Source organism: Crassostrea angulata, chromosome 10 (assembly GCF_025612915.1).
Source record: "Crassostrea angulata isolate pt1a10 chromosome 10, ASM2561291v2, whole genome shotgun sequence".
NCBI classification, from domain to species: domain Eukaryota; kingdom Metazoa; phylum Mollusca; class Bivalvia; order Ostreida; family Ostreidae; genus Magallana; species Magallana angulata.
The window spans coordinates 49701241-49762188 of NC_069120.1; the positions used below are offsets into that span (position 1 = coordinate 49701241).

The 60948-nt window shown below is 33.3% G+C and overlaps 2 protein-coding genes across 3 annotated transcripts; one reads left to right on the plus strand and one right to left on the minus strand.

The window, feature by feature from the left end:
* The first annotated feature begins 16513 nt into the window (after positions 1-16513).
* On the plus strand, positions 16514-37578 carry LOC128167032 (glutathione hydrolase-like YwrD proenzyme). Its single transcript, XM_052832528.1, has 11 exons — positions 16514-16629; positions 18023-18176; positions 22478-22634; positions 25560-25650; positions 26810-26925; positions 27792-28032; positions 30782-30953; positions 32580-32739; positions 34421-34529; positions 34992-35136; positions 36562-37578. The coding sequence occupies exons 1-11, from the start codon at positions 16536-16538 to the stop codon at positions 36806-36808; spliced, it is 1686 nt and encodes a 561-aa protein (XP_052688488.1). The 5' UTR covers positions 16514-16535; the 3' UTR covers positions 36809-37578.
* Positions 37579-47235: 9657 nt separating this feature from the next.
* LOC128168230 (probable G-protein coupled receptor B0563.6) lies at positions 47236-58650 on the minus strand. 2 transcript variants are annotated; one of them, XM_052834417.1, is made up of 2 exons: positions 58320-58650; positions 47236-50281 (listed from the first exon to the last, which is right to left on the minus strand). In XM_052834417.1, exon 2 carries the CDS (start codon positions 50257-50259, stop codon positions 49234-49236), a length of 1026 nt encoding a protein of 341 aa, XP_052690377.1. In that variant the 5' UTR covers positions 50260-50281; positions 58320-58650; the 3' UTR covers positions 47236-49233. The 2 variants fall into 2 exon arrangements, with proteins under 2 accessions (XP_052690377.1, XP_052690378.1); XM_052834418.1 differs by lacking the exon at positions 58320-58650 and adding an exon at positions 51098-51249.
* Between the last annotated feature and the right edge of the window lie 2298 nt (positions 58651-60948).

The window sequence follows — 60948 nt, forward strand, 5'->3', positions numbered from 1 at the left end:
ATTTTACTAAATTGTTTTTATTCAACTTTATTTCATTAGTATATATATGATATGTATATCACCTCTCTCTTTCTCTCATTCTCTCTCTCGCATGATAATCATTTAAAATCAATTAATGAATTCTAGCAACACTCAAAAGCCTTCAAATACATAAAATTATACTCTCAATTTTACAAAAACATTATAGGGTACTTTATCCTAAACTCAGTATGAAGTTACTAGGTCTTGCTACCTTTTCTTTAACACACATACATTCCAAAAAGCTCTCAGATTTTTTTCAAAGTTTACTTGACCTATATATGTAATTAAAAAAAATTACTTTAAAATCAAACTAGGCACTTAACAAATTGATCTTATTTTCTCTGCATTGTATGACCCTTAGTATGCTATACTGCTTTTACATTATGTAATTATAAAAGAGAATTATTACAATGACTCAGATTGCCAGATAGCTTTTTTCAAATTGATAGAGACTAAACACTGGATTTACAATCAGTTATTTATACTTCATTTTTTTTTTTTACATAATTTTGTTCAACATGATGGTTTTGCCTAGATAGAATGTGAAAATTGTAAAAAAAAAAAAAAAAAAGAAAAAGGAATAAGCTTTGCAGGTTTGAGAAAGTAAGTGAAAACTAAACTTTTGTTAAAATGCAATTTTCTTGAGCTATACCATAAAAACACTTTATTTCAAAATAAAATGTGTGTAATTGATATCAAGATTTGGATCAACATAATCTTGTTAGCATTGCCATGTTCCATACAGCAGAAAACATGCATTATCAAATGACAAATGTGAGCTTCATCACCTTGTTTATGATGACAAAAACATGTGTCGATCTCAATGCAAATTTCACCCAAAAAAATTCAAACAAAGAATGACAATAAACTTTACATCAGAAAAATAAAAGAGCAAAAATGATAGGAACTGAGAGAGAGAGAGAGAGAGAGAGAGAGAGAGAGAGAGAGAGAGAGAGAGAGAGAGAGAGAGAGAGAGAGAATATACCATATATACAATATATATTGATAGGCCAGCTAAATAGTCAGGTGACATCCATGAGAAAGTATTTATTGAAATGTCTTGCGTATATGACTTTCAGCTTACACCTCTGTCAACTCTCATGGATGGTTGGCCACTTTCACGAAACACTCAGCCCTTATTAGCAAACACCTGTTAGGCCACACAAAATTAATTTTTAGATTCTCATTCACGCCCGCCCCTCTGAAAATGGCCCGCCCCGATGTATTTTATTTCATTTTGAAAAAAAAAATGTGTGGAAAAAATTTTGGGGAAAAAAAGTCTGGCTCGTATACTAAAAATTCAAAACATGCCTAAATACCCCGGTATGTTGATTACCGTTTTGATTCTAGTCATGTTTGTTATCATAAGGATACAAATTTCTTCATGCATTAAAATAAAATGGAATTAAAAGATTATAACAGTTTTTACTGGGTTTGTGTACTCATTTAAGCATTTACAACTTAAAAGAATAGAGCAATTGTTATTTCTAGAACATGACCGGTGAATTTTTTTTTTTAAATAAAAAATAATAAATAAAATCCCCCCACCAACCCCATATGTTTTGCAAATCAGGATGAGAATCTAATATTAATTTTATATGGTCTTATGGTAGATGTTATCCACCAAACAATGACACTGTCTTTTAAGCAAGATAAATCTTGTTATCTTTAAAAGTGAAAGCAGACAATGGCTTCCCGCAATAAATTTCATTAGAATGACTATGCCAATGTTTGTTGTATGTACATGTAGCATGTATTGTAATGAAAATAAATATCAATTTGAAGAATTCAGGCATTGTTCAACTTATGGTTAAAGATTATAAGTATTTATTATTTTTTACAATATCAAACAGGCACATACATGTAAACATACTACAATAAAGGTAAAAAAAAAATTGGTAAAAATTAACAAAAATTCTGACCTACCAACCCTACTTTTTTTAAGCATGAAAGCGGAAACAAACCATTATTCTTTTTAAACCTTACTTTAATGATTTCAAGAACCTCAGATAATGTTTATTCAAGTTTGTCAAAATCATGTTCTTTCAAATTGGGGGTTGGTTGGGACCACAGTATCTAGAGGGTACAATTTTGCATAGGAAAAAAATTAAATTATTTTCAAAAACTCAAATGATAAGATATACATATACAGTATTGACATTGTTGACTCTTAATTGTTTAGAGTTTGGCCTCTGTACAATATTTGTGGCCCACAAGGATTCCAAAGGTTGATGTAGGTTTATATGTTTAAGATCTTCTCGTGAACTGCAAAGCTCAAAATGTGATATGATGATATCATCCTGTTACAACAGGGGCTTACCGTAAAGTATCGTGTATAATACGCACCCCTCAAAGTTGTCCAAAAAATGGTGAAAAAACAGCAGGTCCTATGTATAATACGCACTCAGAAAATGTCGAAATCAACAGCCGCCTTTTCCCCCAAAACTATCAATGTTTCATGATAATTTTATAATCCATAAGCAATTTCTGTAATTTTGTAATCAGAACATAGCTAGACAGACGATGAAAATCGAAGGCTGCCATTTTTCCAAATAACTATCAATGTTTAATGATAATTTTATAACCCAAGTGCAATTTACTGTAATTTTGTGGTCGGAACATGGCCCAAGCGATATTAGAGTCAAAGTTCTTACAATTTTACTTTAAAAAATGGTATGATTTACCTAAGTGGTATCAAATAGGGCCTATCATTCGACACTTCGTACAGATACAGTTTCTTAAACAACAGCGGAGAAGTTGAAGATCATCATAAGTAGAGAAGAACGGCAACTGAGCCTAGTGCTTAAGTAATAATGTTTGCAGATATAAACCAAAACAACATCAAGAGAAATGATTTAATTGATTAATTATAATCAAACTGTTTGATTGTTGTTAAATAAACATTGTGAAGAAACTTATGTATGTCATATACTGTCATTATCAAGTCGTACATATGATCGATGTATTTTTAGCAGAGTCTATGTAAAGCAATAACGTTTAAGTTGCATAACTGGACATAAACTAATAAAGTTAAATAAAATCATAATTATTGCTAATCTACATGCACTTGAAAACACCCTGTGAAGTCCGACATGAAAACGGTGCATGCCTCTGACACCGGAAATTGTTAAACAAACATTGACCATGCGCCGAGTCAACAGGTGGCTGCTTACATAATAGGGAATACACTGGCGATATTTAAATTTGTTTGATGCAAGGAATAGTGTTGAGAGAGGACAGAGACGTAAATAATTTTGTTATTTAAGTACCTGGAGAGGATAAATATTTCAATACATGTACATGGAAATAAAACTAAGAATAAGGTATTTCTGACGCAGTAAATTTAGTATACACTCATACAACTTGCATAACACGCTATATCAGCTGTCACTACCTCCATGGTATCAGGAATCACGGCTTGAAAAAAAATGAGGTAAAATGTTGGTCCTATGTAAAATACGCACCCCACTTTTGATCAAATTTTGACTGAAAAAAGTGCGTGTTATACACAGGACTTTATGGTAATATTTAATATGAGAATATCAGTCTTTGCGCTTAACTTTTTTTTACTACAAGCCCATAGGGCAAGTGAGGTTACAAAATCTGGTAGCCCAAACAAAATTTTATTAGCCCAAATCAAGAACAATAAAAACAACTTGACAAAAGATGACTTATCATATTAAATTATATGATAATAATATTTAGTTATCCTTTTTATTCAAAAAATTACCTTTCACGATTCATGATTTTTTTTTATCTTTAATATGTTGTAGCCAGTGATAATAAGAAACTTATATACTGAATTCATGATTATTTCAAATTCTGCATGTTAAAAGCAGAAATGGGTCAATAAATATCTGATTCCTGATTATCAACTCATCTCCGTACTTTCAGTACTTTGATTCAACACGTTGTCAATGATAGACTGGCAATGCCTGCCAGACTGGCAATGCAAAATATCGTAGGATAGAGACAAAGGACCAGTATGTTTCAATGACGAAGAAATAAGAGCTATTTGCATTATATCGTCCATTTTCAATTCACGTTTGTACTCAAAATCCACTCCAAGAGATCCGATGATAGAAAGGGTCTTCTCGCTTCGCGAGCTGGGTTTTTCTAAAAATAGATTTTATGCTTAATATGGAACAAGGTTTTCCCCATGTAAGTTGTCGAATTCATGGGCGGCGATTGAACAAAAACTACTTTGATTTGTTTTATTTTGTAAACATCAAGAAAAACTTTAGAAATATATGTGTAAAAAAAGATAAGATTGTTTAAGCATTTCAACTTGACAATCACGCAAACAAAAGAGGTTAATGCATGCACTATTTTCATTAGCGCATGAATAATGTAGTGCAAAATATTCGCAGAAACGGCTATGATAACAAGGACTCGGTCGCTTCGCGAGCCGACTCAAAAATGGTATCATAATTTCAATTACCGCCGGAAACAACGTACTAGCCCATCGGGCATGCGCGAAAATAATATTTGGTAGCCCGATCCTGATTTTACTAGCCTCGGTCATCGGGCTACCGCTTAATTTCGAAGACTGGAATATCCAGAGAAAAATTTACAAATCTATTATATTAGGATCTATTCTACTACAGTAAAACACGCTTATAACGAAGTCCCAGGGACGGGCAATTTTACTTTGTTATAAGCGTAATTCGTTATATCCATCAAGTTTACAACTTGTAATAAAGTTACGGGGAATGAAATTCACTTCGCTTCAAGCGTCAATTCATTTTAAACGACTGTGTTCACTATAACCATGTTTTACTGTACATTGTTCAGATATTTTGTACATGCCTCCATAAATCTGATATTAGTATATAAGGCTGTTGTTGCTCAGGTGAGTGATGTGGCCCATGGGCACTAAATATTTAAATCCACAATTCCTTAAAACTCTTCATACAACAAGTATGCAATAATGCCTTTACATGCTGACGGCTTGTGTATAGCATCAGACTCGATATTCATTATCATTATATACAAAATTGCTGACAACATAGTTTTGATTAAGTGGATAGAATATTTTTTAAAACAACATCTTTTCAGACAGATAGAACCAAACAGTGATGATGTTTTATAATTAAAAAAGTTTAACTAGCCAATTCATAATAAATTTATTTACTTACTGCCAACAATCTTCATACTTTGCAACATGTAATAAAACATATATAAAGGCATCCCTGCTGTATTATATGAATTTTCTGCCAATGCTCAATTTTGTTATCCAGTCTGTTTTCTAATATGATGTCCCAAATGACAATGGAGACGAAAATTAAATTAAACAGTAAGCGAACGCTAAATAATTGCTGAGCACATGCATACTCTAAAACTCAATATGAGCGAATACTGAATGCTTCGTGAAAGGTGAATTGTAAACGATAAACGCACAACAAATGCAAATGCTCGATGAACGCACAGTGAGCAAATGCACAAATGCGAAGGTAGAACATTTTCGAGGACTGAAGCATTCTAGTATTCAAAAGATTGCATATTTTGAATAGGAAGCTGTTAGAGAACATTTGAATTGCAGAGAGAGAGAGAGAGAGAGAGAGAGAGAGAGAGAGAGAGAGAGAGAGAGAGAGAGAGAGAGAGAGAGAGAGAGAGAGAGATCATTATTTCACACACAATAAGTCAGTACATTGTTGATGCAGAGCAAGTCACTACACCTTTGTCATATATGTGGACAAATATTTGAAGTTTTCTCAAAAATAATATGTTCACATGTAAAACATGAGCAATATCTGCATATTATACTGTGTTACATCTAAGAAACAGCATTGCTCTAAGGTGCAAGTCATTATGTCATTATCACAGCACACAACCAGAAGATGTCAATACAAGTCACTACATCGTTGATACACACAGCATTAGGTCCATGTTAGTATAAAACTTATCATCCTCCAATTTCTGAGAGAGAGAAAGACAGAGATAGAGACAGAGGAAGACCGATAGAAAGAAAGAGCAAGAGAAGGGAGTACGTACCCTATCCCGCGTTAATATGCTCATGTTATACTGTATACTATAAAGATCGCATACTTTGATTGCAAAGCTCTTTTCAAGTGAGAACAATATGGCTGTACTTACCTACCGATACATATAGATATTGTTGTGTTGATTGAACTACTACAATGTTATATGCATGGGGATCGATTCTTTTGAAAACTCGCTTGTTGTGGAGGACCAGTTTGGCAATGTCCGGTCCAAAAAGGTTTGAGACTTTTGCACTGAAAATAGAAGCAGAAAAACCTTTAGAAAATGATGATTACTTTATTGATGCAGGTCTCCGATCAAAATGAACAAAATTTTAGTCACCAGTAAAAATATGGTATACATACATGTAACTATCTGCATTACGCATTACAAATGTGGGTGCCCTAGCCTACCTAAAGCTGGTGTCTATTAGAGTGATTAAACAGAATAAAAACACTCACTCTGTATAAAAAATCTAAACAATAACATTTTTCTGTCGAGGAAATTCGAACTTATTGAAGTAAATAAAGTCAACAGTTATCTGGTTAACAAGGCTTTACACAAACGACACAGTACTTCAAACAATGCATAAATTTACCTGAGTATTCTTTTAGATATGGATCAATTAAGTATTAAAGTACAAACTTACTATATAAATGTTAACTGCATTAACACAAGTCTTAAAATCAAGAACCAAAACCGGAATAACTATTTCCGACTTTGTAAAAAGAAATGAAGCGCTAGTGCCGCAAATGTCAGATATGAATCAATAAACAAAAATATCTATAATTAACTGATTAAAATAATGAATTCATAAACCAAAACAGAATTGCAACTAAAGTTAACAATTTAGAATAGAAAAGCAAGGTTTAAACCAAAGAGAACTTGATTAAGAAAATTAATCTTTAACGGAGCCGGAAGCTTAAAAACAAATTAACTTCAACGATGAAAAGAACTGTTATACATTCAAAATAAAGAAATGAAAATGCTATTAAATTAACCTTAAAATTGAAGAGAAAAAAACCATAAATTAGATTTTACCTGAAAAAAGAAGCAAGGAAGCCTTCGGTAGTCATGTTGTATATTTTATTTGATAAAATGAAATATATCGGAAAGGGCAATATCGATACACTCTATAAATTGGTAAGAGAAAGAAAGAGAAGGATTGAGAAACTATACGTACGTCTATACATACTACAGTACACACTCAACACAAATGAGTCTGTACTTGTATCACTGATCTTAATTATCTTTACAGTAATATTATTTAATGTGCAATTTTATAGGCTTTGCTGGGCCTAGATATTTCATAGAAATTTAATCGCCCTTTATTATTATTAAATGCTCATTTTGTCTTACCTTGATAATTACTCAGCAAAATTAAATGCATTATGAATTAAATTCCTGTAAAACAAGTTTCAATTATTCATTCATATCATTTGAATAACAATACGTTTAAAATTTTAAGATAATGTCAGACTCAAATTCCTATAGAGGTCGATTTGGCTCTTTCTTTTATCTAAAGTACTGATGTACATTAACAATGATTTTGTAAATTTTTCTTACTTTTTACGATCAATTCATTAATATGTTAAAAGAAAGATGTAATGATAAATAATATAATGCTTTCTTTGATGGTTTATGCAAATTATGAAGGTAGCGATCATTGCAGAAAAAAATTACATAACCCGCTAACACTGCAAAAAAAGTTGATACGTGTCTGAATAACGATTTACCTTTCCTCCTAGAAGGGTATATTGTTAAGTCGATACATTCGTTTTACATTTTTGCTTTATGATAAACATAAATACCTTGGTGCGCAAACTACGTCTATCCACTAGAATGAAAAAAAAAGTCCAGATAATGTTTTGAAACGCCCCATCTACCGCTTCAGGTTGCGATACACAACCAAAAATAGTAAGAGTAAGGGGATTTTGCACTGCAGAAGACATGAAAAGTTCCCGGATTATAACGCTCAAAAATTGTGCATGGTGTCCCGAATACTTCCGAATGGAGAAAAAAATGTAAACATTGCCCATTATAAATCTCCGTAAGATATGTTAATTTCTCTGGGTAAAAAGTGTCAAATTGAATTGATAAATCTTTGATTTTCTCCTTTATATCGATTTCAATTGACGCCAAATTGAGGCGCCATATATATATATATATATATATATATATATATATATATATATATATATATATATATATATTTAAACTCTGTCAACATATTCGTTTTTCATTTCATTAAAAACTGAAGAACTAGTAGTTTCAGTTGATAACATTCAATTTTGATACGAGAAATTCTTAGTACGGATTAAGCGCCGATGGGGATACGTAGGTGGTAGAGGGTTCCATGATGGTAAATGTATGGTACCAAGGACAATGCTTTTCATTGATCGAGAAGACAGAACTTGTAAACGGGGGGGGGGGGGGGATGTGTAGAATTTTTTTTATTATTTTATGGTTATTCTCAAAAACAAAAACAATTTTGGAGCGGGCCAGTTAAGTGGGTAAACGTATCGGTAATATAAACAGAACTGGGAATCTACATGGAGGATATGGCTTACGATCTCGGAGTATTGTTTTCGTGTGTGAAAAATGCTAATTAGATGCAATTTTATTGATACATGTACATACTGTAAAGTGCACTGGGAACAAACGACAACCTTGTGATGTATGTGCAACGATCATTCAAATGGAACCCCCTGCCTTATAAATAGTGTTCGTTTGCAATAAGACATCGATACATTTAATTTGCAGAATCAACTGCTTTGTTAAAGGAATAAGGAATCCTTCTTTGAGTATTATGAGGTGATAACTTTGGTCGGGGCGTGGTCAAATCCAACAAGGCACGAAGGGCTTTATGATAGATTTGACCACGCTCCGACCGAAATTATCATCTCTTAATATTCCAAGAATGATTCCTTATTATTTATATTTATATTATTTCCAACTTTATTAATTTTATAACTCTATCGGCACAATGAAAAGAATTTAATAGTAACTACCAGCCAACTAGTAACTACAAGGATCACATGGTATGTAATATACTCGAAAGTAGGAGCTGTCCTATGTATCCGTACATGTAAGTACATGTATTTAGGATGCAGACCAGTCTACTAAAAAATTACATGCTTAATATTACAATTTAATATGTCGCCATGATGTCCGTTCTGATCATCATACAAAATCATGCAGAATTTTTGAATACATTGATTAGAACCTTGATGAGGAGTAAGGACAATGTAACGATATTTGGTTTGATAAAGGACTGTTGTATTTGTGTTCATATGCATTGTAAGTTGTTGGGAAAAAAATGAGGACATCATTAATTCAATACATGTATGTCATGGTGAGAACAGACAATTACATTTAGGAAAAAAAAAATAACTAAAATGACACTGGTTTGAATGTGTTGTGCGAGTGAAGGGAACTGCAAGAACATTTTAACATAAATGTAGTTAGTTGCACGTGTGTTAAGAGGGCTCAATGGCCGTGGCCATTTTTAGACCCTATTGATCCCGTATAAGTACTTGGTTTAATTCTTGTTGCGAAATAAAAGTTTGATGTATTCAGTTGCTTGTGTGTTAAATGGTGACGTAAGTTGCTGGTGTGTATACGAATAGAAGTAAAAACAGAATATATTTATTTTTTTCAACTTGTGACAATTTTTTCCGATTCTCTGTAGAAACACTTTAAGAAATAAGCTCAAAAGACACTAATTTGAATCCACCTTGCGATTTCATGATACTGTTGGGAATGTTTAATTTAAATGTGTAGTGAGTTGAATGGGTAAAAGTGTGTAGTAAGTTGCCGGTGTGTGTTCATGTACATGTGTATAAAATGCCGACCAATTTCATTTAATTTGTCATGCTGACCTTCATTGTATTCTGATTCTCATAACAAACAGCTACGTTAAGAAATATCCCAATAGATACTGGTTTGAATCCATTTTGCAATTAAAGGAACTAAAAGATTTTGTTTAACACAGATGTAGTTCGTTGCAAGTGCGTTAAATAGTGTTGCAAGTTGGCTGTGTGTTAAAATAAAATGTTGACATAATTCATTCTTTTGTCATGGTGACCTTCATTTGATTCTGGTCCTCATCATAACAGACAAAATATTTTAGCCGAAACTTGTGTGAATGCGTTTTGCGAAAGAAGTAAAACACTGTCATACCGGGGCTGCATCCCGCTGCGTCCTTAAATAATGTAAAACGCCAAGGTACTTGCAGAATAGTATCCTACAGTGCCGTAACAACGCAACGGCATCTTCTTTTTTCACGATGGGATCGCCAAAAAAATTGTAGAACGCCATGCGACGGCGCGCACTTTGAACACGCACAAGGAACGCGCCGTGGCTCTGCGTTCTGATAAACACGCAGTAGTAACGGAGTGAGGTCGCCGTGACAGCGCCGTAAGGTATCCAAGAGCGTCACGAGAGCTCCGTTGGCGCGCTAAAGGAACGCACCTAATCGAATATAGACGCAGTAATTGGTCGATAGTGCGTGCACAGAGACCTCTCGGAGTCTTGCACTCTCTTGACGTTTAATTTCTTCTGCGTTCAATTAAGGAATAAGGAATCATTCTTTGAGTATTATGAGGTGATAATTTCGGTCGGGGCGTGAACAAATCCAATAAAGGCTGAAGGGCTTTAAGATAGATTTCATCACGCCCCAACTAAAATTATCACCTCATAATATTAAAACACTGATTCCTTATTACTTATATTTACATTATTTTAAGCCATCGTACGATTAAATATTTAAATATAAATTAGCAAACCCCGCTGGCGCCTCAATTTGGCGTCATTTGAAGTTATGGGTTATATTGTACAAAATCGATACGTAGTGTTATCACAGGCAACACACTGGAAAATGTAAATATTAGCGTATATTTACATTCAGCGTGTATTTCCCCTCATGTTCGACGTTCAATTTCCTGTGAATACACTTAGCTAATTCATGCACCAAGAGCACAAATATAAACGTCATCACGCGTTTTGAGTATGTTTCTTTAATGTAAGATTAATTGAAACGTTTAAACTTACATAACCAGTTTGATATGTACTAATTGAAAATATTCGTTAAATCATATCATTTCCTCGAAAAAAAAAATTTTGGACAAAGTTTCTGGCGGAGGCGATCTAAATAGCATGTTAATATGGCTGTTCCATGTATGTTTCATATTCCTGAGTACGAGTGCATATAATGGCTTTATAGCGACGATACACACTATTTTATTCAAATAGACATCAGTATGAAAATATAAATATAAGCATTGAATGCTAAATAACACACCAAGCGATGCAGACAAAATCTATTATCATATCACGCTAACGCGCCGTATTCAATTTGTCTGCAACTCTTGGTGTGTTAGGTACCGACGACATCCAGAAATAAGCATTCAATGCTTTTAAATTATACCGCGCTTGCACGGCGTTTCTAGTGCATTGTCAGTCAGGCCACAGAAAGAACAATTGCTAATGTACAATACTAAGCGATACTGTGGTTTCATTTATATTCGTGGGTATCAATTTTCGTGGAGAAAGTGTAAATCAAAATCTCAAGGATACGTAAATTCGTGGCTAATGACCCCATCATTACAAAATGTTTATAGAAATTGCACTTCAATGAACATTTAATTTTGTGGATCAACTTAACAACGAAATCCACGAAAATTGGATTATTCAACGAATATTGATGAAACAACAGTACATGTATAGTATTCTCAAACTTGATGTGGATGACTAAGTAAAATGTAGCATTTGCAAATATTACAGGGCATATTAAAGCGCGTGGATGGATTTCGTGCCATTTTGTTCTGGTGTTTTCACTTGTTTCTATGCTTTATAACAACTAACGGTTCTTTGACTAAGTTTTTGTCTTTCACAAAGTATTTAAAAACTAGTTACGTTTCAATTACAAGGTACCTTATGTCATTAAAACAAAAACAATGTTTTTATCGTATATTTACTAGATGTAAAGTTGTTTCCCACACAATTGTACACATACTGATTCACCTACCAATAAGTAAAGCACGCTGTGGATGCGAGGTAAAAATTTTTTTAGCATGTCATGAGCGCTCGGCGGATACTCAGCGAGAGCGCAGTCTATCGCTAAGTAGAACTCTGTGGAAACGCAGTTACACGCCGCGGGAGCTACGTAGAAATTGGATGGCCATACATGGCCATACCGTTAGTTACCTGTGACTAGCGTGTGCAATCAAGCGCGCAGCGAGTACCCCGTTATATCCGATAGCGGGCACTAACGGGCACAAATTTATACCTCGTAATATACGGAGTCTCGTTATAAACGATCTCGTTGTATCCGGAATTTTTTAAAAGGAAATAATAAAGAAATAATTTGGGACCAAAAAATCATCTCGTTGTAAGCGGTACCTTGTTATATCCGAGCTCGTTATATCCGGAGGCCACTTTATGGTGAAAATGTATTTTCTTGTGTCTGTTTGTGTTATATGTTAAATCTTACATCTAGCTGATATAAACGTAATGTATTTCAAGCTTGACCTCGATCGTTTCAACTGGCAATGGTGTACATATTTTATTTATATTTGTGTATAGTGTTATGTAAGCACGGCTAAATTCTTCCCCCTATAAAATGTGTGCCTGTACACAGAGGTGTGCGGTTCTGACTATGCGGGGCCACTAGGCTTTCTGCCCACTTTGCACCAGCTTTAGTTATGCCTAGGGAGGGAATCGAACCCTCGTACATAGTCAGAGTTCAGAACTACATTATAAAATAGTGCTAATTGAAAAATGTTTGATATCAAGAAGTTGTCAGAAAAAAAAGAAATATGTATCTATTTATCTACAATTCATAAATACAGGTAATAATATTTAGATGATAAATTATTTCATTTAATACTCCATGTTCTGTTGATGCTTTGCATTCTACAATATAAGGTCAGTTATTACTGCAGGTGAGAAGTATTTTAAACATTCTAAAATTTTGCGATGAGTTACAGAATTGCTCATCCTCACATAGCTCATGAAATGCAGCACTGTGTACTGTATATTCCAAATTAAACGCGAGGAATTAACTTCCGCGTAAAATCGCGAGAAGCATTCCTCGTGGATTTAAAAATCTTGCTATCATTTTTCAGACGGTTTGAACTAGAGGAAATAATAACAACAAAATTGTGATCGCGATATCTTATTCTCGCGATTTGATACAAAACAGCGGAATTAAGCACTCGTGTAAAATAAGGAAATTACGATATACCTAATATTTAATGCGTACGCCATTTAATACATTTATATTGTGGAATTTAAATACATTCAATATCTAAAACATACCTCCTCAACTTGTATAATGTTTACTCCTTATCTTATAGGTTCCTTGAAAAGCTGAGAACTTAAATTAGATTCATGGGTAAAGAAACAATACCATGTTTCTCTTTTTCATTAACTAAATTTCATTTTCGTCTTCACGTTCCTCCTCTTCAACAAACTATTTCGTCTCTTCTGGAGTAGGAAAAATTAAGTCCTTTTAATCAAGAACTGGTTTTTTTTTTCATTTCAAACTTAGCTATCGATTTAACTGAAATATGACAGGGGCATTGCAAATGTGCATCATTGGATTAATGGTGTAAAATGAACTGAATTTTAACTTTTTAAAAATGTTAATAATAAATCCAGAATGAATGTATATTTTAGGAGTAATAAATCTTCTTTTTCTTTACTTAAAACAAAATACCGAAAACAACATAAAATTATTGATTGTTTCAGAGAAATACAAAGAAATAAATCATAAAATCAAATTAAAGTCGCCTATAACTGGTCTAAAATACTCTGAAATGAAATCAGTAAATTTAATGATTGTGTAACTTTTATTACTAAAAACGGCACATTTTAAAATTGAAATCAATGGATTTTAAAATAATCAAAATGATAAAAATAAGCTCGTATTGTTTGATCATACCGATAAAAAGTGCTAAGATATTATTAGTTTTTGCAATGCAGATATGAAAAATAGTTACATTCAAAAAGTCACGCCACGTTGTTTACACACACATCAAATCATTACATGTACCTGAATGTTTTAGTTTTAAAATAATGACTAAACAATTATAAAGAATAAAATTAACTCATATCAGATACGATTTCCTTTAGATATTTAACAGTTTCGATAAAGTATTTAAATTTTAAAAAAATGACATTCTGTAAGCACTCACAATAAGTTACAACACCATACGAAAAACAAAAACAAAACAAACTTTAAAATTGAATGGCTGCTTTTTTATGTACGTCATTCAGTTAAAAACTTAATTAAGCTTAAGTAAAGTGAAATATTTAATCCTGTTAAAGTCATTAAAAATGATGAAAGAATATACATTCTGAATAACATTGACTTTAACAAAATATCATGTGTTTACATTGTTTACACACCCATCATATCACTACATCGTGCTATACAAACTTCCTGGATAATCTTATGTTTGTTTTTGTTTTAAATTAATGATTAAAAAATTATAAAGAATAAAGTTAACTTTTATTAGATACCATACTTTTCAAATATTTATAAAACATGATATTATTTAAAGTTACAAATATGACACTTTGTTTACACTCACAACAAGTCACTACACCATACAAAAAAAACAAACTGGTTCCTATTATTAAAAGAATTTAATTCAAGATTGTTTTCTCTACGTTAACAAGTTTAAAACTAAATTAGGTTTAATTGTACCGAAAATTTTTACATTGTTTAAGTCATGAAATTTAATGAAAGATGTGTTTATTTAGGATTCACTATCGGAATTATAATCATTGACTATAACTGAAAAGCACGTGTTCACGTTTAATTTCATTTAATATTTCTATTCCATCAGATTAAATTGATGGAGTTGCAACTAAAGCTTACCTTGATGTTGCGAATGTATCACAGAAATAATCCAGAGTGAATTTGTTATCTGCATCACTTCATAGACGCCATTTTTACATCGATTGCGCATGCGCAGATTCTGTCAACATGGCAAAGTGTGTAACGAATAAAAATGACCATGGAATTGGAGTGTTAAAAAACGTGTGTAAACCGTCAAAAGACACCAAGCGTAATTTTGATTTTTTGGGGTATAATAAGGCAAAATATAGCTATTCCAAAAGAATTGCAACTCACTACAGTGATTTGTGTAGTGAGTTTCCGAAATGAATTGAGTTGGTTGATGTGTAAACAAGGTACTGTAGTGGGTTGAAGGTGTTTACAAACACACACACACACACACACACACACACACACACACACACACACACACACACACACACACACACACACACACACACACACACACACACACACACACACACACACACACACACACACACACACACACACACACACACACACACACACACACACACACACACACACACACACACACACACACACACACACACACACACACACACACACACACACACACACACACACACACACACACACACACACACACACACACACACACACACACACACACACACACACACACACACACACACACACACACACACACACACACACACACACACACACACACACACACACACACACACACACACACACACACACACACACACACAAAACAATAAAGGATAACAAAACAAACCGTAAACAAAAAATCGAAAAATAGCCTACTAGGTGTAGTTGACAACATAAGGATCGAGTTGGAACTTCTCTAAAGTTTGAAGGCACTTGAAATGATATTGATAACTTTCAACCTATCTCGCGAATGCACTGCTCCTTACTGCAGATAATTTTTGGTCTATTCGGAAGTATTTCGTGTCCGTAACACACACTTGGTTGGAAAGTGTTAAATCTTCGTCTTCAGGAGGTCTTTGGTTTGAACGGTGCATTATAAACAGCCAAGAAAAAAAAAGAATATGGCTGAAAATGTGTTATTAAAAAAAGGAGAGGGGAGTATTGTGGGGATTCTGGTCTGAAAAATTAACCCTAAGTCAAAGTTAGACAAGTATTTTGGGTGTTTTTTAGTTTTCCAAAATTTTATACTAAATATTTCAAGAGAAATAATATCACGTTCACAAAGAAACTACTAAGCACAGACCCACCCCGATGGAGTGAGGTGGTTTTTAAAATTTTTATAGAAAAAAGCCCCAAAAAACCCAAAAACGATGTACACGATCATGTATTTTATTGTTACTTTTAATTCTATCAACAAATCGTCTCCGCTCTTGTGAAACAAATATATACCAAATATTCACAAAAGCATTGAATGGAATGACAAGAGTGCATCATAGTATAAGAAAATACACACCATTTAATGACAAAAGCTTCATTGTTTTTATCTAGTTAATCATGTCATGACAAAATGCACATCAAATTTGATATATACACGATAAACTCATAAAAGTATAATATGCGTGTGGAGTCAGGTCTATAATAAGACAATTTAACATTGAATATTTTAAATATGATTTTTATTATAAAAAAAAATCGACCCAGCCGTGTTGCATTAAAGTTCGGGATCGTACTTCAAGTATTACAAGAGACGATGCATGTCGAATACAACTCTAGAAGATCATGTGTTGTGTGCACGAAGGGCTGCGTGGCAAGTAGTCAGCATTTAGCATCACAAATTGGAATAGGTAAGCTGTAGTTTAATGTAATTCGAAGTAGTTATAAACCATAAAATTATTATTAAAATCTGAAAGTAGTTTGGACTTAGTCCGGGATTAATCATTTTTTGGATATCGACTCCGACTTGTAGTCGAAACGGCCAATATTTTTCATAAATTAATACTTTTAAACACAGATCACAGGGGCTAGTCACTAAGTTTTTCAACCTTTTATATCTACCATCTCTATACAATAAAATTGCATTGTTGAAAAACTTAGTGACTAGCCCTTGTGCACAGATTTGAAATAATCATTTTATGATGTCACATAACTTGATAAGTAACATTTTTATTTGTTTAGCCATTTAAATAGTGTAAATATGAAAATATTTATCAACTGAAGAAAACTTTAACATTCTTACAGCATGTGGGTGTCTAACAAGGAATGTTAGTGTGCAATCATGAATATTTAAATAAATAAAAACTTACATGTGTACCTAATGTCCTAGTATTTATGATTAATATCAAAACCAAAGAGAAATACACATGTACTATGAAAAGTTGTTTGAAATTAAATCTTCTAAACACAAAATTTTTAGAATATTCAGCTGTCATTTAGACACTATAGAGCAGATAATTCTGGATCCTTATTGGTAAGGGAATTTTGATATTGTGAAAATAAAAAGCAAACCCCATTTCAAAACTGAGATAATAATGAAACGATATAAAAAGGGTGCGTGACTTAAAAACTCTTCTTCTCAAGAACTTTTGCACCAGAAATGCCAATATTTATACCAAAAGCTTTTATATATACCAGTAGTTAAGATTCTAAATTTTTAAACCATGACCCCCTAATCAATACTGGGGCCCTAAGAGGAATTCAGAGTTAAACATTGAGATATATATAGAGAGAAAATGTAAAAAAAAATCTTCGAAATTATCAATGGTACAGTTTATGATATTACTATGCAAACATCCATTGTGTAGATTCTAAATTGTCAATAAATGATCAATGAACCACTAATAAATACAGGGACCCAAAAAGGGGTTCAAAGTTCAACGTTAGCATATAAATATTTGACCAATAAAATGTTTAGGCAAATTTCTGAAGAACTACAATGTTTTAAACCATGCATGTAGTGACTGATACCAAAAGACTATAATTATTTTTTTAATATAAACCAAAAACTGATTCTCCTGAAGATAATAGCAAAAAAATATTTTATGAATTCATAATGGATACAGGTTGATTTCGATATTGTTACATCACAATGTCTCACATGCCAAAACAGTATTTTGTCATAAAAATTAATTTTTAGTATAATAATGAGGTTTTATAAATTTTTTACTTTTTTATGTTTAATGAGATTTCGCCTGTGTAGTAATGAAATTTAGATTATTTGTTTTAACTATCCTCTGGTAGATATTCTGAAAGCTGGTGGAAATGCAGCCGATGCAGCTGTTGCCATGGCAGCCACCCTGAATGTGACCGAGCCCTGCTCAACTGGAATCGGAGGCGACGCCTTCTGTCTGTTTTATGATGCCAAAAGGAGGAAGGTTGAGTGTGTGAATGGAAGGTACATGTCAATATATCTTATCACAATGACACATGTTATATGTTACAGGTATTTAGCATTGGTTACCCTGCAATCCTTGACAAAGGCTTACCTCAGCTGGGATGAAATCATTACCAAATACATACCGGTATATTGTTGGTAACTCACAGACACATGTACATGTACTGTGCTTTATGAGTCTTGGTAAAATGGGTAGGCAAACCCGGGCCGGGGCAAAATAAAAGCCGGGGCAGATCGATATTTTTCAATTTTCTTTTTATATAATCAATCAATCTCATTGAAATTTTCAGGATACGTTACTAATCGATATAACTGTATTCTCTGTAAATATTTCTGCACAACAATGTGTATTTAGAAATTTATCGACGATTGTTGATTTCCAAGTTGGTAAAATGGGTAGGCAAACCCGGGTCGACATTTTACGGTTTTGTGGACTTATTTAAGATAAAACTGAACATTTCAGTGCAATCACGTTTAATTCCGGTAAAACATATGAAATACAAATAAGAAATAGGCATTTATTGAGCGGGAAGCAATAATTCTGCGATTAATTACAGTTGTTAAGAAAAACCAGGTCTGACTCACTAAAACCGGATCCGATCACCCGGGACAAACTTGATAATTCCGTAATAGTTGCGTGTCTATGAATCCCACATGAATATTATTTATGTTTTATTAATGTTACTTTTCATTACAATAATTCACATTTTATATTAGAGAATAAAGAGTACAGATACCGTGCCTATTTTAATATTATATATATAGTGCTTGTAAGATATAGTTTTTTTTTGAATAAGCAAACTGAATCTGGGCCCTGGTAGGGCGTCGTGGTTATCACAATAAGAACAGTACTTGCTTACAAAATAAAAAAAAAATAAATATAAACCAAAAAAAAAAAAACAATAAAAAAAAAAAACAAATTAACTACAAAAAACCAATCAGCATTTGTATTCGTTTATATTATCACAGCTCTTTAAAATAATTAGTGCTATATAATATTTAATAAACTAAAATAAAATTTTTTTTTTAAAAAAAGTGCTTCTAATGTATTCTTTAAATATTTATAAATGTTAAAACTAATGTATAACACCAAAACATTACTCACCTTTTCAATTTAATAAATTAGGCTCTAATGAAGATAACTCCTATTGGTTAGGGTATGAGCTGTGCATATCACTATATTTATGATAGCTAAGTTAACATCCTCATAATTTCGTAATTTTTTAGTTTGTCCCGGGCGATCGGATCCGGCTTTAATGACCTGGTTTTTCTTTAAAACTATATTATCTATTGAAGAATTATTACTTTCCGTTCAATAAATGACTATTTCTTATTAGTATTTGATATGTTTTACCAGAATTAACCGTAAAATGTTCAGTTTTTTCTAAAATAAGTCCACAAAACCGTAAAATGTCGACCCCGGTTTGCCTACCCATTTTACCAACTTGAAAATCAACAATCGTCGATAAATTTCTAAATACACATTGTTTTGCAGAAATATTTACAGCGAATACAGTTATATTGATTAATAACATATCCTGAAAATTTCAATTAGAATGGTTGATTATTAAAAAAGTAAATTGAAAAACATTGATCTGCCCCGGCTTTTATTTTGCCCCGGCCCGGGTTTGCCTAACCATTTTACCAAGACTCGTGCTTTATGCTAAGATAAAAATGGTCATCCCAAGTAAATTATATTGCTTGTAATTGCAATTCTTGGTTGTCTATGCATCATTTGCCAAGTGCAAGAGTATGTCTCCCAAATTTCTGAAAATCATGACCACAAGAGAAATCTGATGATAGTATGGGGCTGAAATAGTATTTCATGCAGTTATAAATTAGAGCATGTATTCTTTGAAATAAACTTATTAAATTGTAGCATCGTCATAGTCAGCAAGGTTGCTCGATTCACTAAAGGACTACATTTGATGTGGTCCATTATATGCTCCCCATTTTAAGTAATTTTAAATAGTATCGTATCAAAATCAATTCTTTATAAAACATTATGTACAGAGGGTTGTCTAATAACACATTTATCTTGATATTAGTCATCATTGTTCAATAGCTGTTCATCCATGATGTCACTTATATTGGTTTCTTCCTGCAATTTTGCAAACTAAGAAAAATATTATAATTTTTCCTTCATATTTTGTCTTAAGAAGTATGGAGTGCCGATCTGCTCAAGTACGATTTGTACCTGTCATGATTTGTTCATTTAGATACACACATCATGGTTAAAAATGGTACTTGAGCAAGTATGCACTCTATGTTACCCAGTCGAAAAACCGTAGGAAAACGCCCATATTTTGCTCCAAGTACTAGGCACATGTCCAAGGTGTTTCTGCTTCTGTCAAGTATTTAACTAGCTGCTGTTCAATAAAAAAATCTCTTTTGAAAGAACAGTGCAGAACAAAAAGAAAATTACGGGATCCTTTGTATCAAAAGCAAAAATGTTTTCAGGTTTATTACTGGATTTGTATAATGTGCAACATATCAGCTGCTGTTCTTGTGAACAATGATGATTAATTTAATTGTTAAATATGTTTTGTGTAATAATCTTGCCCAGTGAATGAATCATCATGCTGTGATTTCTGAATCATCAATATTTGTGGGCATCAGTCTTCCTGAATTGGATGAAAATACATGTACCAATTTCAAGGAAACATTAAACTGTGAACAATAATCATAATTAAACAATGTGTTAATTATAAGAAACGTACCTCAATAAACATCTGATTTTGTTAATAAACCCACCAATGAAAACAGAAAATTGAATAATATTTCTTTTGAAAATTAATTGTAATTCACAGCTTTGGAGAAACTGTCAGGACTGAAATTGACATGATCCAGTTCCAGCCAGTTTGTTGATTTGTCTAATCCCAACCTTCAGCAACTTAGGAAAAACATGGACTATACAAAATATTAAAAATTATCATGATGATGTCTGCAGACTCAAACTCCCATTTAAAAGACAATTTGGCTATAGAGGGTAGCTTCAGATACAGAGCTTGATCTTGATTATCTTGATGCTTGAGCAGGTGTAAGTCTTTAGAGTAGTTTATGCAGGTTTGAATGTTGGAAAACATGCTACCTGACTATTTTAAATGGCTCATGTAGCTTTGGATTTGAAACATCAGGCTATCTTCAGATACAGCATCTTCGCTAGCCAAGGGTGACGATCCACGGTGTTTGTCTATTCAGTGAATAGAGAAACACCGTGGATCGTCACCCTTGGCTAGCGAAGATGCAGATACAGAGCATGATCTCCATTAACAAGGATGCTACAGAAAACCTTGTTCTTAACCTCACTTAAACTTCTTGATAGATTTGTTTGTTGTTATATGATATATCACGATTCTTATGATATTGTACTGTATGATATTATATATTATGTATGATAGTATTGTATTATATGATAAAATATTGTATAATATAATATTGTAAAATATCATACATTATATCATTTGTTATAAATCATATGATATAATATTGTATGATAAGATACAATTTTCATTAATATTATGTTGTAAATGTTACATCAAATATAATACAATATCATTTGATACAATATCATATGATACAATATCATATTCTATCATTTAACATGATATGATACTGTATCATCTAATATGATACAATATTGTATCATGTGATTGATATGATATTGTATAATATGATACAATTAAACTTAATAAGATACAAAATGATATATTAATATTCATATTATATCTTTATGCAATGTCATATCATATAATACAATATATTCTTTCATGATATTATACAATATTTTTTTCACAGTTATATATGACACAATATCATATAATATCATAGATATAATATTGTATTTTTAGGTAGTGTATTTATTAATATTGTATCATGCAATACAATACATTATAACATGATTACCATTCATCACATAGTTTTGTATCATATGATATAAATATACATGTACAATATCGGTGAAATCCCACATTTTAATTAAGATCTATAACTATGATTTTCTTAGGATAATTGTTGGTTTGTAAAGGCGATGCCTCGTGTTGTAATCTGTGATTACCTGTGTTTTGATGACTAATGCAGGTTATGAAGAAAAGGATCATTGCAAAAAAATTACATAAGCCACTAACACGAGTAATGTATTTTTTCTGCAATATCTTATAACTTTCATATCCCTCATGAATCACCAAAGAAAGCATTTTATTTTTAAATTAATGGAACCACAGTATTTTTTGATGCTGAAAATAATGATATTTTTTGGTTTGTTTACACCTTTATGACCACTGGCCCCTGGTGTTTTACAGTGGGAGGGCTCCGTCCAAGCTGACCCTGGACCTGCTTCATCAACAAGGCTACTCCACCTACAAACCCTACCCCGACCAAACCCACGGCCACTCAGTGACTGTCCCAGGGGCACCTGCTGCATGGTTGGACACAGTGGAAAAGTTTGGAAGTGGAAAGGTTTGGAGTTTACATCATTCAATCTATGAAAACAAGAAGTTTTTTTAACTAAGTCTGTAAAACACATTTAGTGCAAACACGGATGTAGCAAAATCACAGATAAAATGAAGTTTCGTTGAGTCTTTAGCAATTTTTTAAAGTTTTTGACAAATTCTTGTGAAAGTTTTGATATAATGAACTAGATTATTATGAACTTGTGGTTATAGGAAACCAATTTTGAGTCCCACAGAGAAGAAAATTAATGAAATTTACATCTTTCAGAACAAATTATCTGTATTTGTTAAAACTTAGCAGTACTTACTGACATAATTGTTTAAATGAATTAATTTACACATATATTTTTCACTGTAAACTACAAAGCCTAGAAAATTAAAAAAAAAAAAATGAAATGAATTGTTGTGTCATATAAATCTCGATGTCATATCTGAAATAAAGAGTAGTGATACGTCACAATGAAAATATGTGAGTTATCTCCCTGTAACTGCAAACCTCACCTTCAATAAACCACAGGGTTATGCAAAAATTTCCGATGATTTTTTGAGCACATTCTCCCATAAAATAAAAGAATGTTTGAAAAAGGCGTTGTTATTACATTACTAAAGAATACATCGTCAATTGGCACATGCAGTAAAGTACATGTATCTCTTTAGTTTTGATAAAAATAATTTTACTCAAAATTAGAATAAGAGGCATTCACTTATTCAAATTCAAAGATCTACGATAGACAACCTTGACATGTTTGTGATCTAACAGGTGCGCAGGCACAAGTACCTAAGCCACATGCAGTGAGGCATGACTAATCCTGCATGTCTGGCGAGATCTCTCTGTAAATTTCAAAGTGATTAGGCGGGTTAGAATATTTATAAACTCTACCCTTGAGTGTCTAGCACATGAAAAAGGTGTGAAACTCAATCCCAATATGCAATTTTCCCCTTCTATATACAGTAAAACTGGTTTAGTACGAACACAGATATAGCGAATTCTCAAATATAGCAAAGTTTTTTGAGGCCCTGGTAAAATTTTTAACAAATCTTTTCTAAATTATATGGTTATAACGAATTCAGATATAACGAATTAACCGATATAGCGAATTCGTATTGAGTCCTGTAAAGGTGAATAAAAACGAAATTTAACACTTTTATAACGAATTTTTTAGCAGATTAAAAAAGTAAGCACAGCCATTTAACATAATAGTTAGAAGGAATTTATTTTCATATTAATTTTTCAACTCACAATCTGATTATTGAAGGTATCAAAGTAAGTATTCTTATTCTAAGCCTCAATTAGCAAAAATTATTGTCTGATGAAAGAAAACGTGTATATAGTGAATTCGCTATAGTTATTATTAAGAATTCGTTAAACGAATATGATGAATTACGGATATAACAAAGTATATCCATTGGTCTCCATGATTTCTCTATAACCGAGTTTTACTGTAGCCCCTCCTAAGCTAGGATAATAACTGAGTAATAATATACATTAAATACCATCTTAGTCAGGGATATGAAACATACATGGAACAGCCATATTAACATGTTATTAGTCCCCTACTGGTTTCACCGGAGGGGACTATAGCTTTCCTCTGCGTCCGTCAGTTCGCCCGTCCGTCCGTCTGTCTGTCCCACTTCAGTTTTCCACACTTTTTTTCTTTATGCATTTGAGGAATAATATGAAACTTACTGAACAGCTTCAAAATGTCAAACTACAGATCAAGTTTACACTTTTATAGCGTTTGGTTGACATATTTTCGAGAAAATTAATTTTTTATATTCCAATTTTTTAATGTTCGGGTTTGTTATTGGGTTCGGTGTGTATTGAATAAACGAGGCCACTGTGTAGTTAGAAATAATATCGTGTGTTACTTGTACCATTCCTTTTATCATTTCTAGCAAAAAAATAAATTCTGTAAAATAGTGTCATACATTGTGTTGTAAATTTAATCGGCAGGTTTTTTTTGTATTATCACAATCGGGTTCGTTGTCGGGTTCGGCTGTTTAACTGTTTGGTTTGATTCGGGGTACAGAAGACGGTAAGAAATGATATTGTGCATAACAGTGCATTGTTTTCACAAATTTTTACCGGCGAATACCTAATGGACTTGGCGAAATTACATGAGATAAAATAAAGAGTATTATTTTACGGACTTTGTATTTAACTTCTATATCAACTATAACGTTATAGTTTTAATTTCCTCAGTCTGTTCTTTTATCTCTGGTTAAAGCATGACATCTCGTTTACAATAGCTCTGAAATAGTTGTGTGCTTGGAAGCTTTCGTAGAATAATACAAACTGGTAGGGGACGTGTATTGCTTTTGCAATACTCTCAGAATGCTTGTTTAGTTGGCTTCCTTGTCTGAAAGCACAGTGCTGGAAACTTTGTTTGGAAATTTTTTTTTAATAACAAACAGATGTGATTTATTGATTATTTTTCATTAGTTCATATCAAATTGGTTATGTAACTTTGAACGTTTCATTTAATTTTACAATCATTATGATACTCAATACGCATGATGATGTTTATATTTGTGCTATTGGTGCTTGAATTAGCGAAGTGTATTATTAAGAACAGAAAATTCAACGTTGCATATTTCCACTGCAAACATAATAGCTAGGAAACATACAATGATGTCAATATTAAAACCTGAGATGTATTTACTGAGTTATAAAAGATATTTTTGGAATTAACTAATGATATTCACAATCACGAAGACTTTAATCTTTCCCATAGACCTTAATTTGTACATTAACACACATACACATAGTAAGGATGCTTTATTCCCTCCATAACAAGTTGGACAATTTAAAGATGATGATTGCAGAAAACTCATTGGGTTATGTATTTTTTCTGCAATATGTTGCCACCTTCAAAACCTGCATGAATCACCAAAGACAGCATTTTTAATATTGTTTAATTGTCTATTTCAGCTGTCTATGCTGGAAGTTCTACGCCCAGCCATTGAGTTAGCAGAGACTGGCTTCCCTGTGCAGCAGATAGCAGCCTCATTCTGGAATAAAGGTAGGGACAGCATGTAGAGTCTTGTGTAGCAATATCAAATGCAAAACTACTTACTGTATTTGCATTGTTTTTATACCCCCATTCCGACGGAGAAGGGGGTATACTGTTTTACCCTTGTTTGTCTGTCTGTCCGTCTGTCCATCTGACTGTCTGTTCGTAACAAAAAATTTTCGTCAAAGATTTCTCAGCAACTATTATCGCAGATGCTTGAAATTTTAACACATTATTTGTTTAGGCATGCCTTAATGTGGGATATATTTTTGTACCAATCAGATGCCAACTTTCTGTTAAATGTCGACTTTGCTTAGTTTGCATATTCACATGATCAGAGCAGGGGACTATCACTAGAGAGCATTAGCTCAAAGATACTGTAAATTCCTAATTAAACATGAGGAATTAATTTCCGCGTAAAATCGTGAGAGGCATCCCTTGTCAATTTTAAAATCTCGCTTTTATTTTTTAGACAGTTTTAAACTATAGGAAATCTAAACAAAAACTGGTAATCGTGATTTTATATTCTTGCGATTTTGATACAAAATGGCGGAATCGCGTAAATAAGTACTCGCGTAAAATAAGGAATTTACAGTATCTTGTTATGAAAGGTTGAAGCCTCTTATTCTTAATCTAAGTCAAAAATGGAATCATTAATACCTAACTAAACATTTTTGACATTTACATGTAATCACATGATATTTTTGTTTTTTGGGGCTTTGACCTCAAAGTGTTACATTTTAGTGATTGAATTCCACTTAAGTTGTACTTTTATCCAATTTCAAAATTTTACAACATTTGACCATAAGAAATGTTTTAAAAATTTTCAGAAAGGTTAAAAAAAAATTTGATCATAAGTACATCACAATATGGAGGTGTCCCATACTATCCTAAATATGGTTTGAAACAATCAAGTAGTAAACTCTCAGAATTAAGTTAGATATTGCTATTAAGGAGAATATGGTTTTTACAAAGGTCCCATACTACCCTAAATATGGTTTGAAACAATCAAATTGTAAACTCTTGGAATTAATTTAGATGTTGCTATTAAGGAGAATATGGTTTTTACAAAGGTCGCATACTACCCTACAATCAAATAGTAAACTCTCAGAATTAATTTAGATGTTGCTATTAAGGAGAATATGGTTTGTACAAAGGAACTTTTCAGGTTCTCATCTTCTGTCGGATCCCAACAACTACTACGGGAAAGACATGTTATTGAATGGACGAGCGCCGCGGCACGGAGAAGTTGTCAGACTACCTCTGCTGGCCAATACATTAAAGGTTGGTAGAAAATTGGAATAAAAATGACAATGGATGTCTAGAGTTATGTGTATTCTATTGAAAAGTCAATCAGCCATAATCATGATAAAAGTATTTGCCTACTTTGTAACAAAAGTAATTAATCTAGGCTATGATTCCAAATCCTGTAGACATCAATATCTGACTGAAGATAGTCATGAAAACTATATACAGAGAAATTGAGTTATTCTATGGATTAATATTAAACTTATATATAGTGAAATTAAGTTATTCAATCGATTAATATGTAACACGTACAATCCAAATCAAAAAAAGGAAAATCAAAGTTCCCATAGTCAACGTTGCAATGTTGACAATGTCGACGATTTTTAATGACAAAGAAATATCAGCAATATTGACAATGTAAAATCGATATCGTATCAATATTGTATTTTGACGATATCGAAAAAGAGATATGTAATGGACATGAATGAGCACAGTTGTTTTTAGTAATAATTCATGAACACATACCAAGGCCTTAGAAATTAAGGCAATAAATCTATTTATAGTTATCTAAAATAGATAAACATGATGAGCAAAAATCAAAAAAATATAATTTGAAATATTTTTATCAAAATTATTTTTTAGCTGCCCACCCAGGTGTAGATGCATTGATGATTCAATCTGTTGTTCAAATTATACAGGAAAAGTTAATTGTTCTGAACAATCTTTACCTTACTGGTTAGATTTAAAGAAGTTCTTTTCCATTTTGTATTTTCCATATGTTGTATAAGCATTAGTGTTCATAACTTTGATAACAGATTCTATAAAGAACAAAACACTACTTAAACTAATAGCATTAATGATTGATTAGATTCATTAACAATTTTTATATTTTCTATCTGAAGGAACTTGGAACCCATGGTAAAGCTGGTTTTTACAGTGGTAGAGTGGCTAAAGCCATAGCTGAAGTGGTGCAGCAGCATGGTGGTGTCATGACAACAGAGGATCTGGCCAGTCATGTGACCACTTTTGAGGATCCAATCAGTGCTGATTACAAAGGTTACCGGGTGTGGGAGGTGCCCCCCAATGGTCAGGGTATCACCACCCTGATGGCTCTAAACATACTGGAGGGCATGGATTTAAAAGGTGGGTTATGCCAATTTGCATATCATCATTTCAAATTATTGTGCATGGACAGTGAATACTCAGACTTGTGTATCATGGTCCAGAGTTTGTTGTTTGTGCAGGAAAAGTGTTTTATAGATAAGTGAATTGTTTAAAAATTTGAACAGTGAATATTTATAGGGATGGCATACTGTAAACGTATTATATTTTGCGTGTACCATATTTGGCGGAATTTAGTTTTTGAACAAGTTGGCGTATTTTGAATGTAACCATTCATATACATTTATGCATGGCATTTAGCGATGTACTTGATTTAGCGGAAGCCTCATTCCGCCAAAAGCACTAAATAGAATACAAAGCCAAATGTAGTACGTTTACAGTATATCATGATTAAAGGGCTTTCATGATATCTGAACAAAAGCTCATGATTTCTAAGTAGATATTAAGTGAAATGTTAGTTACTACAGACCAAAAATTGAAAATGTTAAATCTGAGTAAATACAAGGGCATTTTAAAATGATTAATGCGATGTATGTAAGCTGTAAATGATTAAGGTGGAATAACACATCGTCAAAAAATGGCGGACCTCTGATCGAAACGACATTTTGTCATATTAAAAGGATTTTAGCAACGGCAACATGTACCTACTTCATAGCTGGGTGGTTAAAGTGTTGGGCTTGTGATCTGTACATCCTGAGTTCTAATCCACTGGGGGCTTTTGCTGTTACTTACTGAATTGAAATTTTTAGATATTCATTTTTTATCCCCAAACTGCAAATTGTTCACTTATTTGACATATGTGCTGTTTATTTATCATAATATCTTTCATAATCAAATAATTTACTGTTAATTTGAGTGACTTTTTCCATGTGTGTTATTCCACCGTAATGTCAAAATTTTAATTAGCAGACATAAATGGTGATAAATGAATAATTTTAAGAGTGTTGCTGTGGTGACATTTTAGTTTTTTACACTGCATGCAAATCATCATAGAAATTTTGTATTTATTGTTTGTGCAGCAAAAAAAAAAATATGGATATCATAATTACGAACTTTAAAAAATAGTTTCTACCCTTTTTCATAAGTAGAAGATAATACTTTGAAATCATTTGAAGGAAAGACCTAACATTTGAAACTATCAAATGAAAAAGAGTTAAGCAGAAAGGAAAGCTGTTGCCAAGGAGATTTTTAATGATTTTTTTCTCATCTATTTTCACTAGTGAATAGATTTTAACAGCAAGAGGATGTTTAGGGTGATCCAGCAATGTTAAGTTCTTAATGAATATAAAGGTTAAACAGTTTGAACAAAAAGCAAGAATTAGTGGTACCAATTTTTGTACAATCCTACAATAGCAATTATGTTTATATGATTCAAATATGCACTAAAAAAAAAAACTTTAGTACGCATTAACAATTTTTATTGATTAACCATCTTGGTGTTCTTTAAAGTTAAAAAAAGTTAAAGATTAACGTGCCTTTTTGACTTTCTAAAGGTTTGAAATTTTGCAGATTTGTTATTTTGGAGTTTAAAAATTTATAAAAAGTTACATTTTCAAAACACTCATATTTTATGATAATCTTGTTATAAAAGTCTTTGGACCTTGATTTATCATGCAATATTTTGATATGATTTAAAACTAACCAATTGGAACATTATCTCCACAAAGTTCTTTTAGGATTAATTTCTTCATATTATTTTAATTTAGAAAATCCTTCATAACCAAAACGGTTGGGTAAAGATATGAAACCAAAATGATTATAATACATCTGTACATAATTAATCTAGCAACAAAAAGTCAATCTACACTCATTTTACAGATCTAAATCTTAAATCTTAGCAGGGGTTTGAAATTAAATGAGACAATTGCTAAGCAGTCATAAACAGTATCATAAATTAAAAGTGCAGGGTATACATGTATGTCCTCTGAATGTGAAAGAACCATTTGATTAATTAAAAAAATTAAATTAACAATGTACATGTGTGTGATTTAACATGGCTTACATGTACATCACTTCTGAAGCAGCAATGACAGAAGAGTTGTCCCGTGGTTTATATGCAAGCCCAGAAGTGTATAACACATATGGGATTGCCAATCCAGAAGGCTGGGGCTTCATAATTACAATCCAACAAAGCTTTTTCAGCAGTTTCCAAAATTCAGCATTGGCCAAAATTCCCTGCTTGAAAGCATCTGCTCCACTGAACAGGCATTGGGGCTTTCCTGTCACCGAGAGACAAATTATGATTTTTGCATTTCATCCTTGAACATATGCAATATACATCTATGAAAAAATTCTGTATGATTTAAAAGTAATTTATCTTACTTTTTTCCATCTTTAGTCAGTCACCCTAGCAACATACAGGTACATGTACCCTTTGTAACCTATTTATGGTGCATGGCTACTTTCTATGTAATTGATTATGAATGTTTGTACTTAAAGATTTATTACTGTAATATATTCCACTCTGATATTTCATCTGACATTTTATCAAGAGAGCTTAAACTTTATAGAATCTCTGTAATGATTCCAAAAATGTTTTAACTGTGAAAAACTTCAAACTTAATAGAACACTTATATAATGTTAAACTTTATACATGTAAAAAAGATTACCAAGCTTAGGATATTGATTTCTTGATTTCTATTACATGTGATTTTTTTTACTAATTAAAAAAAAAAACCAATTTGAATCTGTCACAGTGAAACAGAGATGGTCTATTTCCATTTGCTTTGTATTCCTCTTACTTAAACTACATGGCGACTCAATTTCCAGGTATGGGACATAACTCTGCCGAGTACCTCCATAGTCTGAGTGAGTCGTTTAAGCTGAGTTTCGCAGATACCACCTGGTTCTGTGCCGACATGTCTCAGATTGAGGTCCCTGTCTCTGAACTTCTGTCCAAAGATTATGCAGCTAAGAGAAGATCACAGATCAAACCAGACAGGTGAACTCTGTGTAATAATTTGCATGACTTAAAAAATGATGCTGTTTATCACAGGATGCCTATAGCAGCTTTGCTTATAAAGTTGATAATTAAGGTCAGATGACACGTTCCTCGAGAATCTTTTTTGTATCTCCTCGTAATAAAGAGTTCCAATAAAAAATATAAATTTTATAAATACTTTAAAAATGATCAAAATTTACTTGTAATTGGTTATATGTCTAGATGGTCGAGTGGTTAGAACCGTGGCCGCTCCCTGCCAGAATCATATAGGTTCTAGAGGTCGTCAGTTCTAAGCCCCGCCTCGGCGGAGATATTTTTCTTATACAGTGAATTTCGCTGTGCTGTAGATGTATTTATTTTTACATCAGCAATTCAAGTGCATTTTCAAGAAGATTATATAGGATAATGCATACTCTAGTATTTTGCAGAAATGCCTGGTTAGGTACCCTGATTTTTTGCAAGAAAGCTTGTCAAAGTAGTAATAAACCATAAACAAATTCCTGGAAAAAGTTATCTAAAATTGAGGAATGTGTCGTCTGACCTTAAGGGCACCTGACTGTAGTCTCATATGGAAATTAAGGGACCTTCATGACATAAGACGTTGTTTTAGCCTAATGTGTGACAGGTCACATATTGAGAATTTCAGGGCAACTAGCTAAAACTACTGTCAATTCATTATGTTAAGATACACTACTCAGCTAATTTTCCTCATCTTGTTGATTACTTTTTTTTTTACACAGTTCAATAAAAGAATAGAAGTTGTGCATGTACTGAAAATTACATTTGTTTAATGCAATAACAAGATTGCAAAGATGTTTCGAAATTCAAAATTATATCATATCTACTTAAACTTTAAGATTTTATTTACATCATATGATTTTGAAAGACAGCAGTTGCCATTGGAAAATTGGAGGTTATTAAAAAGAAATACACAGGCAGCGAAAATGATTCATACACAGGATCAAGCACATGACAAATAAAGTGTCTTAACTCTAAGTGTTAAGAAATTTCTACTTTTGGTACAACCTTTGAACATAATTTTTAATGAGGCATCTGACGAAGAAGGAAAATTGAATTACTTGGCGGATCTAGATGTTCTTATTATAAAATGATTATTGGTGACACAAGTAGATTGATTATTTTTATCTCTTCTAAGTTTGCACTTGTGCTTTGTCTCCATCTCTTTTGATCCTTTTCAAGTCAAATCTGTCAAAATGCATCTTCTTTTCACCCCTTGCTGAAGGCTATTGAGCATAAACTAGATACAGAAAACTGAGTGGTTTGGTGAGGATGAACAAGAAAGCCCCTACAAAAATTTTGAAATACTTGATTGTGATATTTTATGATATGGCAAATATACGTTTCTCAAGAATCTTTTATATCATTGGTTTTTTTGTAGGTTATTATAGAAGCGCATCTTTTATGACACGAAAAGGTATGCCTCTAACATACCTGCAAAATACATTACCCCTTAGTCAAGGTTCAGGTGTACCTTTGGAAAAAAATTGATCATATGATAAATACCCCTAAATTTTGACAATGCGATATTTTAGTATGCTGTGATGAGAAGGCTGAATGTTTATTGTTTTTATCACTGTAAGTGACTGATCCTTCTGGTTTCTGCAGTGTTATCAGTGACGTACAGCATGGAGGTATCAGTGTTGGGAGTGATACGGTTTACTTCACGACGGCAGACTCGGATGGAAACGCTTGCTCATTCATCAACAGTAACTTCATGGGCTTCGGCACAGGCTTTGTTCCTGAAGGGTGCGGGTTCACACTACAGGTAACAAAACACACTGTGTGTTCACAGTACAGGTAATGTTACAAAACACACTGTGTGTTCACAGCACAGGTAACAAAACACACTGCTGGTTCACACTACAGGTAACAAAACACTGTATGTTCACAGAATAGGTAATATTACAAAACAGACTGTGGATTTACAGTACAGGTAACAAAACACACTGTGTGTTCATAGTACAGGAAACGAAACACACTGTGTTTTCACAATACAGGTTACAAAACACACTGTGTGTTCACAGTACAGGTAACAAAACACACTGTGGGTTCACAGCACAGGTAACAAAATACACTGTGTGTTCACAGTACAGGTAACAAAACATACTGTGTTTTCACAGTACAGGTAACGAAACACACTGTTGGTTCACACTACATGTAACAAAACACACTGTGGGTTCACAGTATAAGTAACAAAACACACTGTGGGTTCACAGTATAGGTAACAAAACACACTGTGTGTTCACAGTACAGGTAAAAAACACACTGTGGGTTCACACTACAGGAAACAAAACACACTGTGTTTTCACAGTACAGGTAACGAAACACACTGTATGTTAACAGTACAGGTAACAAAACACAATGTGGGTTCACACGACAGGTAACAAAACACACTGTGGGTTAACAAAACACACTGTGGGTTCACAGTACAGGTAATAAAGCACACTGTGGGTTCACAGTACAGGTAACAAAACACACTGTGGGTTCACACTACATGTAACAAAACACACTGTATGTTCACAGTAAAGGTAACAAAACACACTGTGTTTTCACAGTACAGGTAACAAAACACACTGTGGGTTCACAGTACAGGTAACAAAACACACTGGGGGTTCACAGGGCAGGTAAGGTTACAAAACACACTGTGTGTTCACAATACATGTAACAAAACACACTGTGTGTTCACAGCAGAGGTAACAAAACACACTGTGTGTTCACAGCACAGGTAGCAAAACACACTGCTGGTTCACACTACAGGTAACAAAACACTGTATGTTCACAGAATAGGTAATGTTACAAAACAGACTGTAGATTTACAGTACAGGTAACAAAACACACTGTGTGTTCACAGTACATGTAACAAAACACACTGTGTGTTCACAGTACAGGTAACAAAACACACTGTGTTTTCACAATACAGGTAACAAAGCACACTGTGTGTTCACACTACAGGTAACAAAACACACTGGGGGCTCACACTACAGGTAACAAAACACACTGGGGGCTCACACTACAGGTAAAAAAAACACATCGTGGGTTCACGCAACCGGTAACAAAAACACAATATTCGTTTACACTACAGGTAACAAGATACTGGTATACCTTTTTGATTTCCACTTCAGGTAACAGATACTTGTGTACGGTGTAGGTTCATACCTTGTTCAGCTTCTTCTTCCATTAAACATATGAGTTCTGAAGTGTTTCCTGAATTATGGTTTATCTGTTTTCTTAAAGAATTTTTATATTGTTTTCTAAAGTATTGCCAAATGGTAAAATTTGAAATGAAGGTTAAAGCTGTAGGGTGGAATCAGGGGGCGGCACCAATGAATTTACCAAAACAGTAACTACTTGGTATATTGATAAAAATAAAATTTATCACCTCTTTACTTCTGATGCCTCTGAAAAGTCACACATTGCCCCAACTGTCATATAAAGATTATTTTCAGAATAGAGGTTGTGGATTTTCTTTGGACCCCAAACACCCGAATGTTGTAGCTCCAAACAAACGGCCTTTCCACACCATCATACCTGGAATGGTGACTGATGCTGAGAGCAGTAAGTACTATTTGCTGATATATCCATATTACCTAAAAATTAAGTCAATGGGATACAATTTTTTTCTACTGTCTGACAGTATATTAGTGCTTGAATCTTAAGGTTTTGTATATTAGAATCCTGGTATTTTAAAATCGTTAATTAAAACCAAATCTCAAATTGCTGTAGGAAATATAAAATCGCTTGATTTTAAGCGTTTTTTATTTCAAGATATATTTTTTAGACACTCTTCTATATTTGTTATACTAGTAGTGTCACATCGATTCATTCAGTTTATCATGTAAACGTTCTGATCAAAGGAAAAAGAATGGCTTTCGTCCAGTTGAACAATGAAATGTTAATTTGTTCTATTGTAAATTACGTAGTTTTAGACACTATAAAACAAGGATTTAATCTTATTATTTCCAATTTTATCTACATTTTTCAACCTGTATCGGTAATTTCGCTGTTAAACGTTTTAAGACGACCTTCTGGTCAGTTTCGGTGTGATGGGAGGGTTCATGCAGCCCCAGGGGCAAGTACAGGCTCTTCTTAACATGGTGGAGTTTGGAATGGATCCACAGAAAGCTCTGGACGCTCCTAGACTTTGCGTGGGCGGCTGTTATGGGTAAGTTATCTATTAAAAGATGATAAGCTGAACTTTAACTGTTATTGAGCAAGTTAGAGCTTCGTGTAATGAATGTTACATACTTGTTATTTAACATAAGTATTAATTAGAGATTAATGTTGTTGCTATGGTTTTGTTGAGCGAATGTTGTTCTTTATGATGTTATTTTGGTGTTCAATATTTTAGTGGTTCTTGGTTTGGGTGTACTGATATTTAGTTCATTAATGTACTTAGTTTTTGGTTGTTTAGATGTTATTTAAGGAATTAAGAATCATTTGTTTAGTATTATGAGGTGATAATTTCGGTCAGGTGGGATCAAATCCAATATTTACATTTTTAACCAGGTTTTCCAACGGAAAAATCCGGTTATTAAAATGGTGAAAATGGCGGGCGGGTGGGCGGGCGGGCGGCTGCCAAAAGGGTACCGTCATTGTAAGGATAACTCCTCCTACTGTTTTCAAGATAGGAAGTTGTTCTTTTGCAGATCAATTGTACATATATCAGAGGTGTGCATATTGCTAGGATTTTGATTTCCGATAATTTATCGGAAAAATACCAGCTTTTGAACTGAGTCATTTTTTGGCAAAATATTGCATATAGGGTACCCTCATTGTACGGATAACTCCTCCTACAGTTCTCAAGATAGGAAGTTGTTCTTTTGCTGATCAATTGTACATATATCAGAATTGTGCATATTGCTAGGATTTTGATTTCCGATCATTTATGAAAGAAATACTAGCTTTTGAACTTAGTCATTTTTTGGCAAAATGTTGCATATAGGGTACTCCATTTCACTGGATACGGGTTGACATGGATTATGGATACAGTTCACATAAAAGAAAACCCGGTTTGCTGTCACATTGACAGCTTTTCACTTGCTCAACATTTATTCCCTTTCCGCAAATATGATTTATTTTCAAAAATCTCTGCCTATTCAACAAGTAATGCGCCATTAACGGAACAGCCGAATCATGCTGACAAAAATAGAGCACAGGGATTTGATAACTAATAAGAGAATTTTATTTTTCATTCTGTACTTTGATAAATTTACTTTTTGTATACTCAGACATTAATCAATTGAATTAATTAAACTGTTAAAATATTTTTCCATCAATGATATATTAATCAGCGTAAATGTAATATCAGGTCGTGAACCGGTTTGAAGTCGCAAGGAGAGTCGGTCATGTTCTTCGAGAAATACTGAAAAAAGACTGTATTTATATGCACAAGATTTGGTGATTGGGTCTTCTGTGTTATGTGTAAATATCACTCAAATAAATCAATGCAATTTGATAGGGAGAAAGAAAGTGAATGTAAATATGTAGCTGTAACTGTTCTTGATTTGGTGTGTTTTGATGAAAACAGAGGTATCTTGTATGATAACACTAATTAAATCTTCTTTTGATCTCCAAATGCTGCCTACAGCTATGATAGTTCCTTAATTGGAGTGGAAGAGGGAATGTCCCCAGATGTGATAAGGAAACTGAGAAGCATTGGTCACACTGTGGAGGGGCCTGTGACAGGAGAAAATCGCAGTCGATTCGGCAGAGGGCAGATAATCACCCGCGGACCCGTGTTCAGAGGGCGTGAGGGGAGAGAGGAGTCCAACCCCACACTCTGGGCTGGGTCTGACCCCCGTGCCGATGGTGCTGCTATTGGTTACTGCATATAATATCAACGAAAGATGCTGACTACATATACATGAATCTAATATAAATAATATATAAATATACAGACTACATTTACCTGGATTTAATACAAAAATTATATACAAAAATGTTTCGTTACCTTTCTTTTCTAAATATTACATCAAATTAAAAATGACTAATGTTTAGATTTAAATGTTTAAACATGCAATAAAGCACTGACAATGAATCATTACAATAATTAGTACTTCTAATCACTTTAAGCTCATCGACCCACTGCACATTAACATCTTCTGGAAATATTGGTTCATTGTTAATGATATCTCTCCGAAAAGTCCAAATCATTATTGAAAATGTAAGCAAACAACTGTAGCTAACCTAGCAAAAAATGGCTGGTTTTGCATTTATACATTCATGATTAATATTATGTAAATTATAGACATAAAGAAAAGTTTACATGCAGGAGTTATCTCCATTGTCAGAGTATCATTGTACCTAAATTAGTGGACGATGTTATTGTTTTAGTTGACAGGAAATGATATTATTTGCACCTGTTCTGTTCATGGTATTAGCAATATCCTGCCCATGTTTCAATGCAAGCTATGACTATGCTCAGGAATTCTTTTTGATTAACAACTATGCAATAAAATTACCTCAAGACTTCAAGACTTAATTTTATTTTACATTGTAGACGCCACCTTTTTTATCCTACTTGTGAGCTATTGTTATTGCTTTTTTTATATAACTGATTTATATATTTAAGGTTGATTGAAAATAAATTTGTTCTGATAATGTATTAGACGAATTGTTATATTTGCAAAGTAATAAAAAATGCTAATCCTTTATGGCATAATAAGTAGATATCATTGATGGTGTGTAAATATATTTTACAAAGTTATATGAGTTGTGAATTTACTGCAAAATATGTAATTTTAATTAAAATATCAAAAACATTTTATGTTATCGATAATTGTCTCGTTATGGATTTACGTTAAATTGTTGTTACAAAACACCCCTTTTATTCTTTTATATAGCCAAATAACTATTTGCTGAAAATGGTGATTATATTTTTAGATATTGTGTTATTTTATACGCATTCCAAACTCTCTTCATAATTCACTGCCAAAGATCGACAACTCACTCGGGACTTTATAACTTTAAAAAAAGATTATTGGTATGTTTAATATGACATTTAAAAATTCAAGTTGTTATTGTACACTAAATGTTTCGTAAAATGTTTGAATTTTCATTAGCACTTTTCAATCAACATAGTTTTGAGAATACAAACTTCAAACAAATAGATATAGCCAAGGATCGTAATTTAATCATTGCACAAAAGGCGATAACACAGGAATGCACAAAAAAAAAAGTTAGGCGCTGAGTTGTCTTTAATTGACAAACATATAGCGTCGACAGATGCTGGGTTAGCGGAAACAATATTGTTTGTTTTCCCTTTTTGCCGAAAAGAAGTTCTTACTATCAATCTTTTCTGGTCTCTAGGAAGCTGGATGATCAACAAATTTCCCATCAGATCTGCCTTCAAATTTTCTTTGCCATAAATTATTAGTGAAGAGCAATTCCAAATACTTGTATTTTAGATTTTTCTTGAATCTATATTCTTGTGCGGGTTGATATCAGATTATTAAAGAAAATAAAACCGTGATTTTCTCTTGATTCAAATACGTTGAAAACAAATTTTACTCTGATAAACAAAGTATTTCTTTCATGATTCATATCATTGCATTTTGATAATTGATATATTAGTTTGAAAATCAATACGAAAATGTGCTTTAACCCAGTGATGGGGAAACCCCTCTGCAGTGACCATACTGATTTGATATACATCAACTCGTAAAAGGGAGCGCACCAAGGATCTTTTTTTAACCATTTATACAGAAGTCATCATTTTAAGGAGTTGAACATAGTGTATAAAAATTAAGACGTAAGCTAGCGACTTGTATTGAGAAAAAAAGGAAAAGCCATTGACCCCTTCACGATAACTGCGGTACTACTCTTCTGCAGGGCGAAATGACATAGTTTGGTGAAATATGACGTAACGTCAATTGTTTAAATTACTTCGTTTAGTAATCTATTTACTAAAACTTCGGCACAGTATTATCAATTTAAACTGCAAGAGAGCAGTACCGCAGTTAACGTGAAGGGGTCTATAACCAACGACCAAGAAGCAGCAGCATTAATATAATTAATGTACTTATCTGTTGGAAATTTAGATCTTGTCCCAAAATGGAGCGAAAATCGTATACCTTTGTGATTTTTGAAGAGTAAAGGAATGTAACGTTCAAGGTCCTTGTAATACAATTGGATAATTCGTAATTTGATTTTAGAACGGTTCATGGCATGTCTTAAGGAGAGATTTTATGTCCTCCTTTACATGAATAATATATATGACCTACTTTTGCCTGAAAGATATGTCTTAGTCGTAAGAATGCTTCTATATCGTGCCAAGGGAATTATTTTGATGAAGAATGCAATTAAATTTACTTTCACTGCTATACCGGGTAATATTATATTTCTCCCATCTAATTATGTACATGATATGCTTATGACAAGTGGAAAGCTGTCAATGTGACAGCAAACCGGGTTTTCTTTTATGTGATCTGTATTTATAATCCATTTGTCAACCATGAATTGATAAACACTACCTTTCCAGTATCTAAGAGGAATGGAGTACCCTTTATGCCATATTCTGCGAGAAAATGACTAGGTTGTTCAACAGCTGGTGTTTTTCATAAATTATCAAAATCCAAGTATTATGCACATCTTTGATTTATGTACAATTGATCGGCAAAACAACAACTTTCTATCTTGAAAACTGTAGGAGAAGTTATCCTTTTGGCAGCCGACCGCCAGACATCGTAACTATTTCAATAATCGGATTTTTCCTTTGGAATGAAAATAATATCATTACCTATATTCAAATAAACGGAGGCCATTTCCTCCTATTCAAGATTATTGTTGAATGGAAATCAATGAGGTAATCGCTATCCTTCCATCTATGCTAATTTTATATAAAATATTATCAGCGCCCTATTTGGAAGATTTCTCGGTACACGGACTTGAGACTGTACAGTCAGGTAAAGTACATATTGATTCTATCCTGATCAGATACATGTATAATAAACTTTTACCAGATTCTCTATCCACAAATGTCACTTGGCTTTTTTTTCTGCCGTGAAAACTGGATTTCAGCGACGAGGTATTGAAATAAAATATATCTTTTAAAATTTACAAAAACATAATGGAAACATGTTGACAAGTTAAAAAAAGCTAAAACATTAGTTTCATTAATAAAAAGAATATAGAGAAATTTTGAAAAAGTGAAACAGTCAATCGCAATAAGGTTATCGAAACGCATTTGATTGCTTGTCGAATAAGAAAACTTAATTGTAGTGTTCTGTTTCAATTGTATTGAAAATAAAAATAGTTTTTAAGTTTTTCGACCAATTACATTATCTATACAAAAAGGGAAAACACATTAAATGGTAGTATTTACCACTGATTTTAACTGGGTTTCCATGGGGAAAATCCGGTTATTGAAATATGGTAAAAAGGGCGGGCGGACGGCTGCCGAAAGAATACCCCTCTCGTACGGATAACTCTTCCAACAGTTTTTAAGGTAGGAAGTTGTTGTTTTGCAGATCAGTTGTACGTGTGTGTGTGTATATATATATATATATATATATATGAGGTGTGCATATTACTCGATTTTGATTTTTGATAATTTATAGAAAGAAGACCAGCTATTGAACTTACTAGAAGTCATTTTCTTGCAGAATATTGCATATAGGGTACACCTATTGTACAGTAAACTCCTCCTACAGTTTTCATAATAGAAAGTTGTTGTTTTTTTTCAGATCAGTTAAACATACATCAAAGATGTGTACAAAAGACGAATAGGACCACATAAAATATTTTTATCTCGTAATTACGAGAAAAGCTCTCGTTAAATTACGAGAAAAGCTATACAGACAGATAATCAAAGTGTAATCAGAAAGGCTCATCTGATCGGTTAGCTGAGGTGAAAGCTAAGAAAGACAAAGGAACGACAAACATATCATAATCAGAAATGCTCACGTGATCTGTTAGCATGAGTGAAAGCTATACAGACAGACAAACGGGCGACAAACATAATATAATTAGAAAGACTTGCCTAATCTGTCAGCTTGAGTGAAAGCTACACAGACAGACAGTGAAAGCTGTTGATACAGACAGGCAAACGAACGACAAATATGATATGATCAGAAAGGCTCAGCTGATCTGTTAGCTTGAGTGACAGCTATATAGGCAAACAAACGGACAACAAACATAACATGATCAGAAAAACTCGTCTGATACGTGAGGTAAATTGAAAGCTATGTCGGCAAACAGAGGTTGATCAGAAAGGCTCACCTGATCCGTCAGCTTGAGTGAGCTTTACAGACAGAAAAACGGACGACAAACAAAATTTAATGATGTGGTAATCATCACTGTCCAGTAATTCTCTTCAAATCCTATAGGGGTTAAATAGCCTAATAAGAGGTATTATTAAGTGTGTCCAATTGAAAATTTGTGGCTACACTTTTGCTCTACAGATAGAATGGTATTATAATATAAATCACAAAATGAAGTTGCATCCGAGTTTTTCTTTTACATTTCTTATCATAAATTAAAGCAAAATATATGGTTGTCAGAGCAGATCTGAGCTCCATTACATGCTGATATTATTTGGGTTGTCCTGTGTTACCATGCTGCTTTTTATAGATCAAAGTGAGTATGGCAGTGTGTAGACAAGTAAACAGGCTTTACCTGATATATAAATTTACTATATACAGATTTAATTTTTTTACCTGATAATTCACAATACAGATATAAAATGTATGAACAATACAGGTAAATTTCTTCTATGTTATGCAATTATTGCATAATGAAGAGACTTAAGACATCGTTTTAATTTGATGTAAAGAAGAATGTATATACTCCGATTTGGTACCAAGATGATTTTGTAACTCGTTGTTTTAAGGATAAAATTGGGCTCAAATTACAGATTTGTGCTATTTTCTTCAGTCTGAGAAAGGGGGATAAATCACCAATAACAAAAGAAATTGATGACAGGGTTTTAGGGATTTGGTGACTATTGATTGGGAATTCTCACGGGATCTCACAACTTTAGAGTCCTTCAAAGAACCCGAGTTTGGTGCGGACAAAATCTGTTTGCTGGAGACAGCGTTTTCGTTTCTTGATTTTATACCAAAAGAAGGCAATTTAAGCTTCAAACCAATTTCAAACATCTTATCTGTCCATCAAGTTATTGTTGACAATTTATCGGCCAATATTATCATACGAGAATTGTCCTGCTTTTGGAAAAAATGCGATTCATAGATTAATCATGAATGCGTAAATGTTCGAAGAACTGAACAAATTCAACTTCATCCATTGGCCATGGACACAAATACATGTAACACAATTGACGTGGAACGGGATAATGAAGAGGCGCCCTTGTCCAAACTTGTATCCTAGGGTCAGGTAATTGCTGTACATGCGGTTGGGCAAGATCATGACTATTTTTATTTAAAGCTGCTTGGTCCGATTTTTTATCAAATTTTATGCACGCTTTTAAACGATGGTTATGCTTAGTATATGTATAATAATAGACATTGCAGTAGTTTTCCCAGTCAATTAAGCCAAATTTCAATGAAGAAAAATACGTACACATTATTGCTAACAAAACAAACGACATAAAAGGGTACCGCGTTATTTCGCCTCATGTTAAATTTCACCCCTGACGACAAGGCGGGTATGGTTGTATTACGACTTTGTCATCGCTTTGAATAAAGGTCGAAATGATCAGACAAATTACAAATAAACATGTTTACGTTTTGTTCGCTAATATTTCTGAAGTTTGTTTTCTTTACAATCGATGCAGAGCATGCGTGTTGAATGACCCCAATCATTCGGGGGACGAAACCAAATGGTTTCTTTTACTAAACATTCCCGTGATGTATTTTGGTTTGTTTTTTCGTTTGCCCAAAGAGAAATTATTTTTATTTACTTTGAATATTTCTAACTTTGAAAGGAGATTGATTCTGCTCGTGTAAATAGGAGAAAGTCCATAACTTTCTACGATAAATGGTTTGTATGGAAAAAAATTTGATACTGTAATAACAAATAAATCGGACCAAGTTCCGGAAAAAGTTAAAATTTTAAACAGCTAAAAACAGCGTTGCACGAGACTCAATTCCCCCAGCTGGTATTAAGGTCATCACGGAACTTTATTGTGACAATTGAATCCCCTGTCATTTAAACTTATACTCAGGAGAAAAGAAGTAGTGCCATCAAGTGCAGTAGTTTACATCTGTTCTGAAATAGATACAAGGGCCAGTACTGTTTTGAACGAATGTGTTCATTTAAACGTTTTGCATGCAATAAACGACAAATTTATAGGCATACATGTAGCTGAAAAGGTACTAAAAATCACATTCAAATTCTGCAAAATGTTTTTTTTTTAAAACAATGATTGAGTTATTCAAATGAAGATGTACACTTTTTACAATTGCTACTTATATTTCTTACATGTTGGTCGACTTACAGACATAATGTGATCGTAGAACATTTACTACCATACATTAATAAGACCAGTATCGTGCGCGACGTCGCTTGAAAGAACCCGGGTTCGTATCACTCGTCTTGAGATCTTGTTACATGGAACTAAAAAATTGCACAATTTCTTTAAACACCTTTGTGAAGAGATCGATTTCAAATCACCATAACTTGTGCTTCATTGCCCCTTTAGGAAATTCCTCCATTGTTCCACAATCCTTCAGCAGTCATTTCCATCACCTTTTTAGTCTACTGGCGATCTTTGGGAGAAATCCGGAACGCATTAGACATAAAAATTGCAAAGAAATGATTTTACATCAAAGGTGCACACGGGAAATGGTCTAATAGTTCTGAACAGAGAAGAGAATGGATACAAAAGTTCAAGAGGATTCAGAAATCCAAAAAACAACTAAAGATGGTTGTCAATGAATCAGATGTAGACCGCCACGAATTGGAACGCTAATTGAGGTTAGGGATTTGTGGGGATTATCCGGTTAATCCCTAGGGTGTGATTTCGGCAGCTGATAGTTTACAAGCTTCTGATTCTGTCTGTTGATCATCCAGTTATTCTCCCTGACACTTCGTCTAAAGGCTTCCTTCATCTGTTAATACGCAGACATCGTCGATAGAATGGCAATAAAATAACAGATCGGATGAAACAAATGGTGTGATAGAATCATCAATTATATCAAGGTTTTATCTCACCTTTGTCTTTATGTCACACTTGTGTCTAGCTATGTTGATGAGGATTTGAAACTTCATACGATGATACATGAGCTGTTAGCGATTGTGACTCGCACAATTTAAAACAACAATATTAATTGATTTAGCGTACAATCATGTAGATTGATATAAACGAATTATAAGATTTTATAAACAAAAATTTGTGCATTAGAAAGAGAAAAAGTTTAAATTTCAGATTAGAAGCAGCGTTTTACACAGTTTGTTGAATTTGAGTTTGTTGTAATTATTTTCAACGGACTTAAGGGGTTTTATCCGGACGTGTTTAGTTGTTTATCTTTATATTTTCAGAACTTGGCTATTAGTGACCATCGACTGCTTTAAAATAAAACCTTTATATTGTGTAAATATCTGCAATCATTATTTTATCAATGTCTGAGATTTTACCATAAAAAACGATTTTACTTTGTAAGATGCGTCGTTTTTTTTAAACCCGTTTACGAATTTAACAATTTTAAACAATTTTTTGAAATTTCCTGCAATCCTTTCTTTTTAAATGCAATTTAATACTAATAAAATTACTGTAAAGCCAGGAATGTATCGGTTCAAAAAGAGGAAATGAAGAACGAAACAATTTGCATTGAAAACCCTAAAGTACCTAGTGTATATCGTAATTTTGTTTCTAAAAATTTGTAACCTAAACGTTGCATTTAAATACCTCAGTGGCACATAAAAGAAAACCCCAATGCTGTTAACAGGAAAACAAAAATCGTCTAAAGCGTCTGGATTATTCATCATGCCAGTACCTTGTGGACATATTTATCTGTTTTGTCTGTCTATAAATCTCTCCATTAATCCATCAGTTTAGTTTCAATAACATGTGCACCAAGTTTGGTGTATGTTCAGCAAGGATTTTTGAGATTTAAATCACTTAGTTCAACTGTCAATATTGGTGTATTTAACCATTATCTAATTCTAAAAAAATATGTTTTTTTTTGTGAAGGGCTTTCTATTTTGTCTGGATTAAAAGACTTTGTCCCCTTACAGGAAAAATGATATTATGAAAAAAAAAGGTACATAATTGAAGCGATTTGCCATTCAGTATTGATAAGGTACGCAAACTGAATATAAAATAATAAGTAAAATAGATTTTGAAGCAGATATATATTTTCAAACGTTTTATTTGGTGTTGGAAGGGTTATATTACCACAGAAATAAATGATATGATTTCATTGGTGTTGGAAGGGTTATATATTACCACAGAAATTAATAATATGATTTCATTTCAATCGGCAAGAATATTAAAATGAAATCATGATAGATTAAATTAAAAAAAAAAATAGAGCTTTTAGGGTCGTTTTGCACACTTCTGAATTAATGATCCGTTTTTTATTTATCGGTTACCTTGTTATGGAGAAGTAATTGTTGGCATAACCATAGCTCCTGTCATAGAACCATCATCTGGACTAATAACAATTAAGGTATAAATTTCACCAAAACAAAATATTTTTCCAGTGTCCTTGTCTGTGGAATATTACGAATCGGTTTTGTATTGTACAATGTATACTCCAATACATTTCATCAATGACAATTTTAATATTTCATCGTACCATTACTGAAAATCATATAAATATAATCAATAAGAAATCATTCTTTGAATAGTATCTGGTCATCAAATACGGCTGTGCATGATCAAATCCATCAATTGATCACCCCGACCGTATTATATCACATCATAGTGCTCAAAGAATGATTCCTCATTCCTTAAATAAACCAGGTTTCACAGCACCTCCTTTATGTAAAGTGCAAAAATACAGGGTGTCCCAGAATATCTGATACCGTTTACTCTTTGAATAACTTTTGATTAAATCTATTTGACCAAAATAAAATCAAAATGTAAAGCATTTTTATAAATGTATAAAATTACGATTAAATGGTGTAAATTTTCGCTCAACAAATTTGACAAACATCCAAACGTTTACGACAAATTCAGCATTGTTTATAGAAACAATGCAAATTTAAAGAAAGTGCTCCAAATGTCCTCCTTTTTTTCATTGACAGCCTCAAGTCAATTACTAAAATTCCTAACAACAGCCACTGTATGGATCCCATTTTCTCAAATCTTTTAACAATTGAAAGAATCTGTTGCTTGTTGAGTTGGTTTAAATTTCCCCAGGGTATTCTTTTTTCGTAATTCCTGTAATACAGTTTAAAACGGAAGATGCCTGCTCTCGTATCTAATTTATCTTGATAAAAATTCAATTCAATCAAAGAAATATGATGCTGTTTTGTAACATCATAATTCTAATAAAAGTACATTGTTCTCCCAATTTTTTGTGGAAAACATTAAAAGAGTTTCCTTTTTTAATCACAATTTACAATTTTTGGTCAATTGTTATTTATTTTATAGGAATTTCAAATGGTATCAGATATTCTGGGACACTCTGTAATAATCGAACACGGCAGCATTTTATAATCTCCGATCCTCAGCAATGTTCGATGACTCTAAATTATCCGGAACTTCATAAAGAAAGAGGAGATTGAGACACCGATGCACAGGTACAACCGTTTTTTTCAAACTAATTTGATCTAAACTTGTATATATCTATTCCATTATATCCATCGTGGCCAAAACTGCAATAACTTCATAAAATGGATGGATACCATCAAATAATTTCATTTCATTTTATTTCATTAAGTTTGAATGATAAATAACGTTTTAATGATGAAAAAAATACTTTGAGGCTGAGGACTTGAGAACCTTAAGTCAATCACAATTTGCAGAGGTTAGAAATGGAGCCTACACGCTACTTGTTTAGGCCCAAGAGTTTATCTTTGTCTATTTATATTCTGAGCTACTTCCAATTCGTTTTCGATACAGTGGTTTATTTATCACATGAATTTGAATTAATTGCATTTAACAGTGTATTTTCCAATACTAAATTCATGTATCGATGCCATATTTTTAAATGTAAGCAAAACGGGAACATTTTCATTGCTGGATACCAAAACTTCAAATGTGAGCAAAACGGGAGCACACTTCTTTGAGGATTCAAGGTAAATGTATATTATTAACGGATGCATTTGCTGAACCCATGTCCTGTTCAAAATTGGCGTTGAACCTTTATAATTTCTTATCATCAAGCGACAAACCAATAAATGCATTAAATCGTTATAAAAACTTTATTCAATACGTAGTGTTTCAAAACATATGCATATCAAGTCTTAGAATGTATATGCATGAAAAGTAAAAATGAAATATCTGCAAGAATATATAAAAAAAGAAAATAAATCAATAATATATATAAAAAACTCTATATCATAATGATCAATTGTAAAAGGTGCACCAATCGCCTAATAATTTCCTAAACTATTATAATCAAATATAATAATTAATTTTATGTACGCTCCTAAAGGATTGTTGTATTTAGTATGTACTGTATGAAAATAGGCTTTATTCTCGATCACTTAAACTATATTTCAATGGGAATATAAAATACAAAATTTGATTACAAATCAAACTTTACATTTAAGGGTAAAACGTTATTTCGTCCCTTATCAAGTTTGAGAACGATGTTAATATCTAATACACTAAATATCGGTCATCAAAATGATTAAGTCTTGCATTTTCCTTTTTCTTTCTTTATAAAATATTTATCGTATTTTTTCATAAAATTCTTTTCCTCGTTTCGATAGATATTATTATTTTGTAAAACATTTGCTTTGGGTTAGTCCGTCTAAAATATTAAGTCACGTAATTCTATCATTTGATAATGTACAAAATAGGGACGATACTTGATTCTCATCGATCATTCAAAAGACGACAAAATATTAAGTCACGTAATTCTATCATTTGATAATGTACAAAATAGGGACGATATTTGATTCTCATCGATCATTCAAAAGACGACAAAATAGAAAAATAAAGTTCTATCTATTAAACCAGACCAAAATTTTATATGAAGCAAGACAGAACAGTAGGAAATGAATTGTAGACACCTATGTGAAAAGGATAAACACATTTTAATGGCATTTTTGGTATAACGAAACAAAAGCTGGTCTACAGTTCATGATCAATTCTCGCACATGGGTTGCAAGATGCTCGTTCGTTAGTCGTTCTATAGCATTTTCCCTATAATCGTCTGTAGCACTTTCCCTAAAATCGTGTGGTCTTTTCTGTTTTAGGGTTTGTTTGTTTGTTTTTTTCTTTTTTGCTCGCTTTAATACAGTGATTGCCAAAATTCCAAAACGCAAACATCGATAGAATATCTTGTTTTTTTTTTTGTTAACTTTGCATCTGTAGGAGATTGTTCGGTGGTTTCAGATAAATATAGCATCACAAGACGTTACAATGAAACTCTTATATCACCTGTCAGTGAGTCCGTTATAAAAGTAAACTTTTACAAGGACTTGTTAGAAATTTTGCAAGGATCTTGGGAAAATTATGTCTTAACCGATAGTTCGCGTTTGTATGAAAACACAATTTTTGGGAATGGATTGGTTTGCATTTGAACTTTCTCATACCTGTACTTAAAATAAAGTTTTCATGGGTATAATTTTTGTCTTAACATTTAAATGCTTAAAACTTATGTTACAACAGTCCAATAGTTGGAAAACGTTCTTATGAAATATCTAAATTTCTACAGCTAACATTAATTAACAGTATTGTAAATATTTCTTTTAAAAATCAGTGTTTAGGGTGAAACAGTATTTACATGGTGTATGATTTTTATTTATTAAGCACTCTATTATTGATTCATTCATTTCGTGAAATGGCAAAGTATTGGTTCCACGTGTCTCAACTTCTTGTATGAAGTGAAGTTTTCTTTAACATCAAGACAACTAATAAATACTATAATTCAATTAATTTTGGGCGATTTTTGAAAAAAAAAAACCTAAAACGGGCGGGGAGGTAATTGGCCAAACGTTAACAATACAAAGACCTTGATAAATCCCTCTGTTTCTATTTGTACCATTTACAGTTTTTACACAATCATATATTCCCTTTGTATGATATAAAGAATATGTCTCTGTATTTAGAATCGGTTTCCAAATTTTTATTTATCTCAAATTAGAAATTGTCGATCGCTCTATTTCTGTAAGAAAAACGCAACAGGCAACATTGTATAAAGAGAGTCTAGATAGTCACAAAAAAACATTTCCATGAAAAATTCTACGCCATCTGAAAATCGGTGGACCGTGTTGGCGAGCGCCTCACACGGTCACAACCTCTGTCGATTACGTACCTCAGAACCTTGAGGTACTGTCTATTGAATATACAGTACAAGAAACAGTTAAACGACAAGTTACACCACAGCAGCAGATTTGACAAGTTTCTCATTGTCCGAAGGTGGGTAAAAGTAGGATCGGCAAACGTCGCCACGTCGACGATGGACGCCGGGAGGATGAAGATGATGGACAAGATGACTATGCTGACCAGGGTGACGGTAAAGGTCTGCTGAGACTTCTGCCACTCCGTCTCGTGTTCAGAGTTCAACGACTTCATCTCCTTTTTAATATCGCGGGCCGACTGAAGTTTCTTCACAAGGTATGTATTTACAACGGACAAAATGACTAACGGAAAGAAGTGGAGGGCGCCGGTAGATACTATCTCAGTGTACCGGAAGAACAGACTGTGGCGGAATTCAGAGTCCCGGATCCGAGCTGTCGGTCCGTTTTCGATAATTTCGTAGCAGAAAAATTTTGGAACACATATGATCATGGAGAAAGTTATAACTGCGAAAATTTTGATCTGTGTTTTCAACTTCCAGTTCCTCCGGCGGGACCAGGTCGGACATTTGACGAAGATAAATCTATCGATCCCCATGACAACAGTAATCCAAACACTGCACGCGGTGAAAAAGTTCACCATGGGCAAGAATATGTACACTGAGTACCACATCCAGAAGTAATCCGAACTTCGGACCCCCACAACCATGTAGGGGATGGAAAACACCAGGGCCATTAGGTCAAACAAGGTCAAAGCCTTCAGGTAAAGATACGATCCTTTCTTCAGTCTCCTGTTAGATAAGACGACATAGTTGATAATATTGCCGATGATCCCGATTCCACAGATAACAGGTGCGATGTAATTGTTGCACAGGATTTCGATGAAGTCTTCCAGGGATTGCGGAGGGCTGCTCGTTACGGCTTGCGTTGAATTGACAACGACGCTGTACGGCTCTGTGATGTTGCTCATTGTCTTGTCAGCTTCGGATGAGCTGTAAAAATGAAAACAAACACATTACATTGTCAGCTCATTTGAATATTATCTTATTTGGGTGTTAATGATTGGATGCGATTGCATATTTCCGCGCGAGCTTGCCACAGAATTACGTCACGACAGAAGTCATGTCAGGACTTTTGTCATTTCTTAAAGGCTAAGCTTTTAAATATGCGCGAAATTGGATATAAAGAAATTATTAAATCTCTTATAACATGTCAATTTCAGGTCCAACAAAAGTTGAATAAATATAATTTGTTACCAGGTGTATGTATAATAGGAATATATTTTTCTTGTTAAAAAAACCCCGTTTATTCATAATATAAAGAAGGCCACAAGAATGAATTTTTAAAAATTATTTTCCACACCCCGCTCTTTTAATTAACATGGACTCTTGTAAAATATGAAAGGCAATTGATTTTGATGTTAAAAATGGGAGAACGATTTAAAGCCGAAAGGGAAAGTATCAAATTCACGAATTATCTGAACCAAGTGTGATTCTGACTACTAGTACATGTGTCAGTTTATTGATTTTCAACTTTTTAAAAATCAAAATTTAATTAAACAATTAAAGTTTATTTTTGTCATTAATTCGTAGTGTTAGCATCTTTGCTTGAAACACATAACTATTTCATGGTAGACATTTTATTGTAAAATAAAGACAGAGCAATACCGCTATGACGCGCCCATACATTTATGTACAGATCAATGTGCAACACCTTACATGTACGTGTATCTCGGGTGCTACAGCAAGATCATTCAATTTATAGAATATTTCGTAGTCTCTTAAAATAGCAGCAAAATTTAATCTTACCTCTTAAGTTCGGGAAATAATTACAAAAATAGCCGGCGATTCTATACATGGACGTCAGCAAAACATCAAATGATTTCGGTGACAAGAGATCAATTTGGAGAAGCGCTTTAGATAAACGCTTGGATTCATAATAACCAGGATCAGAATGATTACAGTATACAATTGTAGCGATGGATATGTTAAACTCAAAATCTCGTACACGTGTTGCTTGTTTAAGGACTATAAGAACTCGAACTCGCGTATTCGATCGGAAATAAAACACTAGTACAATTGATAGCGTTGGTAACGGGCTATTTGGATATTTAATTTTTTATTCTGTATTGATTGTGGGTATTGAAATTCTTTTCATCTTTCCTGGATTTTTTTGTCTTGAGTGATACTAATTTTTTTTCTTTCATCGCCCAATCTTCAAAGGGTGCTCATAAAAATGTCAATACTTATATGTTTTTTTGATATAAAAAAAGTTTCATTTTTTTTGGTTACAAACATCATTAAAATTTCATACATGTACTCAAACTACAAGACCAGCAGCTAATGTCGTAATTGGAATTGAAATTCTAGTTTTTGTGATTGAACCGAGTCTCTTATTAGAAGAATTTTGTAATCGAAAGTTGCAGGGTTTGAACTACGATTCAAAAATAAATCTTGCTCCTCTGTTCTTGTTAATATCTTATTTCGTTTAACGTGATTAATAGCAATGATTAACTATTACATCAAAAATAAATGAGAATATTAAATCTATGTATATCCACACTATGAATTGCGGATATAGATAAAGTAACACAGTGCATATTCCTCGCTTTAACCGAGGTTTACTGTACATTGAAATCGGTAAATTGGAAGATCGCGTTTCAGCTAAAACCCATTTAGAACCACTTACATGGCCAATTAATAATTGACAGTTTTCAAGCGACATTTCATAAATAAAGCGTTTTTCTAAATGAAGAACCATTTTCAAAACATGTTTGTAATAACGTTAATAGCAAAGGGACATTCAGTTAATTATTAGACACGCAACTTTGAGTTCGATCAAATACAAGTATTCTTAGGTGCAAAAGGTGTCATAAATGTGTTTGGGTTTGATTGATATACATCGATATATACAGGCTCCGTGTGTATAATAATTTGTTTATTATTATGATTATTTACCTGTATGTTAACCTAGTTTAGTTGAAGTAAACTGTAGGAATCTGTATAAGATGTTTTTAAAGTTATCAAACCATCAACAAACTTTCATCTTTAATGCCGAGTTCAACTTTTTCTTCCAAAAAAATCGATAAGATAAAAAGCGCGTTTTGTCTATAATAATAGTTTCTTTTTTAATTACAAGAGGGATGTCGTAAAAAATGTTTTCTTTTCCTATTTTTTTTAAATAACAACGCAACTGTGCAATTATTTAATAGCGAGCTCTATTTTTAAAACATAGCTACTTCTAGCAGTATAATAAAATTTATGTATTGAATGATTATGTTAATATAACCAACTGCACAAGAACGTTTTGGAATCTGACATGTTATTTTTATGTGCATTCGTGCTAATTTTTTGCACAAAATTTAATGTTCAATAGTCACCTTCTGCATACCATTTGCACAAGAATATTCATATATTTGTTAAATAGGGCCCAGAGTAATCAGTCTGTCCGTCCGTCCTTCCGACTGTCCATTCGTCTGTCGGTCCGAGATCTTGTCCGGAGCATATCTTCTCTCCTCTGGGCCCAATTTGGCTCATACATCACCCACAGAGTGCCTTTGGGTAAAGAGTGTGCACTGACCTTGAATCATGTTTCTCAATCGAAGCTGAAGGTCATAGAAGATTTATATGAAAAATCCTTGTCCGGAGCATATCTGCTCTCCCCTTGGTCTGGCTCAAACTTCACTCACAGAGTCGAAGGGTATACAGTGACCTTGAATTAAGTTGTAGGTTAAGGTCATATTGGATCACGCAAAAATTCTTTTGTCGGAGCATATTTACTCTCCACTTGTCTTAGCCCTATTTGGCTCATCCTCCACATCAATAGAGCTTCTGAGTAATGGGTGTGCAGTGATCTTGAACCAATTTCGAAGGTCAAATGTAAAGGTCACAGCAGAATTATATGAAAAATCCTTGTCTGGAGCATATCTTCTCTCCCTTTCGTCCGTTCTAGCTTTAACTTCACTCACATAGTGCCTATGGTAAAAGAGTGTGCAGTGACCGTAAATGAAGTTTGTAGGTCAAGGGTCAAGGTCATAATGGATCACCCAAAAATTCTTTTTTCAGAGCAAATATACTCTCCACTTAGACATATTTGGCTCATACTTCACATAAGAAGAGCTTTAGGGTAATGGGTTTACAGGGACCTTGAACCAAGTTTCAGTGTCAAATATGAAAGTCATAGGATTATTATATGAAACCCCCTTGTCTGGAGCATATCTTTTCTCCCTTTGGTCCAATCTGGCTCAAACTTCACTCACAGAGTGCTTACGATCAAAGGGTATGTAGTGAGCTTGATGGATATTTGAAGGTCAAGTGTCAAGGTCATATTGAATCACGCAATTTTTTTTCAGAGCATATATATACTCTCCACCTGGCCCTATTTGGCTCCTACTTCGCATCAACACAGCGTTTAGGTTAATGGTGTGCAGTGATTTTATAATTTGAACCAAGTCAATGTGAAAGTCATAGCAGATCTCTTTATAATTTAATGCTTTATGCCAGCTGGAAAATTTCTAACTTTTAGGTCAAGGTCAAAGTAAAATTCTCTGAATTGCTTTTAATCCTATTGTCCATTATTTAAGCAGGGTCCTTTAGTATGGTCACCATCTCAATGTTATTTAGTTTATTTTGTTTTGCATGTCTGTGCTTTCGTGCTTACTCACTGCACAAAATGTAATGCTTATGATGCTTGTGCATTCGTGCGTACTTATTGCACAATAAGCCTATTGATTTTGTCAGTTTGTTTGATTTGTTACGAGGCGGCTCATTGTTAATAGCCCCAAGTCTGCAATGAGCTGTATGTCTTACGCAATAAAAAGAAAGTTAAAAAAGTCGCTGCGGTCCGTAACGCCAAACCAGGATAAACCATCTCAAATTCACAGGTCTCCTTCATTTGTTTATCAAGTATTGTGGAAAATATTCAAAATGTAATCTAGGATTTTTTAATATCTTGTGGTTTGCTTGAGATATATTATGTAAACCCTGTTTAAGAAGTATATTTCCAGAAAAGATTCGAGCCTGACCGACTTTCAGCGTAAAGCCATGCAATTATAAAAGTTTGAAATTGCTTTAGCCAAAGTTTGCAAGAATTCTACCTCTGAAGTTCATCTTTTCTTGAATTTAATTTGTCTTACTAATATATTTAAAAATTTTTTGATATTTGAAAATGAAGCTCTTAATTGAAACAAGAGAAGCATTGTTAATGTGACAGAAAACCTGGTTTTCTTTTGTGTGAACAGTATCCATAATCCATTTGTCAACCCCGACACTACATGTACCTATCACGAGAAATGGGGTACTCTGTAAAGTGTATACAATATTTTGCCCCAAAAAAACCCCCCAAAACAAAGTTCAACAACACCTGTTGAACTTTGTTTTTGGTTTTTTTTTGGCAAAATATTTTTTTTCCATAAATTATTAAAAATCAAAATCCAAGAAAAAATGGATTCTCTGATATAGGTACAATTGATCTGCAAAACAACAACTTTCTAGAAGGAGTTATTCATACAACAGGAGTTTGCTATAAACAAGTTCAACAGCTGCTGATTTTTGCCAAAAAAATAAAATAATAATCCAAATAATATGCACATCTCTTATATATAAAATTCATATGCAAAGCACTTCTATATTGAAAACTTAAGGAAGAGATATCCGTATATTAGGAGTACCCTTTTGGCAGCAGCAAGCCATTTTCACTTTTTCATTAACCGGATTTTTACTGTTGAAAGAAGGCTCATTAAATTGTAGCATTTCAAAAATGGCCAATTTTAGTTCAAAAAGATCATGCAAAATGAAAAAGTTTATCGCTCAGGCGAAAAATATTGTCCATGAAGTTCAATCCAAAAAAAAAAAGACAAAATGCGCTATAATTCAAAGAGACAAACATTTAACCCCTCTTTTATTTGTATTGTTGAAGTATGTTTTATATATACATATTTAAATGATACAAAACAATTGAGAATTTGAGATACCCTAAGTCTAATATATATGATCCTAGACCCTGAAAAAATATCTTTGTTTTTAGTAACCAGACATAATCTATAGTAAGATCTGTAAGAAAAAATTATGCAGTATAGTACAATATGAAATCGAGTTCGGTCGCATTGATTAATGTTTATGAGTTCACTGGCAGTCCTTTATTTATTTAATACCGTAGACAATGTCATTGCGATTCAATAGACCTTTTCCAGCTGTTCGCAAATCTTTCACACAAAGGTACATTGTTTAGTAGCATTACAATAAGCTAGAGAACATTTATTTTACAGTTTTTAATACAATAAAAAATTAAAAAAAATAAAAATACCCATACGTAATTAAGATAGACTTACAGATGTCTTATATGCAATCTTCAGAGAACGACTTCTCAGAAGCATATCATTGGTTGACCAGGGCTGCGTTAAAGATCGTAGCTGCTAGCCTAGCCGCTAGGTCGTAGATATCTAGGTTTATTGAACGGACCGCTAGGTTAGCCGCTAGGTGTCTGATTTGAAGTTGGAAATATTCAACTAAAGACTTATTACATTGACATAATTTGTTAATTTCAAGCGGAAATATACATGTTAAGATTCATTATAACTTAAAGGAGGAATAAAATATCACTATATAATTAGATTTCGTGTTTGTAACAAAGTGGTAACTAAGGTGGCCATCTTGAATTTGATGCTTAGCATAAAATATTTAGGCTACGAATATCTACGTAGTGGTTAGGTTAGCTTTCCGTTCAACTACGTAGCCCTACGTAGCAGCTACGACCTTGAACGCAGTCCAAATGATGGCACGAGGACAATAGCATGTCGCAAATTAGTGTTGGCACCGTACATGTACCGCGCATAGTAACTGTATACCAACAGAACGCGTATACTGATTCCGGTCATTGATTGGTTCCACATGTAAGGTCATGGCCAGGGTAGGAGCGGACTTAAGGAGACGTACATGTACACTTACATAGCTCGCTTGACCCATTGACCTCAGAGTGTGTGAGTGTACTCCGTCTGTTTATCACAGACACTCTTTTGGTACATGTATATAACAATGTTCTAAAGTCTATCGGTACCGCTTTATGACAAGTCTAACTTTTTTGTTACTTAAGTCATGTTTTATTTTGTTTTTTGAAGGCATTCATTAGATTTATATACAGAGTGTCGGGTTCTTTCGTGTGTAGGAAAAAGCAATAAAACTTCATTGACCATCCAAATATTTAGTGGCATTTAGACATTTATTTATACAACTGATTTTATGAAGCATTGAGATTTTTACAAACATATTTAATACTTGTAGAAAGCATGAACTGTTGGTGACGCAACAGTGAGATTAACTAAGTTATAGTGGCATCTAAATTACTATCAGACATTCCAAATTATAGCATGCAACTAATCTATACTACTATATTAAAATAATAGACTCGAATTTTTGGTCTTTAATACCGAGAAATCGGAAGAATACTGTCTTTTGTTTAGTATATTTTAAACATCATTGGTACTTGAAGATTACCAATTTGTTTTTATTTTTTCTCAGGTAAGCTTCGCTAATTAATAATCAACGAAAATTCCTCATAAAATCCCGGAAAACACCTGGATTTTTTGGATTTTACAATCTTGCGCTTGCGCAATACATTAACGCTAACGGGATCTTTAGTTTATGTTTCCACAATATCACATCTGCATGAATAAACTCAGAAATGATAATACATATACGGGTAAATTTTCATTGGACTTTTGCTTTATATTCTGTTCATATAAATTAATGATTTCTTATGAGAGAAAGTATAAAATAGCAAATATACCTTTCAACTAAGTACTTACTTTTGTCTTCGTGATGACAAAATATATTTGTTTACATGCAAAAAAAGTTACACTATATATTTGTTAGAAGAGTGAAGATAGAATATGTTTTATCGTAAAAATGAATACTGTCCTACGGACCCAGTTTTACAAAGAAAATATGTGTACGTTGGTGAAAAGATGTTGAATTCTTCCATTCTATGGATTAAAATTTTTAGTTAAAAGGTATTTGCACTCTCAAAAAGGTTTGTTGTGATGAATTTGACTGTTATTTTCAAGGCAACTTCATTAACTTTCTCCAAAATCGTTCCGTTTCTGCTACATTACGGGTATAAGGGAGGTATTCTAACTGTGGTGAGTGCCTTTCACGAGACACAGTTAGATTTATCAAACTAAGGAAAGTATAGTGAAATTAATACCATTATTTTAGGCTTATAGCGTTGTTATGCAAACGTCAATAATAAACTGTGTCGATGTACCTATTTCGTAAATGTCAGATATGCAATGTCAACCCGTGCACGCACGGATCAAAATCTAGTTGTATAAAAAGTATTATCACAATTAACATTCTATTATTTTAGAAAGACCCGCAAGTAAATAAGAATGATTTTAAACTTTCAAAAGACAACCTATCAGAAAACCCATGTCAAGTTTAAGGTTCACTTGCGGAAGCCTCTTACACTGAACTAATTTTGTACTTATCTCAGCTGGAATTAACTTCCTGTATAATACACTTATATTATACAACGTTAAAGTAGCATCTACGATTATCCGCGAGGAGTATCGATGTTTTTATAGCGCAGATTTTATTTGAGAAGTTATTATGCAGCCCAGTTTACCACGAAAGAATCCTTAACCTTCAACGAGAATATAAAAATCACATTCTTAGCTAGGGCGGTGTCTTTTTTTCTTTTCTTTTTTTTTTTTACAATTTCACAATTCAATATAATTTCACAATTGGCATCAAATTTGAGAACTCTTATCTAAGCGTTGTGGGACCTATTCGACCACCTAAGCACAATATTATATGGGTACCTTAGAACCTTATGTACAGCATAGGAAATAAACATGATTATGTTATCAAAATAAAGTTTTCTACATATTTACAAGCACAATATTATATGGGTACCTTAGAACCTTATGTACAGCATAGGAAATAAACATGATTATGTTATCAAAATAAAGTTTTCTACATCTTTATAAGACAGGCTAGTATCAAGAAAAGAAATCTCTGAAGATTATGCACTTACCTGTTGTCCCGTTACATGCCGAGAGCTGGAGAGGACGTCGAGAATTAACTCCAGATGCTGTGTGGCCCTATTCCTTTCTGAGCCACTATCAATAACACTCTATAATAGACGTCAGAAGGGCATCTTTGCTTAATAAGATTATTGGGAGCATTAAAAGGATGAGCACCTCATGAAACATAAATATAAATGACATAAACGTCTAAAAAGAAAACGTATCACCGAGGTTCAATGTGGTTTGCTGGCAAGCCTACTGGGAACTACTGTTTTCTCGCCACATGGAGACAACGTTTCTGTATAATTCCCATGTACAGTATAAACTTCTCTGATCGGAGTTATCAGTCCATCTACTATGTAAGCCTTCAAGTTGTATTAAGCAGGCACGTAGCATCGTTTTTGAAAGTGGGGGGGGGGGGGCAGACTCATCCAAAAAATCTTTACAAGCAAGCAAAAAAAAAAAAAAAAAAGTTTCCCAAAATCTTCAAAATCCTAATCCGTGGGGGTGAAGGGGGGGGGGGGGGCGTACTATATAACTTCAATTTTACTCCTCATTTCCTTATTTTCATATCAATTTATTTACATACTCCTAAAAAAGTGGGGCGGGGGGGGGGGGGGGGCAACTCCATGATAAAAAATTGTTGCTGCGAGAAAAAGTGTGTGTGTGGGGGGGGGGGGCAGGCCCCCCTGATGCTACGTTCCTGTTAAGAAATATTGAATGCCAGATTAGAAGTATATCTTACTATAATTGATATTTATTGACGTTTAACGCATAGAGTGCAGCGGACCAGCATATACATGTACAATACAAGAATAATTCAATCTGATTAAAATCAGATCCTTCGATCTTCGTGAGCGGATCAAAGGATCTGATTTTAATCAGAATGAAAACAATTCGGACGCGGTTATGAAAGTCGTTCGGATTAGCAAGCAAAATACATCTTTTTAAAATTTTTGTTGTTATTGATTTTAGTGAATTGTTATTACTTAATTGTCTCGGTCTTATTCAAATTTCGATTTCTGTTAGTTTGGTTTTGACTATATATCGCCTAGGTAACGGCGATCTGTCTTGTAATATTCAACGACTCGACTGCATTGTATTTAAGAGACAAGGAAATCTGAAGCACATCAGGGACGACTAATTAAATTAGAAGGAACATACAACGTACGCTAGTGTATCAACTATTAGTACCTATCATACCCATAAATCATTCTAAATCTGAAGACGTCTTTGTGCACAAAACAAAGCATTCAGGCTTCATGCAGCTTTAACCAAATCACAAGTGTGTATTTAACGCGCTAGTGGAGGTTGATAAGTACATTTTATTTTGAAACAAAACATGATTTTAAATATTTCTATGTAAAATACATGTACACGCATATTAATTATGTATCATTTTATACATAATCATGTATATGGCTGTATCTTTTGAATAAGGATTCCTATGTATTTTAGCTTTAATTAGCTAGTGACCATAACGTTTAAAATGAAACTTTCTAGGAAAACAATTACTTGTTATTTTACAATGAAATAGACCACATGTTGCATGCTTTACCTTACTTGCTCGCCTTTTAGATCCGAAACACCATTGAAAAATAACAATTGCACAGTTTCAATAAATAATTGCTTAGTTGCACTATTTAATGGTTCTCTAATGAATTACAAGAGATTGCCTGGGGTTATGTTTAGATGCGTTGGATGTAAAGGTCTCTTTGATATTGTAAGGGTCTTCTGTCAAACAGACTACACGCGTGGCTTATAAGGTCGAGCAACGTCCAGACGAGAGTTCAAACACAAAGGTTTGAACAATAATGGTATTCGTGCTTTTGTTGAGAGATTTAAAATACTTTAGCAAGATTTTAATACCTAGGACATTATCTTGATGGGAATTACCGCAGTAGACAGATTAATTAATTATCTGACCTATGATGTACGGCAATTCATTCTCTGCCATAAACAGTAATGGTACTTGTGCTTTTGTCGGACAATTGTCAAAGCCACCAACAGCGTCAAAAAACGTCACTACCGGTAAATGGTGGGACATGTCTGATTTATCTGATGTTTTGAAAGTTAATGTTTACCGAATTCCTTTGCGTACATCACTTGATTGGAAGATTTGTATCAAGACTTCCGTGATGCTGGGGAGAAAATATCCGACTATGGTTTTCACTTGGCATCGGATAATTGCACACATCAATATTTCAAGAACTTTTAAAAGGCTAAGAATGATAAATAGTGTTCTCCCTATTCCCCTACCGACGATAAATTATACAAGCAGTCGGTACTGAGCTTATTGATAAACGTATTTTCCTGAAGGTGTCCTAATCGTAAAGTGGATACTCTAAATCCTATACAGCGCGACCCGGTCTCAGATGGGGGTTGACCTCACTTTCGACCTCAAAATTAGCATGACCCCATTTTTTGCAAGGCCTCGCCTCAACAGCAGTTGATTGATCCGACTGCAGAGATTATTTTCCGATTGACGTAAAACGATGGTAATATAATTACGTAAATGTACTAGTAATGCAGTAGTTTTTCCCGAGCACCTGTGACTAAACAATATCATATTTACAAAAAACTATCTAATAGAGTCTCGCTCCCTGTTAGATCCAAGTCTGATTTTTCATGGGGTCC

Excerpts from the sequence above, each read along its gene's own strand:
- LOC128167032 (XM_052832528.1), top strand. The coding sequence starts at position 16,536 with ATGCATGTCGAATACAACTCTAGAAGATCATGTGTTGTGTGCACGAAG. Across the intron at positions 22,635-25,559 it reads AAAAGTTTGGAAGTGGAAAG|CTGTCTATGCTGGAAGTTCT; the intron begins GTTTGGAGTTTA and ends TGTCTATTTCAG. Across the intron at positions 32,740-34,420 it reads GGTGCGGGTTCACACTACAG|AATAGAGGTTGTGGATTTTC; the intron begins GTAACAAAACAC and ends GATTATTTTCAG.
- LOC128168230 (XM_052834417.1), bottom strand. The coding sequence starts at position 50,259 with ATGAGCAACATCACAGAGCCGTACAGCGTCGTTGTCAATTCAACGCAA.